This window comes from Canis lupus, chromosome 27, assembly GCF_003254725.2.
Source record: "Canis lupus dingo isolate Sandy chromosome 27, ASM325472v2, whole genome shotgun sequence".
Lineage (NCBI taxonomy): Eukaryota > Metazoa > Chordata > Mammalia > Carnivora > Canidae > Canis > Canis lupus.
The window spans coordinates 40,774,210-40,838,449 of NC_064269.1; the positions used below are offsets into that span (position 1 = coordinate 40,774,210).

A 64,240-nucleotide genomic window follows, 5' to 3' on the forward strand; every position below is an offset into this window, starting at 1 on the left:
CACTGGGGATGTAAGGTCAGCAAAGTCTGCGGGCTTGACCCACCCAGGTTCGGCCTCGCGGGCGCCTGGACAGATGCGCTCCCGCTGCAGACTTTTCCTCCAGTGTGTTGTGAGCGCTCTTCCAGCCTAGGCCACGTGCTTGGCCTGCGAAGCCAATTTATCGAGAATCCCCTCACCCTTAGTATCTAATCAAGCTCCTCTTCCTCCACCCTCTGAATTTTGTCCAGCTCCCCTTCCTCCATTTTTTTTTTTTTTTTTTAAGATTTTATTTATCCATGAGACACACAGAGAGAGGCAGAGACACAGGCAGAGGGAGAAGCAGGCTCCCTGCGGGGAGCCCGATGCAGGACTCAATCCCGGGAGTCCACACCCTGGGCCGAAGGCAGGTGCTCAACCACTGAGCCAAGCAGGTGCCGCTCTTCCTCCACTCTTGATTTCAAGTTCCTCTCCCCCCTCTCCCTTGACAGCTAACCAACTTCCTCTTAGTTTCCATTCCCTCCCTCCCCCACACCCCCTGGCTGTAAAACTCCGCTGTATTTGAATTCAGAGTCTCTCCTCCACGTTGCAATAGTCTTGACCTCAGTTGCAGTAGTCTTAAGTAAAATCTTCCATACCATTTTTTTAAGGTTTAATTTATGTATGGGGTGGGGGGCGGGGAGAAGAACAGAAGTAGGCAGAGCGGCAGGCAGAGAGAGAGGGAGCAGCAGGCTCCTGGATGGGCAGAAAGCCCGACGTGGGGCTTGATCCCAGGATCCTGGATGACCTGAATTGAAGGCAGACGCTTAGGCAACTGAGCCACCCGAGTGCCCTTTCCTCACCATTTTTTAAAGAGCATCTGGTGAATAATGTTTCTTTAACAGCTTTCAGGGCCTTGAAAGAGCTATTTAACCTCTCTCTCTCTCAGTTTCGTGATACGTAAAATGAGATAACAGGTAAAGCTTACCTGTGCTAGCTTTACAATGACAGAACTTAATAATGTTGGCCTACATATTGTTTTCCATCCGTTTTTTACTTACATTCTCATATTTAATAATGCGTTTTCCCCCAATTATATATACAAAGATGGGTTTAGAGAAGTCAAGTGATGCATGGGATCATAAGCACACATTTCAAAAGTTTCACATGTGTGATCACATTTGGCTCTCAGGACAAGTCCGAGGTACACAACAGGGTCTCTTCACTTAAGATGCTAGGGATCTGGTCTGGAGAGAAACTAAGCAATTATTCTAGGTTCACAGCTGGTCCGTGGTGGCACAGGACTGGTTTAGTTATTCTCAAACCTTCCCACACATTGGAATCATCTAAGACCCTTTGAATGCCAGGCTGCACCCCAGAACAATTAAATCTAAGACTGCAGGAGGGATCCAGACATCAGTAATTTCTTTAATCCCCAGCTGTTTCCAATGTACAGCCAGCCTCAAGAACTAGAAGTTTAAGGCAGTGCTTCTCAAACTTGAATGGGCCTATGAATCACCTGGGGATCTAGTTAAAGTGATTCTGATTTAATAGATTGGGAGTGGGGGCCAAACTGAGCATCTTTAACAAGCTTCCAAGGAAACAGGCATTTTCAGAATAAGGGCAAAGGGATAATTCAGAGGGTCTTAAAAGGGGGCCAAAATTACCATGGGAGTATGCTGCCTACGCATAGTAGATAGTTCATATAAAGGTGCCGAATGCCTGAATGAATAAATCGGTCCAACGGATTCTCCTGGAACTTTGAACTAGAAAAAGGAAATTAATTAGGTAGTTATATGTGAGGGCTAAAGAGAAAAAGCATCAAAAGAAACCTAAGATTGAGCTATGAGGAGCATGCAGACTGAAACTATGAAGAAACAGAAGCCACAAATAATATATGCTCAAGAACAGATTTACAGAGTAGGGAGTAAGAACAAGCAAAGGTAATGGAAGAAACCAGTAAACACACAAACAGAAGCAGACTTAAGCATGTAATGCAGAGACCACCTGGTTCTTAGACTCTCGGGCTGCCCTGATACTAGATACTCTGCAGGTTCTGTTTTTACAGTAAAACCTTTTTTAAAAAAATAAATAAATAATAAAAATAAATAAAAACCTTTTTCTCTTCGAGGTAGTCTGAGTACATTTCTACAGCTTAATTAAAAACATCCACTTTGTCTCTTTTAACACTCAAAATAACTGCAAGGTATGAATTGTTTTTACTTTATAGATGAAGAAATTAAGGCACAGAGAAGCCAACTGATTTCTTATCTGAAGATCTCAAAACTGAGTTTGACCCCAGAAACGTTTGCTCCAGGTGGTATCAAACCTATAACTATGAAGTTAAGTACTGGCTCTGTTTCATTATTTCCCTGGCTCCTATCAAAATGTTTAAAACACAGTAGGGCCTCAATTAAAATTTGTTAGATGCATGAATGAGGACTATTATAATCAACTTCTCAAATGCATCATACATCTAAAAAAATACCTGATACAAGGGGAGAGCATTAATTCAGGAGAAATTTGGAAAATTTAAAGTACCAGTATTAAAGAATTATGCAAGAAATATGTATAAAGTTTTCATAAACTTTAAGAACAAAAAAAAAGTTGAGAAATGAGGGTCTTTGAAAGAATGGACATAATCTTGCATTATTCACTCAACAATTCCAGAATTGCTCTAAAGCTTTTTTTTTTTTTTTTAATTCTGTTTATTCATTAGAGACAAACAGAGGCAGAGGGAGAAGCGGCTCCATTTGGGGAGCCCAATGTGGGACTTGATCCCAGGACTCTGGGACCAAGCCCTGAACCAAAGGCAGACGCTCAACCCCTGAATCACCCAGGCATCCCTGCTCCTCAGCTTCTAAAATGAACACAAAGTTGGTTTAAATTTTGTTTAGATAGAAACTAGAAATAACCACTGATAGACTTCCATTGACAACCTATCAAATCACATATGCCTGTTTTTTAAAAAAGGAAAAATAGTGCTTTGTTGTAGTATAGCGTATGATGGAATTCTGAATTAGTTAGGATGGGCCAAGTTGTGCTGAGGTAACAAATTAAGCCTGAAGTTTTCCATGGCTTAACTCATAAAAGTTTCTCTCTTGTGTAACATGTCTGACATGGATCAAAAGGGGCTTTGTTCCACATAGTCACTAAGGGATTAGGGTTGACAGACATATCAACTTAAATCCATAGATTCATGATTCCTGGGCCAGGAAAAGAGAACAATTGAAAGTCTTGAACCGGGATGCCTGGGTGGCTCAGTGGTTAAGCATCCGGCTTTGGCTCAGGTCATGATCCTGGAGTCCTGGGATCAAGTCCCACATCAGGCTCCCTTTATGGAGCCTGCTTCTCCCTCTGCCTATGTCTCTGCCTCTCTCTCTCTGTGTCTCTCATGAATAAATAAAATAAAATCTTTTTTTTATTTTTTTATTTTAATAAAATAAAATCTCAAAGAAAAAAAAACCTTGAACCAAATCTTAGATGCTTCCACTATGCACTGTCCAGAGCTATTGATATGGCCCTATTTAACTGCAAATTTGATGAGAAACATGGGGAACACAGAAATGTTTAGTAAGTAGACAATGCCATTAATACTGTGGATGGTGGAGTATCCCAGGATTCTGCCCTTAGCTCTCTTCTTTCCTTACCCATGTAGTCTCCTAGGTGATCCTATTAGTGTATATATATTATTTATATCTCCAGTCCACAATCCTCCTTCATTCCATTACCTACCCAGCTTGGATCTCCAGTGGGCATCTCAGGCCAACTTTGTCCAACACCAAATCTTGGAATTTTACCTCCTAAGACTGCTCACTCCTCCTCATGTCTTTCTCATTTGATGGCAATACCTCCTACCCAGTTTCCCTTGTAATCCTAGATTCTTTACCTTAACCTAACACTTCCCATCAAATTCATCACAGATTTCTGTAGGTTCAGTAATGCAGTGAGTGCTAATCTTTTAGTCATGTTTTCAAATAAAGATTTAATTATAGTCTTCACTGAAAATGAGCCAAGTGTGATGTGGGATTAGGGAGGAAAGCGTGGGTTTTCATGTTTCCTAGGCATTTAAATACTTTCAACAATAGCATTAAGGGTGAAATTAATTATATTGGTGCCAAATGTTGGTCTGCTGGTTAATAGAGGAGTCAGTGAAGTTTCTATTCTTCTTATCTATAGTTTTTTTAACTAATGGTTTTTTTTCTTATTCTTAGATTAAGACTGAAATAGTTACAGACTTAAATCTATAGGACTTCAAAGATCTTTAAAGATAAACATCTTTGAAATTTATGGATACTCATTTTGTCAACTCATCCATGGTCATTTTGTATAAATGTCTCATGTGCTCAGGAAGAATGTGGGTTTATTCATTATGGGTGTAGAGCTCTATGTATGTCTGAATCAAGCTTACTTATTATGTTGCTCAATTCTTCATCAATCAATCAATAAATCTAAAAGCTAAGAAAAAAAAAATTTCTGTGTGCTTTATCGCCGAGTTATGTGTTGAGTCCATCACTCTTCCTTGTGACCTTGCTACATCCTATTCTAGCTCCCTCATCTCTTGTCTGCATGACCATGGGAGCCTGTGCTCTTGTAGACTACATAGCATCTCCTACTCATGTGCCAAAGGGATGTCTTTATAATCAAGTCGTACCAGCCCCTTGCTGGAAAATTCTCTAATGGAGTCTCATTGTTGCTAGAACAAAGTCCCAACTATTTACTGAACTCCTACAAGGCCTATGTGACTTGGGCTCCCTCTAGGTCTCCACTCCCATCTCTCTGTCCACTGCCCTTCTTCACCAAGCCCTAGCTATCATCCTTCTTTCTGTTCCTCGACCACGACGTGCTCATTCCTGTCTCAGGGTCTTTGCAGTTTTTGTTCTTTCTGCTTACAAGGCTCTTTCCCAAGATGTTTAAGTGGTTATTCCCTTCCAGCTTTCAGATCCTGACTCAAGTCCCCTTGTCAAGAGGCCTTCACTCAAGCAAAGTAGCCTGCCTGGTCACTATCATCCCATTTTATCTGAAACTATCTCATGCATTTACTGTTTTTACAAGTTGATCACCTGTTTGTCTCTGCTGGCATGTAAATTCCTCGAGGCTAGGGTGTAGCTTGTTCTCTTTCCTGTCTTCAGTGCTTAGAGTAGTGCCAGACACATCATAGGAACTCAGTATTTACCACCATTGGAAATCATGTTCCTAAGGAATATCTATGATATGGTAACATTCCTCTGATTCATGATTAAATGAAAAAAAAAAAAAGGATAGAAAACTATTCACTGTGAGCCTGATATTATAAGAAAAAATACATTTGAAAAAAAGACAAGAAGAAACATGTTATTTGTGTCAAAGATTTCCCTAGGTGATATTTATAATGTTAAAAATGCTTGTGCTGTTTTTATTACTAAGGGACTTTTTCCATAAATATATGCAAGATGCCTTTTAGAAGGAAAACCCATTCAGAGGGTGGCTGAGAGAGAATGTGTATATTGTTCTCTGTAGGTAGCCACTCGCCCATGCCAAGGCAAGCCAATTTAGGATTATTAGCATTTAATATAGTAGAACTGAATATTCAAAAAGAAATCTGAATTGATGGGTATGTGTATTCTCGGTATTTGTTCTGTTTACTTTTACAGAGTTTGGCTCTGATTATGTTACTTTATGATTTTTTTTAAGGTTTTATGTATTTATCCATGAGAGACACAGAGAGAGGCAGAGACATAGGCAGAGAGAGAAGCAGGCTCCCGGCAGGGAGCCCAACGGAGGACTTGATCCCAGGACCCCAGGATCACGACCTGATCTGAAGGCAGATGCTCAACCACTGAGCCACCCAGGCATCCCTTCATTTTATTATTATAAGATAAAGCTGTATAAGACCAGAACAAAGACAAGAAAATGTTAAGACTAACAATGGACAGACAAAACTGACACCAGATACGATTATAAACTGAGAGACTCCAGGACCAACTAAGAATTGTGGTTTTGCAATTACCCAAGTTATTTCTAACAACACTACTCTGCTTTTTCCCTCTATTGCTTTTAAGTTGGAAATTAGAGTGGTTTATGCAAATTTAATAAAAGAGAAAGCCTTGGACTTTTACTGGCAGGGATTTCCTTGCCCCACCCACTGTCATAATTGATTACATGCCGTACCCTGATGGAAAAACAATTTCTAGGCCAATAGAAAATCACAAATACATGGTAAACCATCTGCTTTGTCCAGTGACTGAGAAATAATAATGTGACCGATGATCCGAGCAAGAAGGAGCTGCCAGTCCAACTGTGCCCAGTCCTCCATCATCTTGATGTCTGAAGGTGGAGGGAGATTTGTTTTGGCAGCCACTCTGCCAACATCTGACATCTGTCATCCATAGTTCTCCATTATTGCTTGTTCCAAAAAAATCATATCTGTCAGTCAAATAGCTTTTCTACTGATGGACAGTGGAAGGATGCCTTCTCAGCCTGACGTGCTTCTGGGGAACTCCCCTTTATTTGAATACATGTATCCACTAATCCCTTTTCATGCCTTGCCTTTGAGCTTGTCACCTACTGCGCAAAAGAACTTTCCCCAAGCCCGAGTTCATTGCTGTTTGGAAAAATGGCAGCAGCACAAGGAGAATACTATGAAAATTATAAATGCTCATGATGTTACTGCTATGAGATCAAGAGTAGCCTCCTCCATCAGGATCCACAGACAAACAACCACCCCCTCCACCCTGGCCTCCTGGGAAATTAACAATTGCATATATAACACCTTTAGGGATCCCTGGGTGGCGCAGCGGTTTGGCGCCTGCCTTTGGCCCAGGGCGCGATCCTGGAGACCCGGGATCGAATCCCACATCGGGCTCCCGGTGCATGGAGCCTGTTCCTCCCTCTGCCTGTGTCTCTGCCGCGCGCTCTCTCTCTCTCTGTGACTATCATAAATAAATAAAAAAATTTAAAAAAAAAAAAAAAAAAAAAAAAAAAAAAAAAAAAAAAAAACACCTTTAAAAACAATTCACACAGTATTGATATGTTTGCATGTATTCAGATTGGCCAATTCTTGTTCTTCTTATGTAGTACACTTTACGTGAACTAACTTAATCTTCTTAATCCAGTGAGGTTTCCTGTTTTATAAAAGAACAAGGAAAGTCAGAGATCTTCCTGCTACTCAGTGGAAACCCAGGGATTCAAACCTAGATCTTCTTGCTTAAGTGAGACTCTGTCCACTACGACACCCTGACTCCCCATCACAATACATGTGACAATTTATATGAAACATACAAATGTATGATATAGTCAATAATACTGCAGGCAGAGAGCCAGGACCAGTGTGGGGGGTGGAGGGTAGTGAGTGGGAAGGCCAAGGGTCTTACTTTTGCCACAGCTCTGTCAGAATGCTAAGGAAAAAAGAAGACTTTTACAACCCTAAAATCCCGGTCTCTTGACCCTAGTATCTGTAAAGATTTAGAGTATGAAGCAAATAAGGTGGTAGGAAATGACATATCAAAGCAAATCTTCCATAGTGTCTTCATTTTGACTTTACAGAGATATATGGAAAATATAATAATTGTTTTTGCTTTTTTTTTCAATTTTTTTTTTGTGACCTCTATACCCAATGTGGGGCCCAAACTCATGACCCCTGAGGTCAAGAGTCACATGCTCTTCCAACTGAACCAGCCAAGCACCCCTGAATTATTGTTTTTAGACTATCTAAAGCATCAAGACTTTCCAGGAAAGTATTAACCAAGATGCTCAGAAGCTCACTAAACTAAGCCACAAATGGAAAGCTGCAGAAGCCTTGTTCTCAGACCACTTCAGTGCCTCCAGTGCTGGGCAATCCTAACCTTAGATTGGCATGAACCCTTGCAGGGCCTTTGGCAACTACAATCCTGGTAGGATAGGATTTTTTGAATAGTAGTCAGTGTTTTTCCTACAGTATTTTTCCCCTGAATTTTTTTGGTCCTTTATCCTGTGTCCCCTTTTTTAGGGACGGGAAAGTGACAAGAAAGAGGCTAGGAAAAGAATCTCTGTCCCTAGAGGATAATGAAAGTAATCTTGACATAAATAAAGGCTTAAGTGACTGTGTCGTGAAGGCTCCTGCCCTGGACTAGAAAAATTCTCCTGAAAAAAAAAAAGAAAGAAAAGAAAAGAAAAGAAAGGAAAGGAAAGGAAAGGAAAGGAAAGGAAAGGAAAGGAAAGGAAAGGAAGAAAGAAAGAAAGAAAGAAAGAAAGAAAGAAAGAAAGAAAGAAAGAAAGAAAGAAAGAAAAATTCTCCTGGCTGAGAGGAAGGGAAGGAGTGTCAGTGGGTCTCTAAGTAGGGACAAATTAGTGATGTGATTTTTCTAAATGAAATAAGCTTTGTGGTTTGGGGGAAAGGAGGCACTGCTCCTTTCACAGGAGGAGCTCCCCTGGAGGTGGAGAGACCCCAGAGAAGCAGTAGCTGTGCAGTTCCCTGGACAGTCCCAGCCGAGTTTGGGAACAGCAGAATATTTCTTTTACGTTCCAGAATAGCAAAAAAATCACCGAGAAAGGCCCAGTAGCAGTGTTTGCAATTTTCTTGAAATATTTCAGAATATGTGGACTCCGTGTGTGATTCAAGTAAGCTATAACCCAGATGCTACAAGCGTTCTTAGTTGGCTCCAGCTGCTATAATGGAATACCATCAGTGGGATGGCTTGAACAGCAGACATTTGTTTCTCACAGTTCTGGAGGCTGGAAGTTCAGGACTGGGTGCCAGCATAGTCAGGTTCTGGTGAGAGCCCTCTTCTGGGTGGTGGACCACCTGCTTCTCTTTGTATCCTCACGAGGTGGAGAGAGAGCTAGCTAGCCCTCTGCCTGCTTCTTATAAGGGCCCTAATCCTATCTGTAACCCAATCACCTCCCAATGTCCCCACCTCCAAATACCATTACAACTGGGGGGGGGGGGGGACAGGGACACAAATATCCAGTCCATAATATGTCTCAATCAAGAATGTACAGTCTAAGGGTGGTCCAGAGGGAGAATCATAGTCCACAGGAACTTCAGTTACCGGTGTCTTGACGGATCATGGATACTTTAATTAGCGTCCTGAATTTAAGAAATGAGGCTGTATTGGTGAAAATAACAACCTGTCAATGATAACAATGCAAGTTAGCTCTGGGCCTCCCTGAAATCAAGATGGGTATATTGACCAGCTGAAGCCATCTCAGAGGTACTCCCCACCGCTGAATAAATAGCCAGCACCTCGTATCTTAAACAGTCTTCTGTCCAGCCATAGGATCGGGAGGCCTTCTGATCACTTGTTTCTGATTCTAAAGAGAATCCTAGCTTTGGAATATTTACCTGGAGGAAGGAAACCTTCATGCAAGGTGTCAGTAGAGACAGAGTCCTGTGCCATTACAGCACTGGGGGACAGAAGGTATTAAGCATTTAGGGCCTGCTGTGTCAGCTAGTGTCTGTATGGAGGTGCTGCAAAATTTAGTCCAAGCTTTGCTTTCACTGTAAGTTGATAGCAAGATTGCAACGGAGTGGCCAATGCTCACACACTTCAAATTTTCTAATGGCTACAAATATCGACCAGGAGACTAAGAATTTACTTACGTCAGTATGCAACGTCATCGATCCTGAAAGGGCTCTGCAGGCTTGAACTGGAGGCCTGAGGATCACATCTCCATCCCTCCCCTCCATCCCACCCTGAGGGCTGGGGCTAGGCAAACCTAAAGGAGAATGCAAACCTGGGAAGACAGAGGACACACTGAATGGCCTGAAAGGCAGATTCTTCTAGTAAAAACTAGTTAGGGGAAAATAATTATATCCCTACACATCTGAGTTCTGGGCGGACAATCATAGTGGCTACACATTTACAAACGACATGTACTGAGAGGAACCTACCTGAACAGAATCACTGCTTCTCGGTTTAGAGGCAAGGCAAAAATGCCACTTTCAGAGTTTAAATCCACCAAACACTTCTCCTTAGACTTCAAAGCCCTTTTTTTTCTCTTTGGACCTTGTCTTCATTGAAGGGAACATTCCATTGGGTGATTTTAACGAGTGGTATCCTGGGGTGGGGTGGGGGGTGGATACGTACCATTTAAGTCAGCCACAGCTGGGTTCTGGTCCAACTCTGATAACTTACCCTGAGCTGCGTGACCCTCCAGACACTTCATCACAAAATGAAGTATCAGATGCATAGTCAGTTGTGTGGATTACATAGGTTGCTCGGGAAGGACTCCTTTAAAACCACAAAATGCTGCCTTATTGGCTGGGCTGAGTAGGTAAACAATTGGTACCTGCCGGTGACATTCATTTTTAAAGACTGAATTAGGTGCCTGTCTCACATACCACCTTAGCCTGAGGACTGTTACTATTTATCAAGCTCTGGCTATATGCCAGGCATGCTGAAGCGCTCAAATGGATTAACTCAGGAAGTACTATTATTATTTTGCCCCATTTCAAAGATGAAGGACCCGGCTCACTACAAAGCTAGTGTAGTGGACCAATGGGGATTCCAGAGCAGGAAGCCTGCAAGAGTGCTGTGTTGTTTGCCACTACATTCAGTAGCAGGCGTCCTGTGACTTGTCTGTTTCTGCCATTGACCATTGAGATCAAGCAGTGCAGGGACGTTGTTCCTGGAAAAGTAGATGCTGAAGAAATATTTGTTGAATGAGGTTTTTGGTGCAGAATGCCTGGCATCTGACCAGCCCTATACAGTCTGTTGGAAGAATGAGCAGTGCCAGGGAGCCCTACATGTCACTTTAATGGACAAGATCACTGAAATAGCCACGGGATTTGTATTGTATCAACAGATCTAAAAATCTTAGAGGGGCATCTTCTTGTGGGGTCACTGAGATACCACAAGAAGGAAAAGTGGCTACAGAAACAGAGAAAAAGCTCATCTTGAACCCTGTCCACCTGGCCTACCTGCAGACCTCAGTGTGGACTGAGTACTAGGGTCTGGAAGGAATTTCAAAAATCTGGCCCAGCACCCAGGTATCTGATAACTAAAAACCCATAAAGAGGGAAAGGATATTATGAAGCCTCATGAGGAGTAGAGGTCTGTAGTCTGTATTTGGGACAAAAAAGTGGAGGGAGAGTCCCAGACCTGTACTGCTCCACCTGAGGCGTGCAGGGGGTCCTACTTCATAGCAGACTGGTAAGACAGAAACATTTCAGAGGCTGCAGAGGTGCAAGCACGGTAGGGGGCACGCAAGTGATGTCAGTGAGTGAACCAGGTTCAGTGGGTGTTGGGGAGCAGAGAAGGGGTCAGACCATCCTTGGCTGCAGCCCTGACTGCCCCTCAGGCCGGTCGTTGCCAGGACGTGGATTTACCAAGAGTAGTTAAAATCCTGACTTGTATGTGAAAGCTCTCATCTTACGTTAGCAAGTAAGTCCAAGGCAACTTATATCACAGTGGGCGCCCAGCTGAGTATGTCCGCAGGCTGCCAGGTGGCCAATCACAGAGAGGAACGAGAAGTCATGAATCCCACCAACCATTCCCAGATGGAGTCAGAATGTCGTAGTAGTAGTAACTGAGAGAGAAGCAGGTGAGGGAACCGCTGGGCCCTCCCGTGGCCAGAGAGAGGGCTTGGTTCTGGGCAGTCTCCCTGCACCTGGCTGTGCAGGGATCAGTTTGTAAGTTGTTCTCACCTGGGGTGTTAGCGCCACCTAGTGGACTTGCCAGGAAGCACCGCATGTTTAGACCTCTGTTGACTCCACAAAGGGGCCAGAGGGTAATCAGGGATGAGGGCGACATGTCAGAGAAAGCCAAGGCAAATCACAAGTGAGATGGAAGCCATGTTTTGGATAATCAGAAACTCAAAGCTCCAGGGGGATGCTGAGATGGGGTCAGAGGGGACAGCCGACCTCTGCCTTGCCTTCTCAGGCCACTAGGGCTGCTTGACTGAGCCTGCAGTCAGAGCTGATGGACCTTGCCTGTCCTCTGTCCTCCGTGCGGGGGAGGCCCCCAGGGCCCTGAGTGTGAAAGCCACCAATCATCCTCTGGAAAGTACCAGCCTTAGTTCTTTGAGCCTAGGACGAATTAGGTGGGTGGGAATCCCAAATTAGTGTTTGTAGCTGAGTTCATCCTGTTTTGTGAGGATAATGTCTGTTTGCAGCATTTCAAATTCGTTATATTATGTATGTTCGTCAAGCTATTTGAATATTTTCCCTTCACTTTTAATTTGCATTACCCATCCATTTCCCATCCCTTTATTTTTGGACAAGGTCATATTGTTTCTACTGTTGTTTCCAAACTGTGCTGCATCTCACCAGAAGGGTTTTCCTAAAACTCATTTGCTTCGGGAAACCTATCCTGTCGCCTGCACCATAGTAGCAGGGAAGTAAAAATCAGGTGTGATACTCAGTTTTGAATACTCGTTTCATGGCAGTGTGTTGAGTATTAGTAAGCCAATTGGGACGCTTTATTTTGGTGTTACCTCTGTGTACTGCATAAAAGTTCCTGATCTTTAGGAAAGTCGTAAGAAACATGAAAGTAGTCAGTAGAGCACAAAAGACCTGGTATTTCTAGTTCTTCACTCCATTGCTCCTTCCACTTTGAGAGAGTGCACTTTTGTCTTTGCCTCAGGTTTGAGATTTTTCAAGTGTATGATGAGATGCCTCTGAAAGAGCATGTAAAGGGGCCCTTAGATTTATCACTAGCCAGCTGTGGGGAATGGAGTGCCAGCTTTGTCAGCTTCCTTCCCACCCTTAAACATCCACAGTTCTGAATGGGAGAAGCCTGCGGGGCTACCGGATGGCATTTGGAAGGAGTGGTGTTATAGTGTTAGTAACAGATAGGCACCAATACTGCAGGCCAAACAGTTGGGGGACGAGGGGGGAGGGACCCAGCTGTATAACAGGTCAGGTGGTACAGAAGAGAATTCCATGGATGGTTAAGAGTGGCAACCAGAGTCATTGGAAACTCCCAAGAGACCTCGCAGACTCCACTAGGCAGAAACTCAAGAAAAAAAGCTATTCCTGCTTGTCACCATTGGTGACTGTCAGTGGGGGATGGAGATAAAGGAAAATTTCTAGGGTCCTTGTATGATTAGAAATCCTGTTTAGTGGAGTTACTTAACAGGCAATGTCTTAATCTGGACTTTCCAAATGACCAGTATTAATATTACCTGTTGCAGTTCAGGTCAGAAATAAGCTGGAAACAGCCTCCAATGCCTCTGAGAGAGACAGAGAACTCTACCAAGCAGGAATGTTTATAGCAACATCAAAATGGCTATGAAGCCATTGCCCTTTGCATTACTCATCACTTTTGTGAAAAAGGCTGGTCTGAGGAGCTGAGGTCCACAAGCAGCTAGGACCGGGGCCTGGCAATTCATTAAGTGTTGACTCTCCTACCCTCTTCCTAGGCTCTGTCTCACCACTCCTCCCCCAAGAGTAATTATGGCCCAGTCCTCACAGGAGAGTTAAAGGCCAGATCAGGAATCAGGTGGGAGCTGTGAAGAGTGGCAGACTGGAGCCAAGAAACCTACAGACGTAGAGTTCTCCAGAGACTGCCCAGAATCTGGAGATGGCACCCAGTGCCTCTGGCACCTCCCAAGGCAGGAAATACTCACTCATAACAAGAGTGAATAGCTGGCAATAATCAGGACCTAAGCCCAGTCGTAACAGCAGGGATTTGCCCACCTCAGGAAGGTGGGCTGAAGCTTCTAGTTTATGACCCAGCTCCCCAGGGGACCCAAAATGGAGAAAAAAGGGTTGCCAATTATTTTTAATAACACATATACACATGTAGATTACCCTCCAGGTTAGGATTTGTTTTATGCCACTACCAATTGTTGCCAATCTGAGTTCTGACATGAGAAAATGCGTTCTATTCTGAGGGCTGCTGGTCTATAAATAAGTCAAAGTGGCCAGAGAATTTAGGTCAAGGTGAGTTTATTGTCCAAATAGCATAACCTAATTGCATCCAAAACCATTTGCAAATCCATCTTTAAGCTGGTCAGAATAACAGGCCATTATTTTTAAAAATCACTTAACACTGAACAGACAGGACCTCTTAAAAGGCAGCTGACTATACCATGTCACCATCATAACCAATAAAACATTTTTCCATACTTCCTAAAAACCTTTTGCTTATACCGATCATGCTACTTTAGCACTTGCTAGCATCCCGACCAAATAAACACCCACACCTCTTATAGAGTACACTGTGAGAGAATAACATTGACTCGATATGGCATCACACTCATTTTAAAGCAAAAAAAAAATTATAATAATAATAAAAGAAGTCCAAGACGAGAAACTGTAACTGAGAGAGAAAGAGATCTGAGGTACACGGTACAAGGGTAATGAACATAATGGAAAAAATCCAATGGCCCAGTGATTTGCTGGGGATTTAAGAGTTGGCCAACAGTAAGAAACAAAAACCAATTAAAAAAAAAACAAAACAAAAACTTTTTTTTTTTTTTTAAGGACAGGCACCTGTCAAAATACATTGGATACTGTAATGGCTACAGTCAGTAAGGCACTTTTTTCCCCAAAGTAGGCTGCAGGCAAAGGGATAAACGTTGCAACTACAGCGTGCATGTGTACATTTGCTGATGGCTTCTTGAAACCTGAGCCAAGAATCGGGTCTGATAGTCCAGCCAAGTCTAAAAGCAGAGACACACAACTGTATGAGAATAGCTCCAGCTTAAAGGACTGTTCTGGGTTGTTTCGAATCCAGAATCATGAAAAGCCACATGGTATCAGAAAGTCATAAACATCCTCCTGAATCTTCCTGCCCTATCTTGTACAAGTGGATGACAGCATGAGTGGCTCTTACAAGCTGCTCCGAGCCCACACCAATAGAAGCCTGCACTCATTCTATAGCTACAGTTTGTCGGCTTAGGGGGACTTTACTGTCTCAGCACTAATTTCCCTTTTAAAGCTATTCTCAGGGTTGGACTGTCTCAAAGATAAACAAAGAGGAATCCTTTTGGCTTAGAAACCAACAGGCTTACTCAGACTTCCTCCCCATTCCTACCACCCATTACCACACTACCAATATTATCTTCTTGAACTAGAAAATCATTATTTACATGATATAAGGTGCAAGTCTATTTCTTCTCCCAGCCTTGCCCCCTGTGGCCCATGGAGAGAAAATACCCCCACCCTCTTTGAGAAAGTCATCCAATCCTGCCTAATGCTCTTCACCGCAGTCCTAGAGCTCCCCCCGGGGGCAGTGTGGAAAGGCCCAGAGGGTGCCAGGCCACAGGAAAGCTACAACTCCCTCTGAAGAGAAGCCTATCCTGCTGGCAAAGGGATGCAGTGCAACGCTGTCAGGGTTGCTTCCTCTGAGCCATGCATGGCCCTAACCTGCCTGGGAAAAGAAGCAAAACAAGAGCCTCTTGTACAGAGCACGTAGACCAAAGGGGATCTGACTAGAAGACATGGTGAGCTCTTCAGTGGGGTCCTGGGGCAGTTCCAGAATAAAGCCTCCTTTAAGACAAGCCCCTTTCTCTGAGGATCCCTCCGCTGAACACGGGAAGACATTCTACTGAGGGACCTGTCCCCTGCTTCCACCTGCAGGCTTCTTGGCTCTTAGGAACCTGCATGGAATTGAATTATGCTTAGCATATATTTTTGGCATACTAGGATTTTCCCCCCTGGGATTTGGCCAAAATAGGGGAAGGAATAAAATTTGGCAGGCTAGGGGAACAATTTAGCCCCCACTGATGGAGAAAAACAGTTAACAACAATAACCAAAAACAAAGTAAAACAAAACAAAACAAAAAACAAACCAACCCCAAAACCAAAAACCAAAAGCCCAGAGAGGAGGAAGAACAGATAAAAGGACAACAAAGTAGCAGATGACCAGAATAGGCCTGGAACCCCATTTGTGGGAGGTGAGAAAGAGAAGAAAAATCCATGGGGGAGAGCTGACTTTCCTCTCATGCAAAAACTCCTAGCAAGGAGACCAAGATCTAAGGAGAGGGCATCAGCTACTGTAACAAATCCAAGCTTCTTTCTTTTGTTTAAGGAGGGGGGAGGGCAGAAAACCCAAAAGACCTAGCACCTTCCCCATCAGCAACCCGTCCCATCACACTAGGCCCCGAAGAAAAGAAGGAGAAAAAGATCAGAAGGCCCCAATGGCACCCAGGCTCCAGGAAAACAGACTGGGAGAGTCTGCAGGCCTGTTCCCTTCCTCATTCATCAGTCAGCTTCTCTCATTTGCCGCTGCTGTTTGAGCGTAGGGACAGTCACTGTTAGGTGACTTTGTACCTTGCTTTCTTTAGGCTCCAAGACTCCTAAGGACTTTAGGGACCGCGCCTCCTTTCCATTCCGTGTTACTCCTCAGGGCCCGAAAGAGGGTCCCATGCAAAGTGAGCTCTTGACAAAACCCTGGCTGCTCAGCTGTCCTCTCTGAAACTTCAGAATTCACCACCCACTGTCCTACCAGAAACTCCCTAGAATTCTAGGGTCGTACTAACTCGCCAAATCCTGAACCCTTCCAAACATACTTCAAGAGACACAGACTCACCCGAAGTGGCATCTCTGTAGAGACGCAGCCTCTCCACCTCCCTCCCACCACCATTCTAATACTCATCTGACCTAGTTTCCCAATCATGCCAATTCGATGCAATGCAAAGCCTGAACACCACTGAGTGCCACTTAGCAGAGGGGCTGGCCTGCTGCAGTCTAGAGACAGGTGGGAGAAGGAACCCTTGTGATCCTACATGCTGCCGATTCATATGCCCACAGATCCAGGCCTATAAAAGTCTCGGAGATGATCCAACTGGGGATGGCCATATCAGGAGAGGGGAAAGAGAAAAGCAGATGAAAGCCCTGTTTTAAGAAAGGGCCACAAGATGATCTCCAAATAGCCTGCTAGAACTCTTTTCAACCTGTCTCCTGATGCCTGGTACCTAAGTGCTAGTTATGACTTCCTAGTTCACTGCATGAAGGTTTGTGCCGAACATCTGCCCTGGGGGTTGGGGGAGGGGAAATCCCATGGTTCAATTGTATTTTTTCCATCATGATGAGGATACCGGAGTCAAAATGGAAGCCTGATGACCTTCATGACTGAAGAGGTCCCTGGGTGTCAGACCCCAGGGCCAAACCCACCCGACCCTCCACCTGAGAGGGGCTTGTGGCCCCCTCGCCAACTTCTCCTTTCCCCACACTATAACGGCTCCCAAGCAGAAACTATGTGGTTGTGAGGTATTATGAAAACAAAAATGTGAATCATTTTCTTTTGTAGCTATTGACTTTGTCCAGTAAACCTGAGGTAAAGAATGCTGTCTTTGAAGAATATGAGAGAGAGAGAGAGAGTGAGTGAGAGAGAGAGAGAGAGAGAAAGAGAGAGAACCAAAAAGGATTAAAAAAAAAAAACCAAACAAACAAACAAAAAAAAAAAAAACCCAAACCATGAATACGCTACCAGAAGAAAAACTATGGAAGGGCTTTTCCAGTACGAAGAACTCCTATCTCAACCATCTACTTCAGGACTTGGAATTTAAGCAGTAAAATAATATATTATAAAAATGTTTATAAAATAGCAGCACACTCTGTGAAACATTACAGCTAGGTACTGTTAATGTGAATAAGAATGAATGATCTTAGCTTCTTAGCAGCGCAAAAAAAAAATAATCATAAAAAACTGAACACAATAAAATGAAAAATAAGAGACCCTTAGATTTTTCTCCATCTTCAACCCTCATACTACGAAACAAGGCAGAATCTGTGTATAAAATAATTCTTCAAAGCAGCCCTGTTCTGATTTTTCTTTCTAACTTAAAAAGGAAAATATTTTAATAGCTTCATTACCTGTCAATCATAATTGTGCAAAAAAAAAAAAGTTGTTGCTCCAACCTCTTTGCTAAATGAATGCCTCTAAGAAGTGGAGAGGAAAAAAAAATTCAAGTACGCTGAATACAACTTTGCAATGAAATTAACGAAAAACGGAAAAGGGAACAAAATGCCACACTCTGATATTCAGCTGTCTGTCTGCACCAGCAAGAACTTTTCTTTCCATGTCCAAAGGAGAAGTCTATAGATGGGAATTAAGATCTTTCTTTGCCATCAAAATGATAACAGATCTTTGTAGGCTTTTTGGAGGAATGTTGTGATGGGAATGTCAGTGGAAAGGGGTGTCTCTTGGGTCCTGGTAGGGATACCAGAACTGTGTACAGAGAATGTCAGATACCAGAAGTGAATAGTCATGCGACTGGGGGCAGGAGGGGAGGAGGAGCACAGGAGAAGAAGGGAGGAGTCTATTCAGCATGACTTGCATAAACCATCCCATCTATCTCTCAGGAACAATTTTTCAAAGTGCTTTTCGAATGGAATGGTTTATAACAATGCTAAACTGTGGACCAGACATGCCAATCAGCACCAAAAATCAGTTTTTTAATAAAGGATGCCAAGGTCACATTACCCTCTTGAATACATTAAGAGAAAAGATTCCATAGAGAAGAGATTCCATTCCAGATCCCACCCTTGCTCCCCATCTGCCTCCATTTCATAGGAGTTTTGGTTATGGCCCAAAGCTAGATTGCCCCGTTTGATGAAAATATGGTGGTGTCCGCCACGAACCACGTTTGGAAGAAGAAGCAAGATGTCAAAAACACATGAAACCCAGAATCCAACCACCTGTGTCCAACTGGCAAAATAAAACATATTTTTTTAGGTAGCAGCTACTGTAGACAGCAAGAGTTCGTACTAGAGATTCAGCTATGCTCCTGACTTAGTAATAAACAGGTGGTCGAGAGCAAAGGTGCTTCTACCTCCAAAATGGTTCAATCAGGTTGAGAGAGATTGTTTTGTACTCCCCTCCCTATCGTGTCCCTTATTTCTAATTCTTTCTTGAGTTCATTGCTTTGCAATCTAATAATGCCATAAATGGCACACGCAGTTCCTTGAAATTATCCTACAAGGGGTGTGTACATGCTAGTTCATAACATGAAAAAAAAAAAGCCTCCTCTAATTTGTTCCCATATTTGCAGGCGTACATTTTCTCTAGCTACTCTGCAGGTTTTCCTGTAAGCATTTTACTATTTTAACATAATCAAACAATAACTGTTCGCATATACAAGGGATTCCCTTCTGTTGTACTTCAAATAGGCACCAAATGCTTTTTTGTTACTCTGTTTTTATAGGACCTTTTTCTCTCACTTCTAAAAGATCTTTCAATATGCTCTAGGTGGGGGCTGAATTTTTTTTTTTTTTTTTTTTTTAAGTTTCATCCTAAAACATAAAGAACAAAACACAACCAGAGAGAAGGAGAGAGCAGATGGGAATACGTCTCTCCCATTCGGCCCGACTGCATCCTCACAGGTCAATATCCCGCACGTCTGTAGGGGTGCTGGCCTGGTCCAGTTCATCCTCGGACTTGGACCCATCCCCCTGGTCCTGGCGGAACTGCTGCAGGCTGTTGAGCAGCACCACCTCAATCTGCTCCTGGCAGGCTTTGAGGCAGTCCTAGAAGGAGAATGGGTCAGACCAGAGCGGTTAGGAAGATCAATAGTGTGCAGAGCATTCACGAAGAAAACAAGACACAATTTAAGCCTCGCACACGACACGCTAGTCTCCCCGTAGAAAGAAGCACAAAGTAAAGGAGAGGTGCTAGAGCAGGGCCGCAGGACCACACTGCTCCCTCCAGGTGGGGCCCACAACCAACAGCATCAGCACCGCTTCGGAGCTTGCAGAAAAATGGCCAAATCTCAGCCTGCACCTGACAATCTGGCCCAGGTGCTGGGCTGTTTGTGGATGTGCGGCACCCGATAATCAAAGCCCCACCCGGGTGCTTTCTGTTTGTGGACACTGGGAGGTGACGGAGAAAAGGCAAAGGCCAGCACTACACAGAGCCACAGATCTAGCCACAGATCTGTAGCACCTGAGGGATGGATACGAAGAGAATGGACTGAACTGTACTCACAGAAACCACACAAGCTCTTAAAAAGAACTTTTTTTTCTTTCTGCTTACTCACCACCCTCCATTCTCATAAAAACCCAACCCAGAATGTTGACAAAACTCAGGACATTTGAGCTGTCCACTTTGGGAATTAGTAAGAATTTGCAGCATTGTTTGATATTAGTCTATATTTGGTAGGGAAAATTCAGAGTAAGTCTGCCCCAGGCAGAAGCTTCTGTTAGTGGGGTGCCAAGGAGCATGTGGCAACGCAACTCATGGGTGTCACTGGGAGGGGCTGGGTCCTGCCACGATGTGGGATGTGAACTAAAGAATATCGTTCTTAGCATTATACTCCCTCTCTCCTCTGGAAGGCTACCTTTCTGCACTGAAGCAGCATATACATATGGAAAATATGTTAAATGGACTCTGCTTGGGTCTTTCCTCACCTTAAGGTGCTTCCCTTTTGTTGATTTCACTGTGCAATTTTCGCTGCCTGGAGGCTACAGTTTGCCAAGCATAAAAGCATTATCTTTATTTTCCCACAATCTAAAATAAAGTTGGACTTAACTACTCAGCGACACAGTTTCCGTACCCCCAAATTTTCCATTCCTACCTTGTCCATTCCACATTTCAAACTACAGCTTTTTACGAAAATTAAGAGCAGGAACAGCAGCTGCCCGATTGCTAAGGGCAGAGGTGAAATATCACCCAGAATGTAAGATGAACAAAGAGGGAAGAGTAGTATTTGCGACGCACCCACCACACTTGGCAGGCAGCAGCTAGGTCATTTCACTTCTTGGATCCGTTCCCCAACTTGTAAAATAAAACACTCATAGGGTAAAGGCCAACAGAGATAATATATATAAGGTGCTAAATTCTATAAATGAACACCATTTATTGTGAATAACAACAAATTCGTCCTGGAGTCGGAAAGAATTCTTTAGATTTCTTGAAGATAAGGTATGGATAAGCATTTGCTCCAGATTGGTGAAGGGGCACTGTGTGTCTGGCGCCAGCGGGGGAGTGTGGAAGACAGACAGAACCCAGAGATCTCTTTGCCACCCTGAGCAAGCTGAGGAGTCCGGCACTGGCAACCAAGGGCCCAGCATCATCTCTCAAACTTCTGTAGCATGTCCTGGTCACCGCCCCCCCAACCTGTCTAACCCCCTATTGACTGGAAACCTTCCCTGGGCTCCTCCTCCAAAGCCCAGTCCCCAGGGGCTGTGCCCCCAGGTCACTCACCACTTGCCCAACAAGCCCGAGGGTAAAGGCTAAAGGCATAATGTTTCTAAGGGCACTTCCATTTCAGTAGAGGATTTCAGAAACCTGAAACCTTATAGTCTAAAGAAAATTGATCTTAAATAAAGTCAAAGCTGGTGTGGGGGTAAACAAGGGGAACAAATGACTATAGGCAAATGACTCTTGGCTGTTCCTTGGGAAGGTCCTGCATCAGAGATGGACAGTGGGGCCCACTGTCAGTTTTCCTTCCGCAGCTGGAATAGTTGGCTTGTTCTCCACTTAACCACCATCTGAAGAAGGGGACTTGTTCCGAGAGGCCATGTTGGTGGCTTAACACCATCCTCAAACACCCTATGTCAGGTCTCAGGTGCCCTCCACCCTCCCTGGCCCACCTGCACTCCTCAATGAGAAATGTGGAGGTGCAGAATTTAAATATTATTTTCCTCTTTTTTCTCGTTGAGAATAATGAGTTGAATCCAGCCCGTTGTTATGGGATGCCCCTCCACTACAGAGGTCCTTCAGGAGCTATTGGAGGTCATGTTTAAAAGGTTTTCTCTAGGAGGCAAGGGGAATGAGTCAGAACCCCTCCACACATAGAGATGGTAGCTGCATGCTTGCCTCCGTGGAAGACCAATCCTATCCAAGCACGTGGCATAAAGAGCTTTTTTTTTTTTAACCTCAAGTATCATTAACATACAGTGTAATATTAGTTTCAGGTGTGACATAAAGAGCTTTTATTATCTAAAGAGGATGGCAGGATTCTCCGCTGATCAAGAGACTGTGTGTGTGTGGCCGGTGTAGGGGAGGGAACACACACACAATATGTCTGAACCACTAAAATAAAAAAGAGATGCCAGCCAGGTGTCAGCAATGAGGCCTCTTTAACAAGAGAGCTTCATATGACACAGCCATTTGGTGAAGACTTCCTGACGGGAAAGTCGTGTAGAAGACCTTCGTCTCCAACATGAAACACAGCACCTCCTGGCCAATCCTGTCCAGCTTTCCTTCCTCAGAGGCTCTATTTCAGTGCCATGGGGAGGTCATCAGGGTCAGTCCACCTTCCACTCCCAAAATATGACCAACTCCATGATCATCCCCACATTAGCCACACCAGCATCCCTGAGAAAGATGGTCCTCCAAATGAGGAGACAAAGCAAAAGAACCTGATCTGGGGCCATACAGAGTTTTCCATTTTGGGGTCGCCAATAATTCTGTTTCTGGCGTTCAGCCTTCCCTTCCAGCAGCCTGAAACCTCAAAGAACAGTTCTGGAAAAAAATCCTACAGGGAAGGCTGGGGCACTGGGCAGTCCCCTCTACTGGACTTTCAGAGCCATGGGACTGAAGATAACATGCCTCGAAGGTCACATTTATGTACATTCCAGCCAAGAACACATGTACTGGTTTTCCCAAATAAAATGAAGGTTTCACGTAGAACACATTCTTCGATCTAAATTGTAACTGACAATGGCCAGCTCTTGATCTTAGATATCTCTTAAAGAGATAAGTGACTACAGCAGTTACTCAAGAAATGAGGGACCCTGGACCCCATTCCCTTGCTCTCTTCTAGATTCATCTGTGACAGAGCTAAGAAGCTAAAACTCTCTGGGGTCAATCATATCCCCCACTCCTGGAAAGCTCTCTGGGTCCTGTGCCTAACCCTCCTTCGGGCTCCCCTTCTTCACAGCTTGGCTAGTGTCAGTTTGAGTTTTAACCACAGATTGCCCATTCTTAACTCGATAAAAAAAACCTAAGCGTGAGGCCCTGTCTTGTATGAACAGTGTCAGACAGTCCACTCTGTGATGGTAGAGACAGAACTAACTCAGCAACCTCCCTTCCTTGAGACGGCACTCACTCCCTGTATTTCAATACTCTCCTTCAGCATCGTCAGGAACCATTCTTGGACTTGCAGAAAGCATGAGAATTTCCTATGAGCTGATGTTAAGTGAGGAAGGGGAAAATGTGTGGTGGTGCTATTACCTGCAACCAGACACGCCAGCCCCACACAGCCCGTACCTGCCAACTCTCCTGAGCATCAGGGCAGGACAGTGCATGGGACAGGGGTGCAGGAAGCGGTGACCTGGAGGGACAAGGAACCTGCCTCAACCCCAGCAGGGTTGCTCATGCTGGAAGGTCAAGCTGAGAGAAGGGAATAAAGGCGCGGGGGGGGGGGGGGGGCGCCAAGTTAAAAGGCCTGAAAAGAAAAGGAGGCAAAGCCAGAGAAGAAGAGAATTATAGTACTTCCAAAGGACACAATCACAAGACGACATGCAGAGGCAATGACAGAGCGGGGTATCTGGGGGTCCGAGGGGCTTTTGGAGCCCAAATAGCCGCATGCCCTCACTGTACAGCTCGAGAATGGAATTGAAGCTCTCTTGTCCCCTGGTTACATCGGGTTAAAAGCTAAACCTGGCTTTAAATGGGCAAGCCTCCAGCCTCAGAACTCCTACCCCTAAGACCCTCTGCTTCTTCCCAGCTCTAAGGACAGACATATATGGCAGAGAATCTCCAAGGAAGGGAGACGTAGCCCAAGTGGCTGGGGTGGGGTGGGGTGGGGGGCACCGACAGCTCATCCAGTGAAAAGATGCTACGTGCATGCAAAGTGCTGTGGCTCTGGGACCTCTGCTTTCCTGCAGCCTCCGAAAGCACCAGTCATTGTGTTTAGATGCCCCAAATTAAGCTGATTAAAAGGAAAGCCATAATGCTCGTCTGTCAGCCTGGACAGGTGGCACTCCACAGTGCTGGAGGTCGGGCAAACCTCCAACTCCGATGATGATAGGCCCCCTCCCCAGCCCTGGCCCGCCAGCCCCAGAGCCCTGACAGCAGTGTTTGTGATCTCCAGCTCGTGACACGGGTCTCCGACTTCCTCTGCGCGCTGGCTCGGGCTCTGCGCCCTGCACCCTCCTCGGCTCCCATGAATGGGCCGACGGAACTCCTACCGTTAGCCCTCAGTGTAACTGCATCACGCCATTGTCACCACACACGCACTGCACTCAACAGGGGGACAAAGGCTGAATGAGCCCCAGACCCGCGGCCAACTCAGGCAGAGACAACTTAGGAAACTATCTCATTCTTCCTTTCTTCACAGGCTGTTTGGCTTATTTCCTTGCATACCAAATGAAGCCCGCAGAAGAAATAAGGCAGGACAGGGAAGCCTGAGCTTGTGATTCGATTCCGTCCCCCTCTCTGTCCCCAGCCTCCCCTCCAGCCGCTCTTCACAAGGTCCCCCACCACAGGCCCCGTCAAGTCCCCTAAGGACAACCCCAGACCTACAGGGGCCCTTCGGAGAAGGTGTGCCAGGAGCGTGTCTGTGCTGCTCACCGAGGGGAAACAAAGACACGGTGCCCAGGACCCAGACAAGAGCATGGAGTCAAAATCAAGACTTCCTCCATGGCTCAGCGGATGGGATATTAACAACCCGCTGACAACCAAGATCCTAACACAACAGGGTGCCCCTAAGGAAGGGGTGTTCTGGAATCTTCTCTGGGCAGTATTCAACAATGGGACAGGGTTCCGATGTGACCCAGGTAGAAAAGGATGAATCCGGTGACCAGGTGACCAGCTCTGCTCCCACTGAATATCTCCCAACAGGCTCACAGCATCATCGCGGCCCATGAGCCTGACCTTTGCTTTCTTATTAGTTTGTAAAACTGTGTCGTGTGAAGGTGACAGGTTTTGCTCAGGACCCTGGCATGTAATTAACGCTAAGAAATCTAAGGGTTTTCTGAAAGACCTGGGGAGACCAAAGAATGAGCAACACACTCTAAGCCCATCTGCCTGGCCTTTGTGCCTTCCGTTCCTTCCTTCCTGCTTCCCTCCCGCTCTTCAGCATCATTCCCAAGACTCTGCCAGGGGCTCTGGATAAAGAGCGCAGTAAAAGTTGGTTCCCGTTCAAGAGGCTCTATAGACAAGTGAACAGTGAGATAAACGCTGGCACAAAGCACCAGCCGAGTGCCGAGGGGACGGAAGAGGAACCCCGACTCTGCCTGGCGAAGCAGGGAAAGGTTCACCGGGGAACCAGGACGCCCGGTCCCTCCTCTCAAACTCACCCTTGGCAACGGAAACCCCGGTAGAAGTTCCCCCAAAGCCAGCACTGCCTCGCTGGCTGGCGTCTGTTTTTAGCAACACTTATGACTGGAAGGAAAAAGTACTTAAAATATACCACCCTCTGAGACTTTTATTCCCTGTAAAACTGTCAGGCTTCTCACTCAGCTTTCTCTTTGGAATGAAGCATTCCGGTTTATTTTGGCAACCAGAGGGAGTAACAAAGACCAACTTTCTCAGAGCGGCATGGGTCCCTCCTATCAAAGCTATCTGCTGCCCGCCAGTGAGCCAGAGAAGCTTGTGTGCCTACTCCAAGGAATTGAGGGGACCCTCTTTCACCAGTCTGATCCCGATGATGCATGGAGAGAAAACACCATAAGCTCGAACAGGTCACAAATAACAAGGCTCACGGGGTGCGCACGGAACTGCGGGGGTTCCAGGGCACCCTGTCAGCGCTCCGGTTCCCTAGTCCCCTTCCACGAGAGCCGATGCGGCACAATGTGGTCCTGTGTACCTGGCCTCTCCATGGGAGAGCCCAGCACAAACCTGTGGGCATCTCACAGCGTAGGTCTGACAGCGTTGTGTGTGCATGCATGCGTGCGTGTCTTAATTGTGGCAAAATAAACCGAACCTAACAGTGACCACCGTAATCATTTTTAGGTATACCGTGGCATTAAGGATGTTCACTTTGTGATGCAACCATATCCACCATGCATCTCCAGAACTTTCAGGTCATCCCTAAGTGACTCCATACCCGTTAAATAACTCTCCGCTCCTCCCACCCCCTGGGCCCTGGTAACTAACCCGTTTGATTTTCTGTCTCTACGGACGCGACCATCTCCTATAAGTATCTCCTGTAAGTGGAATCATACATTTGTCTTTCTATGTCCAGCTTCTTTCACTCAGCATGTTTTCAAGGCTCGTCCATGTTGTGGCGTGTGTCAGAATTCCGCTTCTTTTAAGGCAGACTGACACTCCATGGCACATACATACCACATTTTGTTTCTCCATTCCAAGGGCATTTTCTATGGCTAATGCCAGGAGGCTTGCATTTCACATTAGGCCTGGTGAGCTCTCTCCCCCAGGTTGCTTCCCTATACTGCATTTATCATAATACTTCAGCATTCATTTCTTGATGATCTTCACGTGCTAGGATTTTGCATGCTTTACTTTTGATTTGCCATACAGTCGCCAAGCTCCTTGAAGTCAGGAACATCATCTCCTCTATTTTCCATACAAGACCCACCCGCCCCAGTTTCTATCTTGGTTCCATCCAGGCCTTGCTCATCATGCAAGTCTTCAACAGTGAGCCTTTAATAAATGCTTCCAGAAATGAATGGAGAGTAAGTGCTTGAGACACACCACTTCTTGACTCATGAAATGGCAAATGAGCTCAGGAAGTAAAATGTGCCTCTCTCCAATACTAATGCTTTCTGAATTCCAGTCCTTTCCTTTTCCTTCACTCTGAGCTTCAGTTCTTCAGGGAACACAGCCTGATGGATGGGAGGAGACCTATAGCACTTGAAAGCCAGCCTAGCCCAATGCTGCTCAAGCCTTTTTACTAACATTCCTAGGGGGAGAGTGAGCAAGCCTCTAGGGCCCAGAGGAAAGTTTGGAACTCCTATCTGAAAAAGTGCTATGGAGTTTATATTCTCTTCTGTTCATGCTTAGCTTTTAATATTAAAATGTTTAACTGGAGGCCCACTAGGAGGAGTGAGGCACACATGCATTTCCAGTTCAACAGCTGGGATCTATAAGCCCTCTAGCCAGCCAATCGGTTGTGTATCCATTGAACCCAGTCTGACAGCTAACTTGGATGGACTGGCTACATTGTATCTGAAGGGGGCAAGCAGTTTCTCCAGCATAAGATGAGAAACTGGTTTGCAGTCTGGAAAGGCAACGGAAGAGACTCAGTGGCACCTCAGTAGTGACCTCTGTCCATCTGAAACTAGTAAGGGGTGATAAGGCCAGAGACCCATGGGGCAACCCGCCAATCAGAGCAGGTCTATAAATATCTGAAAGAGGTTACAATGCCTGGGGGTCAGACTCTTGTCACTGACATTTTTGTCTCTGGGGGTCGAGCAAGAGCTTGTCTTAAGCTGGTTGGGAGTCCTTTTTGTAAGGCAGCCTTAATAGGAGATGTTCAGAAAAGGAAGAAAGCTTATCATTTCTATAAATATTAAGTTCTGTCCCAAGATTTGCCTCTGGAGGATTAGAAAAGCATTCTTCACGTGAAGCACACTGGAGGGGTCTCTTCAATTTGTGTTTTAGATACCAGGTGGTATCGTACGAGCCCTTTTTTTTTTTTTTTAAAGCCCATGTTTAGGACCTAGAATTTTAAAAGCATATTTAAGAACCCTGCGTTTGGTTCCACGAGGCCCTTCAATACTTCCGTGCACTACTTCCTCAAGACAGTAATAAAGACCAAGGCAAACTGCAGGTGGGAAGGTGAGAGAGCCAGCAAGCTGTGGTCCTCACTCTGAGTTGTCAACCTTCTGCTCAGCATCCCGGATGGGGCATCAGCCACAGGCCCGTAAGCCACGCTATCTCCTAACTCAATATATTCCCATAGCAGGGCATTCAGGAGCTACCTGGAACATCCAGAGGGGCGCTTCGTGATGTTCCCCTGCACCTTGATTCTCTCCGTGGTGCCACATGAGGGCCTCCCTGCTGACAAGCCTCTCCAACTGCCTTTAAAAAGCAGAGGACTTTCTTGAACAAAAAGCTTCAGAAGCTATAACAAGGGTGGAGTACAACGTTCCGAGACGGGGAGTCGGAGCTTCCAGGTTCTGTCCCAGCTCTACTACTGCCCCCACCCTACCCCTGTGCCCCAGTCCTCTGCACCTCTCATGGAAAGTCTCTACCCGCCCCTCTGGCCTCTCACAGCCACCCTAGCTTAGACCTTTAAAGGACTGCAGTCTCCTACCAACAGAATCAGAGCCTCACTTGACCCTGGTCTCTCAAGACCTTTCTTCTAAGGAGCTTCAAATTCTGGCAAGCAGAACTACATCCTCTGGGCAGTCCACGGGGCACAGGGGTGGAAAAATCTATAGCTAATAATAGTTCCTTAAATTATGATGGTTCTTTATTCTTGTACAAGTACTTTTTAATCCATTACCACATTAAACAAAAGGGGAAGTGAGAGGCGGGTGGGGCTGAGAGGTGTGTCAAGGCCAGACACGGTCTAGAGGTGGGGCACCTCTTGGATCCCCACCGCCCCCGCCCCCAGGGCAGCAGCCGGCTCTAGTCCCTTCTCCACTGTGTCTCCGCCCGAGTGGGTGTAAGCAGAGCACGACACTGTGGGGGAGAGGCAGCCTGAGGACATGTACATAAATGGACATGAAACAACAATTCAGACTCATGGGGAAGCCCACACCACGAAGGAAAATTAGTAAACAGCCCTCCTCCCACCTTGTGTCTGCTTGCTAGGTTCTCTTCTCTATTTTCTGGCACGGAGGCTTTCAAACCCTTACAAGGAAGCCTCACCTACTGAATTTCGTACTACCTTGGATGTTGATCTTGGAAAATAGAAGCCACCACCACCAAAAACGAAAAAATATACCTCCCAACACATCATCATCCAGCCGACTGTCTCTTCCTGAACTGAGAAAAGAGACATCTGGTTTTAACCAAGAAGATGGCGTCCACCTACCACATCCGTGTTGGTGATCTTGGCCAGCAGATCCACCAGGGCATCGCCGGTGAGGGAGCTCACGTCCTCATCCTGCTGCAGCCCACAGATGGCGGCTCCCACGCTTCCAGTTGCAATCATCGATGGCGGATACATGGCGAACTTAAAGTCTGCGAGAATGAGAGGCAGAAGGTCAAGGCACAGGAAGAATTTGGATCTGGGGGCTCCCCGGCCTGAAGATCCTCAGAAATAGGATGGTGAAAGGTCAGCTGCACAGGTGACTCCTCACCCTACAGACACATCCTCTCCTGAGTCTCCCTTCACAAGATATCCTTTATTTATTTACCATTACTGTGGCAGGTCCAGAGCTCCAATGGAGAGACTGAGGCAGGGAAGGTGGACAGCTTATCTGAATACACAGAGTAATTTTCAGAGAGGGGACTCGTCCCCAACCCCTCACCTCCATGAGCCTGTCTGGGGTTGGCACGTGTAAGGGGCAGGAAGGTAAGAAATGCAGTGTCCTCTGCAGTCACAGTGAGCAGAGCTGGGAGGGCTGAGGTGAGACCAGACAAGGTAACCTAGGTGCCGTACAAGTGAGACAGACCAAGGGATCTAGATGGTGGAAGGTGGGGAAAGTATAAGCAGGTAAAATGATATGAAGAATGATAATCCTGATGTAATATTGCCCCTCTTATTTGTGGACAGTCAACAGACAGATGGCCCAAAACAAAAGATGATTTTATTTCATTTTTTTAAAAAAGGGGGTGGGGGAGAGAAGCAGTAATGGATGGAGGGCATGAGGGCCAAGTTTCACACAATTCCCAACTTCTAGCCCAAGACCCTCAGAACATAAGGAGAGAAGGCAAGCACCCAGTATTAGCCACTGCACCCTAACCACATGGATGGCTTTGTTTAGGTTGTATGGCTCTTGGCCCCAAAGGTCCCATTTTCTTGCTGGGGGAAAAAAAAGAGCAGTTTGCTAAGAGAAGTACAAAGTGAGAATAAGTTGAAGGAGCTCAAACCCCCATCCACTTTCTTTTCTCCAAAAGCAAACAGAGGGTATGTTCCTATGTTCCTGTGCGCCGGTGAGGGCTCAGCGTGGGAGACCAAACACCTCAGTTTCCTGAATGTTCCCGCAAAGAGGCTGGGTGACCAAGATCACCTACTGCCCAGTTATCAGGAAGAGATAAGGGCACCCACACCTGACTCCTGCTGCTGTTCCTAATGCCCGCTGATGCCCCACGTATACAGTCCTATCGGTGTAACATGCCAGTTCACCCACACTCCCACCAGAGAAGGAGCTCACATGGTGGATGAGGAAGGGCAGACCCCTGAGCTGACACACTGCCCTTACCTGTGCCTTGTTCTGATATGTTAGAGAGGTTACTGTCACTCCCTTTAGTCAGTCCTGGAGTGGAGCAAATCCTCCAGTGCGTCACCTCTGGTTCTAGCACTCCTGCAGTTGCCCGTATAGAGCTGGGCAAGGGCGGAGGTGGGTGGGGATAGTGAGAGGGAGGTACAGAGGGAGGACCTGGGTCACACTTCAAATTCTAGCAGGCACATCAGGTTGAAACTATAAAAACAGATGAACCTAATGCCTTCCCTTCCTCCTGTCCACTTCCCTATTAAGCAACATATCCCATTAAAGCCCTTTTATAGATGACCCCACTGTCCAGCGTCACGTTAGTGGTGTGCTGAGCAACACTACTGATCACTGGACCATGCACACACCTCCCATCTTGGCCGAATCCCATGCACGGAGCAAGCCTGGCCGCCTGTCAGTCTGTCGGTCTCCTTGGCTTTCTTTCCTTAGGCCGCTCACCATTTCTACTTCTTGAGGGACACATATCGCTGCGTTCTGCCCAAAGCCTGCTGGCCACCAACTCCTCCCGTGTCTTCTCTCCCCACTGGATGGTGCCAACGGCGGCCTCCCTGCCTCCTGCTCTGCTGTAGGTCTCCTCCACATGGGCTCACAGGACTGTTTCTCTGCCCAATAACCTCGTTAGCTTCCCCCTGTGACATTCATAATACAGACGAGGCAGCCAGCCCATGGCCTTGGGCCCACAGAGGCCCTGGGTGGGAGCATCTGGCAGGGAAGAACAGGAGGATATATCCCTAGCCATCCTTTTCCTCTGTCCCAGGCCTCAGACCAGAGAGAACACCTCATAACGTGCCTATCTTTTGTTGTCCAATTGCACACAAAACAGACTCCTAATTTTAGCAAACTAATTAACTTCTGGAAGCCAGGGGATGTATATGGGTGGTCCCAGGGTATGGAGGTGCCAAAGTGGCGAGAAGGACTATGCCTCCTTTCTTATTTCGCTAGGAAAATGCTGAGGATACTGGGGATACTGTCCCCTGCCTCCCAGAAGTGGGGTCACTGTGTACAAGAGCGTAGCTGCCCCTCGGCGGCTCAGACCAGGTAGAGCTGCCCCTGCCAGGGAAGAGCTGCTGGAAGCCAGGCCAGCCGCTGCGCAGCTCTTCTGCACCCACCCCAGTAGCAAACCAGGGTCTTCCTCTAGATTCCTGAGCACCTGCTAGGCTCTCCTCTGAGGAAATCAGAAGGAAGTGACATTAGCACTAAACCCAGATTCCATTTGTCTGATAAAGGGTGGAGTTGAGGGACACCTGGGTAGCTGGCTCAGTGGCTGGGCGTCTGCCCCCTGCTCAGGGCGTGATCCCGGAGTCCTGAGATCGAGTCCCACATCGGGCTCCTTTCATGGAGCCTGCTTCTCCCTCTGCCTATGTCTCTGCCTCTCTCTCTGTATCTCTCATGATAAATAAGTAAAATCTTTAAAATAAATAAATAAATAAATAAAAATAAATAAATAAATAAATAAATAAAATAAATAATGGGTGGGGTTGGATCCGTGTTTTTCTAACTTCCAGTTGCACTCACTGTTGGGTCCCAAAATCCATTTGCAGTTTGTTTTTGTTGCTGTTTAACTGAACAGAATAGGATAGAAAGTATCAGCAAGTAATCATGTAGTAAGAGTAAATATTGTCTTGAGAAACTATTGTATCAGTTTGATGGACATTTATCTATATCCTGAGCTGTGCTATAAAATGTATTTCTTTCTTCATGGTTTGGGTCAAAAGGTTAGAAGACCTTAGTCTTGCTAATCTCCCAGGTGCCTTCCAGCTCTATTTTGTTCTTCCTTGAGGATCTAGAATAAGAACCACTCCCAAGAAAAGAAGTGTCAACAGAATGGAGCATGGCTTCCACCCACCAGCATCAAAGTCACAAGGCATCTCTGTCCACAGAGCAGCGCTAGTTCTGCATGGCCTCTGGGGCTGCCCCAGGACCACACTCAGGGACACCCCCTCTCTGTTGGTAGGGGAAACAGCACAGAGAAAAACACCAGAATAAAACAGCTGAAGGGTCATGTCCTTGCACTAGTTCTAGTTACCTAACCTCTGCACTCACCCGTGGAAAGTTTCACCCAACCCATGCAGCCACTCCTGGAAGCCTTCAACTTTGGCTATGTAACTTTACTGAAAAGTATTCAAACATACCCACTGGGGCAGGGGGAGTGGGCAGAAACATCAAATGCCATGTCTGCGTGCTATGACCAAGACTACAACCTTCCAGAAACATATGAATAAAAATACATATATGTAGATGGTTGAAGTAGGAGGAGTCCCAGAAAATGTATGTAAACTTTCTGTTAGACGAAAGAAATATAAATGATTTTGTAAGTTCTTCTCTTAATGTTATTTTATTTCAGCAAAAATAAAATGCCAAGTAAAAATCTCTCAGAAATCTCTACCTGTCTTGGTCAAAAATACCAACAAACTATATATATCTTGGTGCAGAAGGCATATTCATGAGCGAGGATCTATCTATCTCTACCCTCCGCTGCCCACCGGAATGGTTAAGAGGTGACTTCCTGAGACCCCTCTTTCCTCCATGGCAGAGTGAGAGGCAATTAATTGACCAGTGAGCCATTCCAACAGTCATTACAAAGTCGTCACTGTTCCAGGGAGCATGGATTAATCCCCACCCCCTCACCAGATGTAAACATAGTAATCGAATACAGAACTGTGCATTCTAAATGCCTAGGTGCCTACTACATGGGTAGCTAGTAAAGAAACTTCTCAAAAGCAAGGGAGTGCTCGAGGCAATAGCAGCAAGATACTCAGGGAGACTCTCTAAGGACATGGGAAGGATTTGAGCCAATCAGCTCCAAGAACTGGAGGGTGGAGTATGGGGAGGCCAATGTCCTACCACCTATCAGCTGTGTGAAGATAGGCAAGTCACCTGACCTCGCTAAGCCTCCATCTTCTCACCAGCAAATCAGGAGAATAATTATACCTACACCTCATACGGTTGTTCTGAGGACAGGACTAAAATAATCTATGTAAAAGCACAGCGCCCAGCTCATGGTGAGCAATCGGTGTCATACCACCACGGTTTTGGCCCCAGGAATCTTCTATGGGACTGTGAGGGGTGATCCTGACTGTTGGAGATGCTGTTCAGCATCAGCAGGCACAAGGAGGAAGGTTGCGCTGCATCCCTGGGACACAGGCGGATGCTGACAGCAGGCCAACCGTGCCGAGACTGCTGGGAAGAATGAGGGCTCTGTGCTGCCTGGAGAATCTTTTGCTATCACTTGTGTTCTATGTCCCAGAAATGACCTCATCGAGTCTCCAAAGCCTCGTGCTGGTTTGTTGGGAGTGGGAGAAACTGAGGGCCCCCATATGATGAATGGAAGACAGAGGTTGGCAACTCCCTTTCAGGTGCCCCCCCATATTCACTCAGGTGTGGTTCACCCAGAGCTGAGGAACAGTGCCCACATATTAGAAGCCTCTGAAATGACCTCCTGGGGAAGTGGTGGAGGCAAGGGGCACACCTTAGGGGAATCCCAGCTCTATTGGTTGCTTACTCATCCAAGTAGTAGTGGTGAGGTATTAATTAACAAAAAACGTAAAACTCATCTGTTTCAAAACACTTCTTTTACAGGTGAATCAATGAATTCTTTTCCTTTTTTCTTTTTTGGGAGGAGGAGTAGAGAGAAAGCATAATCATGCAAAAGCGGGGGTGGGGGCATCAACAGGAGGGCGCAGAGAAAGAGAATCTTAAGCAGGCTCTACACCCAGCACAGAGCCAGATTTGGGGCTCGATTTCACAACTCAGAGATCATGACCTGAGCCAAAATCAAGAGTCAGATGCTTAACCAACTGAGCCACCCAGACACCCCAAATCAATGAATTCTGGACTTGTCTAATGCTCAATCCTGGGTCTAGGGTTAAGGTCAAGACTTTTGGACTGTGGACTTCATGCTCTTTATAACTTACCAGAATGTGAATAGCTCCTCAAGGCTACCTCCCACATCCCACTAAGGAATACAGTGTGAGCTTCCTATCAGAAGTGCAAGAAAAGCCCTAAAAAGCAAGCCCCGGCTCAGGAGTCCGAGAAATGGGTTGTAGCCATGGCACCAGCAAGCTTTGTGACCTGCACAGCCCACTTAACTTCCCAAGCCCACCACAGGCACTCTTGGGGGCCCCACGGGACTCCTTAATCTGGGCAAGGACAGCGAGGGCTCCATATTCATCAACTTGGTATCTGCATGCCCTGGTAAGATCTCACTGTAGAAAGACTTCTGAGCTAAGCTGGTCTGAAAGCACAGATTAGATGGCCCTGCACATCAGTTTAGCGCCGATTGTTTTGGCTATGGTGAGGGAGACCTTCAAGTCCAAGAGTGACCGCTTTGCTCTTGATCACCACTAGGGGGTGAGAGATACTTGCCATGAGGCTTAAGAGAAAACAGGGAAGGGGGGGCAGTGTCTCTCATTTCCCCCATCCCTCCCCCCTCCTCCAACCTGCAGCAAGGTGGAAGTTAAAAAGGTCAGAATCCCAGACGCCTGTTGGCTAAATGATGATGTGGGCAGCACACACCTCACCTACCACCCCCGAGACAGGTTTAGCACACGGGTTGGGTCTGCCAAGCCAAGCTAATGCCCATGTGACTCCAAAGGCCTAGGTGGGAGGGGAAGGAGTGGGAGATGGCTGGAGAATAGCAAGCAGCCTGTTAGTCATTCATTTTACAGCCAGATGGGAAGTGAGATAACCCTGTCACGCTGCCTGTCCCCACAGGGTGCACTTGCACTGCCGGTTGAACACGCCCCTTCCCCCCCTCAGCTCTGGGCCCTGTCAGCTGTGGAGGCAGTGCAGAAGCTCAGAAGAGAGGGGAAGGTGCTGTAAATTCTTCCCACCTAGCAACCACCAGGGCAAACCTTCCTTTTTGTATAAGGGGCCGAGTCACCTACCCTGTCTGGGTCCCAGCTATCATTACAATACCTCATGATGGAAGGTCATGAAGCACCCTTAGGTAGGGAAAACCAGGGAGACTGGCAACACAAGGCACAAGGGTTATCTTCATCATTGGTGCTCGGGCCTTGGGGTGGTGACATGGTGCAAAGAGCCTAAGCAAAGCTCCTTGGGGGGAGGGGGGGCAGGCAAAAAGAGGGAGATGTGGGGCCTCGGGTCAGGAGGCAATGCACCTCCACCCTACCCCACCACGTTGAAACTCAATGTCATTGTCTTTTCTAGACTAACTGGAATCATCTGTTGAGCATGATATCATGCATCAAGAATCTTCCAGTGCCAGAGCGCGATCCTGAGTCATCTTACATGGTCCTTCTTTCCTTGTTTGCAGACCTGGGGGGCTCTACCATCAGGGCGGCAACCATAAGACACGAAGGCTCAGTTCTGCTTCCCCAGGATCCAAAGCCCCGGGAAGGGGAATGCCAGGGGCTGACAGTTATGAAGGTCTCCTTCTCACCCCAATGCCTCCGCTGACCACGACTGGCCCCGAGAGGGACACTGTGCACAGTCTTAGGCAGTCTTTCCCCCTAGAAGCCATTTTGAGCCGAGGAGGGAGGGGGAAGGAGGGCACCTCGCTGCCTTGCCACCATCTTACCCTCTGGCCAGAAAGGAAAACTGCAGCTCCGCTCCCCTTCTCACGGCCCCTCTCTGCTCTCCTGCTCTCTCTTCCCCTTTCACACACACACATGCACTCCCCGCACAGACTAGGGAACCACTGCCAGCTCTTTCACAACCAACTTTTCCCATAAACTAGCCACACAGCCTTAAGGGTCAGCTACCATGTCCTCAGGACCCGCTGTAGGCCTGCAGGACCCCAGCTACAGGTGTCTGCTGGGCTTCAAGGCAGAATATTGAGGACTAGGGGACCAGGACAATGGTGTGAGACACAAGGAGCAGAAAGGACGGTCTCCGCATCCATCACCACCTACCTTTGGTTCTCAGTCCCTTTGCACCCACTACTTGCCAGATGGTCTCAGGCACTCGACCATTTGTCACACCCGGACCCCCAAAAGACAGCATCTAACTGGAAGATGTGTCCTTCAAGAAAAACAGCCCTTGGCTTTTATACTATCAGGACAACTGCTATAAAACTCCACACAGTAAGGATGCTATGTAATTCAGTCATTCAGACTCAAGCACCGATCGAAAGAAAAGCCTTGTGAGACATAGCCATCCTTCCTAGATTCTGAAAACTTGTGAGAACCCCTCTCTCACCCTGACCAGTCCACACCTAAGGCTTAGTACTTGACTTGTGGTTTTCATTAGATTGGAGTTGTTCCTTCTATCTTTCCTCATTTCCTGTCCAAAGCTAGCTCCGGTCTCCCAGAAGGCAGTCTTTGTGACTTCCCATGCCACCCCTTAGACTTGTCTTCAGTGCCTGAGTTCCGTGCTCCTTACTCTGGCCTTGGAGTTGGCAGCCACGTCAAGGATCTAGGAAAGAAGGCCAGAGTGGGGGATGGGATCCCCAATTTGAGAGAATGAGCCTTTACAGAATCTGGGGATCTGCCCATGCCTGGGTAATTCCACTCACCATCTCTATCCCAATCAGAGATCAGAATGGAGGGATGGGTGGACAGACCCCAAAAGATCTGTCAGTCAAGAGACAAGGTCAAAGCAGAACTCTGGCTAACAGCTGGGCAATGGGGAAGCTAAGGGTCAGGGGGTCAGCTGTCCTAGGGCCAGAGGCAAAAAAGGACTGGTTGACCCCTCCCCCACAGTGAATCATGACAATGGAGAGGAAGGGACAGCAGGGCCTGGGAGACAAAATGACAAGTCAATGAGGGACTGACCTCTAGGGCCCCAGGCCAGACAGCAGGAGAAGAGAGGAAGCAAAAGAATGGTGACTGTCTAAAAGGCAGCAAGGTATCCACGGGGGCTCTGAAGAATGGCCCCCTCAGGGCTGCAGGAAGGGCACTTTACCCTCCCACAAAGGGGCACAGGATGCATACACATGCCATGGGCCCTCCTGGATTGGGAAGGGCAGGACTACAGCAAACCAGTAGAACAAAACCTGTGTCCCAGAATCTATTGTGGATGTCTGGAAATCCTATATTCAAAGCCAGTCAAGGCAGAGCAAGGGGTTCTGCCGGCAGCGGATGAAGGCAACGGGAATAGTTAAAAGTGGGAGATGGAGACATGTGCACAATCGGTACCACCTCGGTTCACAAAGTGCCTCCTTGCACATCATCTCTTTCTGAGTTTCGTTTTCCCAACCACCCTGAAAAGGCCCTAAGATCGTGCATCCACAGGTGGGTTTTGCAGAGGGAAGCTGAGGTTCACAAAGGTGAAGCAGCCTGTCCAAAGTCATCCAGTGAGAAGTAGCAAAGTCTGACCTTTTGACCGAAAACAGAGCGTATATACTCTTGCCTACTGTGTGATCCATCTGTATTTACTCACAAGTAACATGTAACAAGGTATTGGAAAAAAGTTAGCCCCAGAGTCCCAACTATAAAATTCAACAACTCTTGGCAAACTTGGGCTGAACCCTCTGCACCCCACCCCTCCCCACTCCTCCCCCCCACCCCCCATCCCCAAACAAATGATCTGCCCAGATGGTCGGTTCTATGACGTCTCTATGATTAAGGCTCCAGGGTCTCTCCCATGGCCACTACCAAAAAAAAAAAAAAAAAAAAAAAAAAAAAAGGTAGAAACTGGCCCAGGTTCAGTTTAAGGAGACCTGTCAACCCTCTGCCTTTAGTTTATTAGAGAAATGCAAAGCATATGGGCCAGTGAGAACTATGTATCAATTGTAGGACCAACATGGTGGGTGGAAAGTTCTTCATAAGAAAAAGCCAGTTGTGACTATTGTGTGAAAGGTTGCAACCAAAATCAAAACACCAGCACTTGAAGGAGTGCATCAAAACTCAGTGCTCAGAACGTGAGTCCTTGCTGAGAGCCAGCCAGGTTTACTCCCCCATCCAGCAGAGGCAACAGCTACATGTATGTGCCCCACAGTAGAAAGAACTCCTCCGGCCTTCCCTTTACTGCTTATCAGGGCAGGGAGCGAATTTATCTTGACAGTGTTCTTTTAACCTATATTTGCCCCCACCCCCCAAAGTTCCTCTTGGGCTTATCTCCAAACCATCCTTTTCCTCAAAAGATTAAAGATTTAAACACAACCAGAGAGCAGTATATATAATCTTCAAAGAGCACTTTAGACATCATAAAGAATATTTTAACAGGCATTATTTTTTTTTCCCTTACCACACCCGCCCTCATAAACCATTTATAAGTTGAGCAGAGAAAAAGAATGTACCAGGCTGAGATAAAGTAAATAAAACAGCCCAGGCATGAAACCTGGTAGTCTAGGTTAGTGGGACCACCTATCTCCTAAACCTCTTAAGCCCATGCCAGGTAGTACGCCAGGCTGCCTCCCCTTGACCACCCCCTCCAAAAGGACTCTTCAGCCTGGGTGTGCACCTGCTTCCACTCCCCCAGGACCCCCGACCCCCCCAAGCCCCCCACCCCCCACTGTGGCCTGCTCCTACCGGTGGCACACAGAGCAATGAAGGTCTGCGCGTGCTTGCGGATCAGAGACAATTTCTCACTCGGCTGCGGCAGCTTCCGAAGGATGTGCTCGATGAAGTCATGAGGGGTTACGGCAGCCAGGTTCCACTTCAATTTCCCCAACACCACCAGCTCCCACTCCTGATGAGGGAGGGAGGAAGAGAAAAGTATAAAACCCAGAGGCTGACCTGCTGTTGTCCCAGGACTGGGATTGGGGATCCGGACCAGTTTTAAAGACACTCATTTGGACGCTGTGGGATGGTGAGGTGGGCCCATTTGTCCCAGTACCTCCCCCACCCCCAAAGCTTGGAAGTTGTTGACATCTCTTCTTAGGCTTCCAGTGTCAGGCTCGCTGGGCAATAATGAGAGCCCAGGTGGCTGTTGCCAAGATTCTACTTTCTGCCATTTCTTTTCCTGTCTGGCTCCCCGCTCCCAGCCAATCCCAACCTCCAAACAGTACTGTTGCCTGCCCACCCGGAAGGCTGAACCTACAATAAGATACTGCCAAGGTCATTGTGGCCCTTAGGTAGTAATTTATTGTCTGTGTCTCTACCGCTGGATTAATAGTCTTTTTAATCCTCGGGGCAAAAATGATGCACACAGATAAAGCTCAAAATAAGGTTCCTGGGCCCAACTCCTTGGCAACCAATTAGCTTACTTGTAGCTGGTGCCAGAAAGCGCCACTTCTCTCTGCTTTAAAACTTTCCCCTCCACAAATAATGCAGAAGTCTTGGGAAAAGGACACGCAGCCAGAGTGCCCTTTCACCTAAAAGCTTCATAGGCCTTTGTCATCATGACTAAAGGACCCACCAGAGGGTCACTAGCAACCCCATGTTGCAGCTAGAGGTGATGGGGCAAAGTGAAAGTGCTTGTACTAGGTCACGGAATCCCTCCGTTCAAAACTGAGGGTGGCCAGTGCAACTCCCATCTCTCAAGGGCTTCTCATCACCAGCCCACCTTGTGAGAAACCTCTTTTCTCCCTTACTGGGATGCATTTGGAGAACTGTGCTCAAGGTAAACCAAGCCAAAAAGGAAACCCTAAAAATATGTGCAATCAGAGGGAAAATGGGCCTATCCATTCATGCCTTCATAAGAATGAGAGGAGGAGACCTGCCTGCCTGTGCACCCTGCTCCCCCATTTGCCCTAAGAGTCCCCAGGCTATCTCCCATTTGCTAAGCCAGCAACCAGAGCCCCAGCCCCCCTCTTGCAGCACTAAGTGGCTGTGTGATTTGGGGTGCCTCCTTTCCCCTCACTGGGCATATATGAGGACTCCTCCAGATCCCAGCTTTGGGGATAAATAGATGGGGAATGGGCGGGGTGGGGGGTGGGGGGATGGAAGGCAGCGTTTTGGAGGAACAGTATTAGTTAGCTTGGCTGGTCCCGGAAAAACTGGGGTGTCCTGAAGAACACCATGGCCCACCATCACACTGAAACAAATGAACCACATGGAAGACTCATTCTCCTGGTCTCCCATGAGGAAAAGCAAACTGGCAACGAATTCTAACAAACTTTCCTTTACATGCTTTATAATGTTGGCTTTGGCTTTTTACAGGACGTTGGGGTGGAGGGAAAAAAAAAAAAAAGATAAAATTACTAAACCACCAGTGTCTTCTAAGATGGCTTGAAATTCCAGCCCTTTCTTCTCGCAGGGGAATACGAGTGTAAACCACTCGTCTTGTACTATTATTAAAGGAAGCAGATCTCCCAGAAGAAAGCACCTTTCTGGGCCTCCCGGACCAAACCAGAAGCAGCTGAAATCTGGCAGCGGTTCAAAGGTGAAGTCATTCAGGCCCCTCTGCATTCCCTGCAATTCCTCCCCCAACCTTGCACATGTCTGCCACTAGATGGCAGCCCAGCCCCAGAAAGGAAGGCCTCTCACAAAGAGCTCCGTTCTAGCAGCCAGCCCTGGCCCTACGGACTTCACTTCGGGCAGGCCTTGCCAGTCCGGAGGGGGAGGGGCAGCTAGAGGGGGGCCCCTTTCCAAAGAGCGCAGAGAAAGGTGCGCACACCACTCCTGGTGGGCCTGGGTGCCACTCTCCCAAACCACACTGCCGTAACACGGACACGCCTTTAAGTGCGAAGCTGCAGGGAAAAAGAGTTAAGACCGGGTGGGAAAAAGGTTTGTTGCCAGAAAACCAGTCAAGACAGGACCCTTGTCATGGCAAAGAGGTCACAGCCCCGCTGGAGCTAGGAACCCAGGCTTCAGATTCCTCCAATAAAAAGGCCAAATTTTGACTCGGCTCCAAAGTCAATGAGCTGATATTTAGTTAACAGCTACTATGTACAGGTATCTTGAGAGTTTATCCATTGATGTTACCTTTGAACTGTAGATTCTTAGGACACACAGGACAACACACTCCTATCATGTGGGCACATTCCTACCATGTGAGAAGTCGAACTATTTTCTTAGAATTCAGTGGATGAAAATTTGAATTTAATTAAAATGTTATCACTGTGTTCCAGGTTTCCCCTACACACACATACACACACAAACACACACACACACACACACAGGCACAACTGTAATTGAATTTCACCGACACAACAAATGTCTTGGGGTATCTGGGTATCTTATTCCTGGATGTAGCCTCAGTGCTTAGTATAGTGCCTGGCACACAGTAGGAACACACACAAAAAAAATTTGTATTTAAAGCGTTATTTCCGGGAAGTGTGAAAATTCCAGCAGTGTGGTAATTTGGGATCCAAAGGATTTGTTTGGGGAGCAGGAGGTAGAAGCTCGCCAGGCCTGGAGAGAGCAAAGAAGGAAGGAGGAATAGAAAGGAGATTGTCATTACCAGCAGCTCCTGAGGCTTGATGGAGTTGTCAGTGTAAATGCACAACTTCTCTGCGGTCAGAGGGATAGTCTCTTTAAGTTTGGAGGCCAGGAACATGCAGACAGCACCCAGGAGCTGCAGATGGGTCTTAGGAGTTGGGACCCCGGCCAAGAAGCGATCCAGGTAATTCATGGCCAAAGGGAAGACCTCCTCTTCGCACTTCTGTTCCTCACAGACCTAAGATGGGAGCGGGAATGGGTTGGGTGGGGGTGGTTGGAGGGAAGAATATCAGGAAAACACACATACACAAAAAAAGAAATGAAAAGGCATAACCTATGGAAAGAAGCAAAAATATTTAATTTTTCAGCGGGGAGGGGGAGGGGAGTAGACTATGTGATAAGAATAAAGATGAGGAAAACGGGGTAAATCTAAATGGTCGGTGCTGGGGTACTCCCCAGGAACGTAAGAGAGAGTTGAACTGAAGATCCGAACCGAGGAGGCAAACAAATGCGCAGTAGCCGCCAGGCTCGGCGACGCTCCCTTTGGCTACTGACTTCTTTGCTCCCTCTAACTCACTCACACTCTCTTTTTTGGATTTCGTCATCTTTTCAAAAAATCAATAAAAATATTCTGGAGGCTCCGGGGGTCTTCTTCTTGGTCTCATTCGGAGCCCCGGACCCTGCTCTATCATTCCCGACAATTGAAAAAAATGTCCGGGGGCGTCCTTGCGGCCCAGGCGCCGCTATTGGGGGGGTGGGTGGGGAGAGGTGGGGAAGAGAGGGGGAGGGAGGAGAAGAGGAAGAGCCGCAGCCTCGGCGGCGGACTCGGAGCCTGGGGAGACGGTTTCAAAAAATAATTAAAAATCGAGGAAATATCCTAGAAAAGCCCTTTTGGCGTGAAAACCCCACAGAGGAACCAGGCTTCCCGAAACGGAGATTTCGGGTGCCGGAAAGGTCTGTATCTCAACCCCTGGGGCTTTGGATCCCGAGGGGAAAGTTGGAGGGGTGAGCGCCGCGGCGGGAGTGTCCGTCCGGCTGCGGCCCGCAAGGGCAGAAACCGGGGACCGTGGTGAGGAGCCGGGGGAAAGGCGAGGAGCGGGGCGCCGCCGGAGAGCACCCGGGGCTCTGACCTCTCCGTTGGGGGCGCCCCGACATCCCCCCTACACACACCTCCTCCCCCCTTCCTACCCCACCCAAATCTCCGCACCGAGAAAACTGGAAAGCCAAACTGTAAGTAACCTTCGTGAGGTGGGGGCTGGGGGAGAGGGTACTATTGCAAGTGGGGGGGCCGGGCTAACGGGGTGCGGGGGGCGAGCGGGCAACGCTTTCCAGCCTTTCCAGCCGGAGTTTGCAAAGCAACATGGCGAAACCACGGCAGGTCCAGAGCCGTGCATACGTGGGCACACGGCTCGCTCGGCAAAGATTTGGAGCAAGGGTAAAGAAGTGGTTCTTTTGGGTTCCCCTAAAACACACGTTTCTTCATTGCGACTTCCGGGGCTCCTGAATTCTCCGTTTCTCTCCTCCTCTCTCCTCCCCCCCTCCTCACCCCCCCCCCCAAGTGCCAACGCGGAGTCGCAACCACATGCGGGGACCGGAGGCTAGGACGATTTTGCTCTGGCCTTTGGGGGGCTGCTCTTTTTTACTTTGGGGCCCCGATTCCACGCTCCCACTCCCAGCTTCACTGCACCGAAAGCAGCCGCAGCTTCGCAAAAGACAGATCAGGATGGGGGTGGGAAGAAGAGGCAGCCACATGCAGGCACACGCGCGCGGGATGCTCCCCCACCCCCGCCCCAGGACAGTCTCGTTTCTCCCAGATTTTCCTCCTCCCCCCCTCCCCTCCCCCAGTTCTTCTAGCATCCTGCAGGGAACAGAAATGAAGCCACGCGTCTCGCCAAAGGGCGAGGGGTAACCTCGCGCGCGGGAGTGCGGAGGCGAGCGCGGATCCTGCCATCTCCCAGTTTTAGGGTCCCTGCGCTGGGGGCGGGGGTGGGGAGCGTGGGCGTCTATCCGGATGGGGACAGACGGAGTCCGTCTGCAGACCTACCTCCAGCATCCAGGTGGCCACCATCCTGCGCATGTAGGGCTGGATGTCCTTCTGCACGCATTTGAAGTAGGAGCACTGGGGAAGGTAGCGCTCCTCGATGGTGAGCAAGTTCTGCAAAACGCGGTCGTCGTAGAGCAGGTTGGCGTCCGGCACGGCCCTGCGGACCGGGTCCACCTCGCAGCACAGCAGCTCCATGGCCAGTCGGGTACCCGCTCGCTCCCCTGCTTTCTCCGGACTGGAAAAGTTGGGGGGTTTTGAAGGGGGGAGGGGAGAGGGTTCCCCTTACCTCCTTCCTTTGGCTAAATAGGGGGTTTTCGAGAGAAAAGTTACGGGGCAGAGAGAGACAGAGGCTGGGGAGAAGAGAGGAGAGGGAAGGGCGCTGGGAGAGGAGAGCCTCGGGGGCTGCTAACTCTGCCTGCCCTCCCCTTCAAACTTGTCTCGCTCTCCCCTGCTCGCTCTTCTCTGCTCTGCGAGGCAGTGACGCAAACTGGCTGGGCAGTTAGTTCTCCTCCCTCTCGCCTCGCTCCCCTCTCCGGTTCCTCCTCCCCTTCCCTCCCCTCTCGTCCCTCCCCTCCTCCTTTCAATCTCTCCGTCCCTCCCTCCCTTTCCCCTCTTGTTATTTAGGAGAACAGCAGCTGGCCCGACCTAACTTCAAACGCGGTCCCCCGCCCCCCCACCCCTCTCCTTAGCTCTCCGAGGCCCTTTCCCTCTATCCAGCCCTGCATGCCAGGGGCCCCGAATAGGGGAACCCACAAAAAAACCCCACCGATTCCTACTTATTCCCTCTAATTTCGCACATTCTGTGGGCGTATCGTGCCAAGTACGACCCTCCAACTTTGGCTTTCTCAAAATTGACCTTTCCATTCCTGCCCATGCATGTAAGATCCGAGAATGACGAGTGGATCACTTGAAGATGGGGTGGGCTCCTGCAATTTAGAAGCAGATCCCTTAAGTGAAGAATAAGGAGGGCGATTTTAGAAAATAGCAACCTCGGATATCCAGAGATAAAGATTCTGTCCCGGACGTTTGAGCTCCTGGATCACTTCGGGCTGTTTCAAAAGCCCGATTAAAGGGGCCAGAACAACGCCCCCCCACCCCACCCCGCCTGTGTGTGCGAAGAGGAAGGAGAGGAAGGGGTGGGTGTTAGGAGGGAGGGGGCGGCTTCTCCGACGTGATAGAATGTGACCCTGAAGCAGAAACCCTCCCCTTCTTGGGGGCGCTACAGGCGCCACGGGGAGCAGGAGAGAAGAGGTCTGGGCTGCCGCAGGCTGGGGGGGGGGGGCAGGGCTGCCATCGGTTCTTCCGCGGCCCGCGGCCACGCAGGAAAAACCCGCTTCCTCGCCCCTGCATCTGCTGACAAGCCGCCCGAGGTGTCTGCGCCGAGCGTGGCCACACTGATACAGCTTTCTAGGAAATAGCCCGGGAGGGGGAGGGGAGGAGAGGGGGGCGAGGGAGGGATTAGGTTTGGCTCCCCCTCTCTCCCCCTGCGCAAACAACACCACCCCTTCCTTTCCTCGGAGGCCCGAGACTTCCATCCTGTGTCCTCCGCTGGCATCCTCGCCGACCCCTCCGGGTTCATGCCTCACCCGCCAGCCAGGGCTTTCTCCCCGGGAGCCGGGTTGCGGTGGGGACGCTGCCAGCGCAGTCGGCTCCGACATGTGCTCTAACGCATCCCCGGGTCAAGGCTGCTTTTACAGGGGATATGGTGGCGTTTCCTCACCTTCTTCCTCCCCCCCCGCCCCCCTCCCCCGGGTTTCAGTGTAATTTCACTTGGGGGGGAAGGGGAGAGAGCCCAGCGCCCCCGGCAAGTTGGCGGAGCTGGCACGTGCAGGGAGCATGGCGTGGGTCAGGGCTCGGGACACACCGTGGTCAACCGAGCGCCTCCTTCGCGGAGGCCGGGGGCCCGAACCGGGGTGTGGAGAGCTGGCGGGGAGGGGGGGCTGGGTGAGCTGTACACTCGGTTCCCTGAAAGGAGCGGGGGGAGTGGAATAGGGAAGGCGGGGAGTGAATAAACCAGAGGTGCTAGCGATTAACTCGGGCCCCGAGGCCAGCCCCTTTAAACGAGGGTGGGGCGGAAGGGGTGGGGGGGAAGGGGGGGATATCGCTTTAAAAGGGTGAGTAAGAGTTTGGGGCGCCGTCTCCCCTCCCTCTATTTGCATAGCCAATAGCTCTGGGGCTCCTGCTACTGCGCGCTGATTGTTACCGGGCAGATTACTTTTTTCTTTTTTTTTTTTTTTTTTTTTTTTTTTTTTTTTTTTTTTTTTTTTTAGTAGGACGCGTTCCCCGCTACATCAAAAGGAAGCCAAGGGAGGGCGGAGGGAGCGCGGGGACTGGGGCGGGCGAGGGCCGGGGAGAGGCCGGGGCGCCTGCGACCTTATCAATGGCCGAGGGAATTAGGATCCAATCTACCGTAGGTAAAGAAAGGGGAGGGAAGGGGGCGGCGAAGAAAAAGTCTAATTGCTGTGGAAGCCATTAGCTTTCGGGAAGAAGAAAGCTCCCTGAGAAACCTAAATTGCAACTCAAAATGAAACAGTCCTGCGCAGCGGATGACACTCCGGCTGAGTACAGTGCTCCTCGGAATAGAGTCGGTCCCTAACAATTACCTATTGATTTTAGTCAACTTGGACTTTCCGACTCCTGCTTGAGTCACTCCGGATAAATACATTAACTTACATTTTAAGACCCCATAAAGGAATTACTCAAACTTTACCTCAGCCACCTATGAGCGGTTCAAAGAAAGCTGCTGGGGAGGTGGGGGGGGGGCCCGGGGGGGGGGTGAGAGGTATTTTTAAAGTATGAATCTAGCCCGACAGGCAAGGACAGAAGTCGGCGAAGGCTTCCAGCCTCTTTACATCACTTGATAACTAATTCAGGAGGGTCTTTTCTCCACCTCTCTGCAGGGAAAGCATCCCCAGCCCTGGGGCTCCCGAAGTGGGGAGGAGGGGGGAGGGGCAAAGGCGGGTGGTGGTCCTCCCGGCCTGGCCCACCCTGGGGAGAGAGCCTGGGTGGCGACGGCTCAAATCACAGAGGCGAGCCGAGGGCCCGCTCGCCCCTTCCCTCCCCTGTGCCCCCCGCCCCTGCCCGGGACTGGCCTCCCGGAGAAATTCCGGCGGGGCGCGGGGCTGGGGGAGCTGGAGCTGCGAAGGGGAGGGGCGCGGGGGGACGCCCCCTCTCCCGGTGGCCACTCCATTCACCCAGACCCGCGAGTAGGACGCTTCCCGCGTGGCAGGCTCGCCTCTTCAAGTTCCCCCATTCACTTCCCCTTCCTATTACGGACTGTTCCCGAACATTAACCTCGCATCGAAGCCGTCCCCCAGTCGGGTTTCAGTCTCCAACGCGCGGGGTGGGGCGTGAGAGGGTGCGGAGGTTGGCAGGAATGTCTCCGGAGGCTTGGACTGGAAACTGAGTTTTCCCTTTTGGTCGCCACTCCGACCATGTGTTAAAACCGTAATTTTGCTTGTTAAAAAGCACTGCGCCTAGCACGCGGGAAAAGGCACGTTGCCTTCTGGGCAAACGTGCACATTTTCTTTGAGTATAGACTCAGGTTAAGAGAAAAAAAAACCTCAAGCTCCTGTGCTCTTAATTTTAAGTCAAAACTGGTCATTGTGGGAAACAAGGGGGGAAAATAATGTTGGTTTTTCCTTATCCCTCAAGGAAAAAAAAAAAAAAAAGCCTGCCCTTTATAGGATCAGTGATAAACTTTAGTGAACATAAGTTTTATTGGACTTTTATTCCCTCCCGTGCCGGCTCCCCACCCCCCTTTACTCGGGTTTTGGAGTTTCGGTTGGAAAGTGTACAAAACCCTGTAGGTGTAGGGTGCAGCCTGGTGTTGGGTGTTTATAGCACATTTCTGCAGGAGCCTGCAAACGCTAAGCACACATGCTCCCAAGCTCACCTGGCAGATGCCGGCAGGCCAGGTGATCACGCTGTCGGCTCAAAGCTTCAAAGCCGCGCGAGTTCGAGCCCGGCTGCCTCCGCGCAGGGGCGCTCGGGACGGGTGGGGGGAGGGGAGGGAGTTCAGGCTTGGGAATCGGGACCCCCGCCCTCCCCCTAAGTTCTCCGAAGACTAGCGCTGTGCCTGTGTTTCTCTATTGAGGGGTGACCAGACCATGCAAAGCAAAACCCCGACGGTTGCTTAAAAGTAGATGGCAAGTGTCCCGGTCTCAGCCCCTGGCTCCCGGGACCCCAGCAAAGAACTAGAGAAGGTACAGAAGGAGAAACTGGGGGAGGGCGGCGGGGTCCCAGGAAGGGAGCGAAAGTGAACCGGAGAAACGTGCGAGGGGAAAAAGACAGGTCGGGATGGAGGGCGCGAGGCACGGAAGGCAGGTGGGGACCGGCCAGAGGAAGGCGCCCCGCGCCCGGGCCCGCGACGCCAGGTGTGAACCGGCCTCCGGGAGCCCGTCGCCGCTCTGGGGCGCTCGGGGTCCCGCGGGGGCCGCGGCGGCCGGGCCTGTGCGCGCAGACGGCCCTTTCGGTGCGTGTCAGCCCGGCCCGGGGCTGTGCCGGGGGCGGAGGCGGCAGATGCGGCAGGCGGGGGTCGGGAAGGCCTGCGCCCGCCGTGCGCGCACCCACCTCGCATCGCGCGCCCCTCCCCTGGAGAAAAAAATAAAGACTGAAAAGACCCAAACTTCCCCCTCTTCCTGTCTGATTCAGCTGCAGGACACGCCTCACGAGGCCGAAAATAGCCCTGGAAATGCATGAGCTTTATAAAAGTAAATTTTCCAGTGAGATTTGGGGCGGGGGGCGCCTGGCCCGCGGCGTCGGCGGGGCCCGGCCTCCCGGAGGAAAAGGAACCGGCCGTCTCGGGGCCTCGCCCTCCCCCGGCGCGCCCGGGAGGGGGCCGCTGGGCGGCGGAATCGCGCCTCTGCTCGGGGAGCCACCACGCGGCTTTTTCGCGGAATTTTGACGTCACCCACACGTGGGGGGAAGGGGCTGGGAGAGCGAGAGGAAGCGGCGGGGGAGGGGGCCGGCGGGCGGGCGGGGGCGCGGCGCGGGGCGGCGGCGGCGGGCGCGGGGGGCGCGGGGCGCGGGGCGGGGGGCGCGCGGGGCGGGGGGCGCGCGGGGCGGGGGGCGGCGGGGGCGGCCCCGGGGGGCGGCGGGGGCTGCCTGCGGGCCGGGGCGCCGACCCTCCCGCCGCCGGCCCCCTCCCCACGCGGCCGCCCCCCCCCCCCGCCCCTGTGCGATCCGGAGCCGCTCGTTCGCGGGGTCCCGGCCCGGTTCCGACCCATATCGACCTCAGCCTGAGTATCGTGATTGCCCCTGTCTCCAGCGAGGGGGACGAGGCCGTGTTTTTCCGCTCGAGTCACGAGTTCCGCGGCTACTTTGACACCAGGAGTTTTCCACGCGCGACATGCTCCTCCCCGCCGCCCGCCCCATCCGCTATGCAGACACCGGCGGGGGTGGTTCATGCTCTAATACTGACACGCGAGACCTTCTCCCGAAGATGGAAACGAGCGATATTGGATGAATCTTACTGTGCGAGGAGAAGATCCGTCTAGAAATACGCTCGTCAAAAAGAGTCCCACAAATAGACGGGCAGAGGTGCAGGGCGGTTCCCCTCCCACTCGCGGGGTCCCCGTGTGGCGTCCGCGCTCGTGAAGAACCTTCTAGACTGCAGGGGCCGGACACTGCAGCCGCACGCACAGCCCATGCACCTTCAGTTTCCCCTCAATTTGGACAAAGTCTTTTTAATCTTTCAGTCTGGGGGATGATCTCTAAAACATGTCATCTTCTGAACCCACAGTGACAATTCTGATTTTATGCTGAATTTTCCAAGGACCTGTCGTGGGAATGTTTGAGAGAGAAAGAGGAAACGTGAACTGGCTTTTACCTCAATGAGGTAGAGAGACTGTTGCAGGAATCAGATGCAGAAAGCTAGAGGCTTCTTTAAAAATATGGATCTGAAGTGGAATCATTTGTTTCAAATGTAAAGGAGAAGCTTTGTGCTCCAATCAGATATCAAGTGTGGAAGTGTTTCTTTTTTAAGATGACAGAGTTTGATTTTGAGTATTACTTTCTTCATTCGTTTTAGTACATTTCCTTTATTTTTTAACTTAATATTTATTTCTTTTTCGTTTAATGGTTGCTGATCTGACCCAGGACACTCTGTTTTGTTTCTTTTGAAAAAAAGGAAGAGTTAAAATTAATGATAATGTCAATACTTTCTGTTGAAGCTCAGTCCGGGTGAGCTGTATTTAAGAGAGCTCGCTTCTTGGTGCCTGGTTTGATAGACACTTGCTTTGTGTATACAAAGGTTTTAAAAAAAATAGAATAAATTATTGAAAAAAAAAAGGAAAGAACCAAATGAAGTGTTTTAAAACTTAAAAGATGAATGTCCTTTAAATTTTGCTCCTGCCTAATTTCAGACACCTGAGTTGTGGGAGGTCAGGTTAAACACTTTGTAAATCTAAATTCTTAGTAAAATGTCAAAACTACCCCCACCAGAAATTTTTTTTGAGCAATAGTCATTTTTGTTTGTTTTCTAAACACTTCAGTTTTGTCTAAGTTTATTCATCCCCCTTTAAAATGTCCACTTCCCAGTGGAAGTTTGAATATTCTTTGGATTTCATGGCATTATTCAGCAGTGTATCAGTTACAACCAAATTGAAGTGATATAAAATATTTCTAATAAATATTCCTTATTTCATAATTTACTTTGCAATCTTTAAACACAAGGATTGCTAGCATCTGTTAGTGCAGTGTACAACATAATTCTACAACATGCTGAATTCATATTCTCCAAATTTTTATAAACTCATTAATAAAAACCGGAGAAATAGTTGTCTTGTTGAGGCTTTTCGGTTTTTTTGCTGGTGGCAAATTTCAGTAGACAGATTGAAAATTTTTCTAAAATTATTTTCTTGGTGGTCCTTTTGTTGGCGTAAAAGGAATGAGTTTTAAAATGTGAAACAGGTTGTTCTTAAAATTTTGTAATCTTCCAAATGTGTACCTCTGGAGGGATATATTCTTTCTGTTTTAGGGTTGACCTGAAAGCAAGCAGTTTGTATAAGTGTGCTAGACAATCCAAGCTAGGTTGGATTTAGACTCTTAGGAGGAATGCATTTCCTCTTTGTTCAGCCTTAAGTAAGGGCATCTGCTTTTACATGAACTTGAAACAAAGTCTGTGCCTATGCATTATGTAAACAACTTAGAAAAGCACAAATCCAGAGCAGAGGGGTTTATGTGGAAGGTGAAATTAGAGCAGAAAATCCTAATTTATTTCTGCTGTTAGCCATCTCAGATCACACTTTCCTTGTGGTCTCATTAACTATAAACCAAATACTTCTTTCTTTGTGATGTATAGAGGTGGGTTCTTTCAATCCCTATTTAGTAATGATGGTGATGATGATAATCCTCTGTCTCCTTTCAATGAGTGTGTGCAAAATTTCACATTATTTTTCTTTAAAAATGGTCATCAAATTGTAAGAAAAAAATTACAAATACTATGTTAAGTTTTTGTCCTGGGAAAAAACACCAAAAGCATTCAATTTTGCACTTTTGAAAATAAAAAGTCACCAAAATTTATTCTACCTATTGCTTAGGGGAAGAGAAAAATACAGTAGATTAAAAAGGAACAAGAAAATTACTTTGCCTAACTTCCAAGTCCTTTCCTTCATCGTGCCCACATATGTTTCCATTTTTGAGAGCCGCCAGTCAGTCCTTCAGGCAGATGCAGAGACCCAGAACCAAAACTCCTTCCTGGTGTCAAGGAAGAGATGTCCTGAAGCAAATGGTTTGGGTTAGTTTACATAAGGTTTCAGATGAAATGTCTTGCATCTGGCCACCAATTATTTCAGGCTCATGAAACATTATTTTAAAAAAATATTTTGAGAGAAGGGAGTCTAGACTTATACAGGCCATTTTGCATCAAGGTCTTCCTGAAATCATTTAAACTCAGGAAATTTAGTTATATCAAGAAGCAGTGCACGAGATCTCTACTGTGTGATTCTAAAAAACTGGGTGAGTAGTAGGTTTTTCTACTCCCTACTTCTGAATTTTTATTCCTCTAATCCTTCTCTTTTTTAATAAAATGGTATATCTAATTTAAAATTTCCCTATCAAAACACTGAATAAGGCTCCAATTTACTTGCCTTTGCACAAGAAAAGTTCACATAAATACTCTTTGTAGTCTAATTACCAGCAATTTTTTTGTCATCTAGCAGATGATTTAAGTAAATCAGTAATGGCACTTGGTGAAATTGGCTACATTTGGGATGAAAATCATACCTCAAAAAATCAAAAGTCTCGCCTTCCATTTAGATACTTAAGACTTTACGTAGGCTGCCTATATGTTTCACCAGTGGAAATCATTCAGATTTAGGAAAGCCTTGTTCTCTACTATAGATTAGATGCAGTCTTGCTTGGAAACAAGGAGAATGTGCTATAGGACCTCATGACATTTTGTCCAGTCACAGAATATGCCTCTGCATCCAGGAGTCTGCAATTGAAATTCTGTATAGTATTCATGCTGAGCAGTCACATATGTGTTAAACTGATAACATCAAGATCTGTGCATGGATACATCAGAGCATGTCGGGGGCATGCTTCAGATTCATAAGGTAGAATTTTAATGGTTTAAATGGAGGAGTCAAATATGCTGAGATTTCCGTGCTTTGGAGAATGCCTTAAGCTTTTGTGATTTATTCCTTCGTTTTTTAAAATAAAAACCGAGTCCTTACCATGGCCAAACAGTGTGCCAGGCATTGGGAATGTAGTGGGCATATAGTTAGGCACTTAATGAGTGTTTCGGAAGGTAGGCAGGAGGGAAAAAGAGTCGAAGAATACAGTCCCCAACCTTGAAAAAGCACATTTTCTAGTGATTAAGCATGAGAAATGAGTGCTTTAAACATAGTAAAACTATAGAACAAAAGGCACAGAATGAGATGCCATGTTTTATCCATCTTACACAACCTACCTTGAGCCAGGGACATGGAAATTTATCTTCTCTTTAAAACTCAGTCTAGTTAAGTAGTTATTACTTGAATTACACAGTGTTTTTTACAATGTTCTTAAACTATTCTCAAATTATGTTCTTAATTTGTTTATACTTTGTTGGGACTAGTTGGTTGAATGTCTGGATTACATGTTTAGGGTTTGGTTAGTCCTTTTAAAGTTGCCAAAGATAGAGCTGCTTTCTTGGTCCATCATTCTGAAAGCATTCCTTTCTTTGAGTAGCTGTATTTCCCAGAGCATCTGTTTCTCGTCTGAATGAATCCTCGCTGAATCCGACAGGGTATTGATTAGTGTTTCACTCCTTTGGTTGGGAAGTGGAGGTCCGAGTAGATCATTTACTTGTCTCAAGTCTCCTGGACGTTAACAGAGCAGAATATAGACCTCTAATTAATAGCCCGGATGCCTTCTAAAATTGATGCCCAAAATATTGTCTGTCCTTGTCACAGCATCATGTTGGCGAAATTGCACTAGGCTAGAATTCAGAATATTTGCACTCTGGTTTCTGCTTTGCAGCCAAGCAGCAGTGTGACCTGCAGATGCCTTAAATGTTTCTATTTCTGAACTTAATGATCATTAAGTTCCCTTTCAGCTTTTTTTTTTTTTTAAGATTTTATTTATTTATTCATGAGACACAGAGAGATAGAGAGGCAGAGACACAGGCAGAGGGAGAAGCAGGCTCCATGCAGGGAGCCCAACATGGGACCGGATCCCAGGTCTCCAAGATCGCACCCTGGGCCAAAGGCAGCGCTAAACCCCTGAGCCACCTGGGCTGCCCGCCTTTCAGCTTTAAATGTTTGTTATGTCCCCATGGCTTTATCATCATCATCATCATCATCACCATCATCAACAGGAATTTTCTTTATAGCATCTTTTATATATTTTACGTTTTACATAACAATTCTTAAATTGTGAATTGAGGCATAGTGTCATTCCCTAAATATCTGAGAGATGCTAACTCATCCCAAATTGGACCCTTTTGAATTCAGTTCCTTATATAGATGGGTACTTCAGTGAATGCTGTCAGCTGATAGAGAATGCTGTTTTCCTAATCCTAAATTGATAGACTAGCATGACAGCCTTCAGAAAATATATGGAATGTAGGGTCGCTTGGGTGACTCAGTTGGGGTAAGCAGTTGACCCTTGATCTAAGCTCAGGTCTTGATCTCAGGGTCATGAGTTCAAGCCCCACATTGGGCTGCACATTGGGTGTGGAGCCACCTTTAAATACACACCTATGTGCGTGTGTGTGTATGTAATATAAAAATATATGGGGAATGTAAAATATGGAATATATACCTGTTGTAGAATGCTTAAAGAAATTCCAGCATATGGGTTAAATTAACGAAATGCTTTATTCCTATAACTCAAACACAGCCCCCATTACAGCACATATAAACATAGTTTTGAATGGGCCCTAACTTGCATGTCCTTTGGGTTACTAAATGACAGCTCGGAACCTTATGGGCATCTTTAAATGAAGCATATTCTAAACTACATGGAACTTATGTGCATCAGGTACCTACTTTGGTGAAAAGGAAGTACTGCAAATTTTCAGAGTGGCCATCATTACACAGGACATCCCTCATTGCTTTCTGGCATGTCCTGATAAACTAGAAATAAGAAAATAAAGCTTTCTGTTCTGTTCCACTTCTCTTCATCACTTTTCATTGCTTGGAACATGTGAGAAACCTCATTCATTGGGATTCTTTGCACTCCGATGAAATCTGCTTAGATTTAAATTATTTGCTTCATAAAATCATGTGTTTATAGACATATCTCCCTCTTAAAATGTGGCTACTGAGAAAGAGAAACTTGTAATGAATAAACAGCTACACTTGGAATAGTTTCTAGACAGTGTTTCACATTATTTTGTTAATGTATGATATATGATGTCATGAAGAGAGCTCTGGACTTAAGGATGGTAGAGGTGGTTTCTAGTCCTCACTGTGCCACAAACTGGGTAACTTGGGGCAAGATTTATATGGAGTAACAACATTTTAGGGTTGGAAGGGAACTCTGTGGGTCTCCCATCTATCACAGAAGAACCTGTTTAGTGTCCCTGACAGATAAAGATGATACCTTTGATCAAACATTTCTGCTGATGAGAACCACATGTCCTATACGGTATCCTCACTGTTTATTATATGTTTGTGCATTGGCCATCTCCCTCATTTATGCTGACAGTTGATCAGATATTTGAGGATATTGTCCCTTTATCCATTCTCCACCCCGCCCCCCCAGGCTAGACTACCCTTTCTCTTCAACTATTCAGTTGGAGCTAGCCCCTCATTAGCAAGCTGTCCTCCTTTGGATCTCACTATTTTACTGATATCCGTCTTAAAGTGTGGTATCTTTCTTTTTTTGTTTTTTTTTCTAAAGATTTTATTTATTCATGATAGTCACAGAGAGAGAGAGAGAGAGAGAGAGAGGCAGAGACACAGGCAGAGGGAGAAGCAGGCTCCATGCAGGGAGCCTGACATGGGACTCGATCTCGGGTCTCCAGAATCGCACCCCAGGCCAAAGGCAGATGCCAAACCGCTGCGCCACCCAGGGATCCCTGTTTCTTTTTTTTTTTAATGATTGTATTTATTTATTTATTCATTATTACAACAGAGAGAGAGGCAGAGACATAGGCAGAGGGAGAAGTAGGCTCTCTGTGGGGAGCCCAATGTGGGACTTGGTGCCAGGACCCCACGATCATGACCTGAGCCCAAGGCGGACGCTCAACCACTGAGCCACCCAAGTGCCCCAGTGTGGTATCTTTCTTAACGTGTGGCTAATGAGAAAGAGGAACGTGGAGCAGCTTCAGAAACCTGCAGACCATTAAAGCGGTTACAACAAAACACACTAGGGCCATGGACCACCATTTGCCTCCCCTCACCCTCTTTTTCTGGCATCCCCAGTGCTATTGAGGTCGACTAGACTAGAGAGGAAAGAGAAAATGGTTATCCCATCTTCTAGAGGCGGATATTATTAATGAAAGCCAAAATTACACACCATTTTCTCAACTATAAATTGGGTGAATTAAACTTTAGGTGGTCTTATGTTTTGTGGCCCCAGGGAACAAAATTAGTGTCTCTGACAAAACAGTGGAAGGAGGAAGATTTCTGCTCATATAGAGAGCTTTCTCTGGAATCCATTCTAGCATGGCAAGGGTTACCTCCAGTGATTAAATAAAGGACCTATAGGGCTGTTACAAGAGGATTGATGAGTCACTCATTTGCTCTGAACCTCGGTTTCCTCAGCTGTAATATCGGGATAATAATATGTACCTAGCAGAGTGGTTGTGAAGAGTAAAGGCAGTATGCTTAGCACTGGACTCTGGCATACAGTAAGTGCTAAGATCAAGCTAAGTGAGGTTTATTATTATCGTGTAGGGTTCTCTCAGAATTGGTTCAGCTCTAGTACATGGAATTATTAATGTATTTCAAATACTCTATGAAATCATAAACAGCTCTGTACCAGATGTCAGCTCTGGGGTGTCTCAACCCACTTTTTACCACCACCATGGATTAGTTACTCAGTGGCTGCTGCCAACACGGTTTAATCACAAACTGGTCCATCCTAAACTCCGAATTTACCTTGTCCTCTGAGAGACACACTACTAACAGGTAATCTTCCAACCTGAATAGAAAGAACAGAGGAAAAACCATCCACGTAATCACAGAAGTGGAAAGAACCTTACACATCAAGTCCATTGTCTACCAAAGTGAGGTAGTTGGTACATGGAGGAGCATTTCTATTTTAATGGTTTGTGGTTTCTTTTAATGAGCATTTTTTAAAGGATTTTATTTATTTATTCATGAAAGACACACAGAGAGAAGCAGAGACATAGGCAGAGGGAGAAATGGGTTCCTTGCAGGGATCCTGATGCGGGACTTGATCCCCAGACCCGGGATCAGGACCTGAGCCAAAGGCAGACACTCAGCTGCTGAGCCACCCAGGCATCCTTTTAATGAGCATTTAAAACATTAAATTGACAAAGTGATATATAGATATGGGAGGCTAAAAATCAGGAAGGTTGTAGACAAAAATTAAAATTTGGGAAACAAACTCCAAACTCCAATTCTTCCTTAGAAAACTAAGGGCTGGCAGTTTAGTTACACCCATACAGCATATTAGTGACAGTGCTAGGACTAAGGTCACACTAGCACCCCTCACTTTAAAAACTAAAGTTAAGACTTTGCATGGATCTTTTCATTACACTTTTCTTAATTTTCTTGTTTTGTTTTTTTTTTCTGTAAGTATTTTATTTTTTTCCAAATTTATTCTGTTCTCTGACTGGCCTTAGATCTTACTGCTTATTTTAATTTTAAAGATTTTTCCCTACTTTGAAATGTTGGACTGGGTGCCTTGCTTCTTACCAGACTATAACTGCCTGTGACTTTTGCCTCTTCGAAATAGGTTTTTCTTTTGTCCTGTCACTTTTTTCAAACTTCTCTGCCTTTTCAAAGGCAGAGAAATATCATTATTTGATTTATTTAGCAGTTCTCTGGAAAAGCTCCAGTCTCAGGCTTTGTCATTAATTGACCTGCCTTGCTCTTCATGAATGGCCTTATTCCCAACATGTTTGTCCAAAACAATCAATGGCAGTTGTTTAACATTCCAACCACCTGAGGTGGCAATATCCATTGGGGTTAATAAAAGGCTGACTAAAAAAATTAAAGGAACACTGGAGCATGTGCTGCCCATAGGGATTTTGAAAAGCTCTGACATGTTCTTGGGTACCTAGAAGGCTATATTCATGTGCATGGCTTTGCATGTGCCAGGAAAGACCTGAGAAAGTTCTGACTACTAGCTGCCACTAGCTGATCTTGAGCCTCTGTGCAAACAGAAACTGAAGGTTTAAGTAGATTTTTAAACTGCCTGCCAGATTGTTGAAGGTATGCCCACACATACACTAAAGTCCCTTGGTAAAGTCTAGGAGACATATTGGTTCAAGAAATTTAAGGAAATCTCTGTCTAATCATTGTTTGACTATGAAGCAAGCTAAACAGAGACTTCCGTGGTTGGGCATGACCAAGAATACAGATTTTACAGAATTAGTCTGGGAAAGCCACTAAGTAAACAGCAACAAAGACAATAAACCTAGTAGTGTGTGTGTGAGAGTGGTGGTAGTGGGATCTGATTTGCAGAGTTGCTACCTTATATTATTTGAAATGTCTAGTTTTCAGTAAAAAAATTGTGAGACACACAGAAAAACAGGAAAATATGGCCAATACACAGGGTAAAAAAATAATCAATAGGAACCACTCCCGAGGCAGCCCAGATATTACATTTATCAGACAAAGATATTAAATCAGTTATTTATAAATATGTTCAAAGCATTAAAGGAAAACATCTATAAAGAGTTGAAGTATAAAAAATAGAAAATATCAATAAAGAGAAAAATTATTAAAAAGAATGAAATATAAATTCTGGAGTTAAAACTAAATTAGGCTTATTAGTTATTTATAATAACTAAATTGAAACATTCACTAGGTGGCTTCAACAACAGATTTGAACTAACAGAAGATGTAATAAGTGACCTTGAAGATAAGTCAATTGAGATCACCCAGTCTGAGACACAGGAAAAAAAAAAGGAATGAAGAAAAATGAGCAGTCTTAAAGACTTGTGGGGTACCACTAAATATACCAACATACATATAATGGGAGTCCCAGAAGGAGAGGAAAGGGACAGAAAAAATATTTGAAGAAATAGTGACTGAACACTTCTCAAATTTGTTTTAAAACAATCTACACAACCAAGAAGCTCAACAAATTCTAAATAGAATAAACTTAAGGATAGTCACACCTGCACACATCAGAGTCAAATTCAAAAGACAGAATCTTGAAAACAGCAAGAAAAAAACAACTCATCATATACAAGGGATCCTCAATAATTTTAACAGCTGACTTCTTATCAGAAATCATGAAGGCCAGAGACAGTGGGATAACATCTTCAAAATGCTAAGAGAAAGATTAGTAACCTAGAATTCTTTATCTGGCAAAATTATCCTTCAAAAATAAAGAAACAGTGAAGACATTTTCAGATAAACAAAAACTGAGAAAGTTTGTTCCTAGCAGACCTTCTGTGCAAGAAATACTGAAGGGCATTCTTGTGGTTTAAATGAAAGGACACTAGACAGCAACTCAAATCCCACAACTAAAAAGCACCAGTAAAAATATAACCACATAGGTAAATATAAAAGATGATATAGATGTAGTTTGTTTTTCTTGTTTTTGGGAACAACTTTCTTCTACCTAATTTAAAAGCTAAGTGCATAAAGTAATAATTATAAAAGTGTGCTGATAGGCTTATAATGTATAAAGATGTAATTTCTATGATAATAATAGCACAAAGGAGCAAAAGGAAACAGTACTATATTGGAGTAAAATTTTGGTGTCCTATTGAAATTAAGTTGATAATAATCCAAACCATATTGTCTTAAAGTAAAATGTTAATTTTAATCCCTAAGATACACACTAAGAAAAGAATTTTTTAAAAAAGGAAATGAAAAAAAAGAAAGAAACAAGAGAATTTAAATACCACACTAGATAATACTATTTTACATAGAACAAGGTGTAAGTGGAAAAATAGAACAAAAAAGACATAATATATATAAAAAACAATAGCAAAATTACTGATGTAAATCCATAAAATGTAATTACCTTATCAGTAATTACATTAAATGTAAATGTACTAAACACTCCAATCAAAAGGAAATGATTGGCAGAATAAAAAACCTGATCCAACTCTATGCTCTCTATGAGAACCAACTTAAGCTGTGCAGATACAAATAAGTTTAAAGTAAAAATATGAAAAAATATATAGCAAACACTAACCAACAGAGAACTGAAGTGGTTATACTAATACCTGACAAAATAGACTTTAAGACAAAAATTATCATTATAGAATTTAAAAAAAAACAGAAAAACCTATAATGATAAAAAATCAATTCATTCAAAGACCTAACAATTATAAATATTTATGTACCTAATATAAGAGCCCCCAAAATACATGGTAAAAATCTGTTTTGTATTAAGCAGAAACCTGTCCCCATTGCTTTTACTCCTCAGTCTTATTTCTGCCCTCTAGAGCACAAAGTAAATCTATCCCTGTGCGACTTGAGAGTTTTTCAGATATTTGAAGCCAACTCTCATGTCTTTTCTCACTTTTAATTTTGTGATGTGGGGGACACCTGGGTGGCTCACTGGTTGAGCATCTGCCTTTGGCTCTGGGTGTGATCCTGGAGTCCCTGCATGGCACCTGCTTCTCCCTCTGCCTGTGTCTCTGCCACTCTCTCTATGTGTCTCTCATGAATAAATAAATTAAATCTTTAAAAAAAAGTTTTAAAAAATTTTGTGATGTGACCTTTATCATATATACATACATATATCATATATATGTATATATATATATACAGGATATATATATGGTTTTATATATGTGTTATAAAAATCATATATTTTACTATGTTCTCTAATAAAGAATTTGATTATGTTCTCTAATAAAGAAAATTATTGCAGTGTTAAGAGTGGAAACTACTTTCATAGAATTTCAAAGTTGGAAGGAAACTAAGATTATTTTTTCCAAACCTCTAATTTTATAGGTGAGTAAATGGGATCCCAAGCTGGTTAGATCATTGAACTGATCAGTGGCAGACCAATATCCATAATCTTAATTTCCAAACTCCTCATCTAGTGCATGTTCCAACATTTTCCTTCTATGACTGTTTTCTCCACTTTGGATACTAAGAAAGGTTGCTGGCTTTGTGAGAGTGAACAGCTAAATAACTTTTCTTTCTTCCCCCACCTTTCAGTGGGATTTGGCATCCTTCATCTCAAATTTGCCATAGAAGAAAAAAAGCTAAGAGTAATGGAAGAAACTACACTGGGTATAAAGAGACATGGATGCTCACATTTTTTTGGTCACTAAGCAACTTCTGAGACCCTGGTTAAGTCACTTCAAAAAAAAAGTAAAAATTATTATCTATTGAGCACCTATTGTTTATCAGGCACTGTGCTAGGTGCTCTACCCATAAGCCTCCCTTTATGTAAGTGTTCAAATGCATCTCCTCTTTTGTCTGTAGAATAAACAGATTGTATTACATGTTGACCACTGTCTCATCCAGTTCCAGAATTGAGTGATTGTGAGGAGGTATCTTTATTAGGATAGTCATCTAATTCCTGGGGCTCCACCTTTATCCCTTTCTTTCCTGTTTCCTAGCTGGCAATGTAAGGTCACCGTTGAATAATTGCTCTAGACTTGTCACTGTAGTGAGTCTATGGGGTGTGGCTTCTCACTCTATTCTTCCAAAGGGCTTTCCATTTTCCACAGTAATTGGCTTTACTCTCACTAGCCCCTTTCAGGGTTTCTAGGATTTTATTCTCTGCTTCTTCTCTCTTTAGATTATCCTCATAGACCTTTGATTCACTCTAATGGCTTCTTATTTCACCTGTGAGCTCAGGGAAGTCACCTTAAGAAAGGTTACTCAGCTTTATATAAGTAGCAGACTTGGCAGCTGTCTGATGTCATTGAGTTTATCTCTGCTATAATTCCTGTCTCTAAATATTCCCTTGATCTAGGGGTTTCTGGGCGGCTTAGTCAGTTAAGCGTCCAACTCCTGATTTCAGTTCAGGTCATGGTCTCAGGGTTGTGAGATTGACCGTGTCGGGCTCTGTACTGGATGTGGAGCCTGTTTAAGATTCTCTCCTCTTCCCTCCCCCTCAAAGAAAGAGAAAGAAAGAAAGAAAGAAAGAAAGAAAGAAAGAAAGAAAGAAAGAAAGATTAAATAAATAAAATAAAACTTCATTTGATCTCAGTTTTTCACACTTGCTTTTTTCCGTCATCACCTCACTCTGGCCAAATGCCCTTCCCTCTCAATTTACCTGGCATATGTTATCTGTGCTACACAGGAGGAGCCACCTTGAGACTTATGCCTTGGGAGACTCCATGGCTTAGTGGTCATGAAGGTGGGGTTTGGAGTCAGTGGACCAAAGTGCGAATCCTGGTGCTACTACTTATTTGCTGTACAATCTAAGGAAAATTATTTCACTTCTCTGGGCTTTAGTTTCCTCAACTACAAACTAGAGATGCTGGTAGCACCTACCTCATGGGGTTCTTGTGCAGATAAACATATAAAGACAAGTAGAACAGTGCCCAACACAGGAAAGAACTGTTTGATAAATTGATTCCATCACCAGATGTAGGGATGAACTCTCACTGGCTTAAGCTGAGCAACATAATCCCATCTGTCCTGCCAGGGTGAATGAGTTACGGACGGGTATGTGAACTTGACCAGTCCAGAGGAACTTTCAGGCCTGCAGTTTGATGATGTATTCTCAGACATGAGACTGGAATTGCTGGAGCCTTTTTTTTTTTTTCCTATTGTTCTCTAGCCTGAGAACAAAATGGAGACATATAGTACAGCAGTACTAAGAAAGTCAAAGAGAACTGGACCCATAGCCCTGATCAAATACCTCCCGAAGTGCCTCAGCCTCTTGAATTTTCCATTGCTCCAGCCAATTAAAAAATTAGTATTTAGGCTACTTTAGATTTAAAAAAATCATTTGCAACTAAAAATATCCTAATCAGTACTCCATATTATTATTACTTTCCCATGTATATTCAAACCTTTGTCATTAGACCGTAATGTCCTTTGACACAGAAAGTAACTTACTAAGTAAGCACCATGTTGCCGTGCCACTTAGCACAGTGCTGTCACATAGCACGTTCTCATTCACCTATGGTTCATGTCATGGTATTCATTCTCCCTGGTATTTATGGACTTAGAGCATCTATAAGGCAGAAAGAGAAGGTGGTCAGAGTCCCAGATAGAGTGATTTTCTGTTGCTTCTTCATGTTCTTACTGGACCATAATAATAAGAAATAAGAAAGTAAAATACTTCATAGATTAGCTAAACCTTACTAAGCTCTAGACATAGTACACACAGAATGATCTTTTTATCCTCCTGGTCTCCTATAGCTACTTTTATTATGCCCTGTGTTACAGATGAGAAACTGATGCTTGGAGAAGTTATTTAAGTCACGTAGGTCACACAGCTTCCATATATCCTAATCTAGACTTCTGCACTCACATAACTGTATCTATGTCTTTAAGTTCTCATTCCACCTTACAGAAAACAAAACAAGAAATCGTAGATGATGCATTGTGGGCAAAAGATGATGTAGAATTCTGTCTCAGACCCATGCTAAAAAATAGGCTTAGAACTGGGGTGCCTGGTGGCTCAGTCAGTAGAGCATGCAAGTCTTGATCTCAGGGTTGGGAGGTCAAGCCTCGTGTTGGGTACACAGCTGCTTTAAAAAAAAAACTTAGGGCTGATATCAAGAGATTGGTAAATAAATTCACAATAACTTCAAAGAAATATTCAAGGTACATATGATTAATTTTTAAGTATTTCTCCCAGCATTTTCAGAAAACCCATCACCTACTCAATCACATCATAGAGATCTTTACATTTTTTTTTTTTTTTTTTTTAGTAAGAATTTAAAAACCTGGGCAGTCCCAGTGGCTCAGGGTTTAGCACTGCCTTCAGCCCAGGGCGTGATCCTGGAGACCCGGGAGTTCAACGTCGGGCTCCCTGCATGGAGCCTGCTTCTCCCTCTGCCTGTGTCTCTGCCTCTCTCTCTCTCTCTGTGTCTCTCATGAATAAATAAATTAAATCTTTTTTAAAAATAAAAGAATTAAAAAGCCTATATAGGATCATGCCAAACATACTGTTTGGTAACTTGATTTTTTTCTTTTTTGTTTTTTTTTACAATTAACAATAATCTCTTGGAGTCTTTCTATGTCAGTACATATAGATCTACTTCCTTTATTGTAAATGCAGAATGGTTTTCAATAGTAAGATTATATCATAATGTAACTTTTTTTAAAGATTTTATTTATTCATGAAAGACACAGAGGGAGGGGCAGGGACACAGGCAGAGGAAGAAGCAGGCTCCCAATGGGGAGCCCAATGCAGGACTTGATCCCAAGACCCCAGGATTATGCCCTGAGCCGAAGGCAGGTGCTTAACCACTGAGCCACCTAGGTGTCCCAATGTAACTACTTCTTATAATTAATAGGCATTTCAGCACTGTCCTTCATCAGTTTTTTTGCTTTTAAAAAAAAGTGTTCCATCCAGCATCATTGTACTTTGCTTCTTTGGACATTTGGGTGTCCATTGGAAGAGAAGAATCTTGGGGTCTTAATTCTATAAATTAAGTGGTCTGAGATAGAAAGTGAACATCTTGAAGTTCCTACCTTCAGCAACCTTACAATCTAAAGGATTTTTTAAAAGATATTATTTATTTATTTGGGGGAGAGACAGAAGGAGCACAAGCAGGGGGAGGGGCAGAGGCCAGAGAGAGATGAGCAGACTCTCCCCTGAGCAGGGAGCCCCGACAGCGTGACACAAGGCTTCATCCCAGGACCCCAGGATCATGACCTAAGCGGGTCAGACACTTAACAGACTGAGCCACCCACGTGCCCCATCACACATAGGTTTCACATTAATATAAGGGAGAGGAAGTCACCTCAATGTTATGGGAGTGTAAGAAGAGAGAGAGTGAGGGGTTCAGCTGAGTGGATGAATGACAAGGCTGCCTGGCAGAGGTGGCACTTGAGTCTGGGTTTGGAAGATGAGAAGGCTCTGATGTTTGGTCTGTTTATCTTCTTAACATTGCCTGGCACTGTGCCTGTTATTTGTCTGGACTCTTTGTTAGACCATTTGGCTGGATGAATAGTGGCAGAGATGGATGCTCTGGAGAAAAGGAGGCAAAGCTCAGGAACAAAAGTGGAGAAGTGGATGGTGTGCTCAAGAGCAGTCTGGTGTGGCTAGAGCATCTGGAGCATTGGTCACCTCGGGGGAGTGAGAGGATAGAGGCATAGACTAAAAAGGCATCAAAGGCATAGACTAAAAAGCACCCAAGAGAGTTAGGTTTGCCTGGAAGAAATTTTTCTTCAGGGTGTGTGA

At 46.2% G+C, this 64,240-nt stretch overlaps 1 protein-coding gene across 1 annotated transcript; it reads right to left on the bottom strand.

The window, feature by feature from the left end:
• Positions 1-13,787: 13,787 nt before the first annotated feature.
• On the bottom strand, positions 13,788-43,831 carry CCND2 (cyclin D2). The gene is made up of 5 exons (XM_025461872.3): positions 43,328-43,831; positions 41,306-41,521; positions 38,491-38,650; positions 28,696-28,844; positions 13,788-19,330 (listed from the first exon to the last, which is right to left on the bottom strand). Exons 1-5 carry the CDS (start codon positions 43,520-43,522, stop codon positions 19,181-19,183), a joined length of 870 nt encoding a protein of 289 aa, XP_025317657.1. The 5' UTR covers positions 43,523-43,831; the 3' UTR covers positions 13,788-19,180.
• Positions 43,832-64,240: the final 20,409 nt, after the last annotated feature.

Coding starts and splice junctions, on each gene's coding strand:
- CCND2 (XM_025461872.3), bottom strand. CDS start 43,522: ATGGAGCTGCTGTGCTGCGAGGTGGACCCGGTCCGCAGGGCCGTGCCG. Junction 38,651..41,305: donor TCAAGCCTCAGGAGCTGCTG/GTAATGACAATC, acceptor CTCCCTCATCAG/GAGTGGGAGCTGGTGGTGTT. Junction 28,845..38,490: donor CATTGCTCTGTGTGCCACCG/GTAGGAGCAGGC, acceptor TCATTCTCGCAG/ACTTTAAGTTCGCCATGTAT.